At 47.8% G+C, this 61,997-nt stretch overlaps 1 protein-coding gene across 1 annotated transcript; it reads left to right on the top strand.

Annotated features, from left to right (window-relative positions):
* The first annotated feature begins 5,878 nt into the window (after window positions 1–5,878).
* LOC132387344 (NACHT, LRR and PYD domains-containing protein 12-like) lies at window positions 5,879–49,485 on the top strand. The gene is made up of 15 exons (XM_059959692.1): window positions 5,879–6,139; window positions 11,577–11,666; window positions 13,546–13,631; window positions 34,332–34,426; window positions 35,176–35,342; window positions 36,243–36,414; window positions 36,514–36,564; window positions 40,731–42,468; window positions 43,495–43,581; window positions 43,737–43,907; window positions 44,063–44,233; window positions 47,772–47,942; window positions 48,098–48,268; window positions 48,424–48,591; window positions 48,756–49,485. The coding sequence occupies exons 1-15, from the start codon at window positions 5,879–5,881 to the stop codon at window positions 48,841–48,843; spliced, it is 3,687 nt and encodes a 1,228-aa protein (XP_059815675.1). The 3' UTR covers window positions 48,844–49,485.
* The last annotated feature ends 12,512 nt before the right edge of the window (window positions 49,486–61,997 follow it).

Below are 61,997 nucleotides of genomic sequence, written 5' to 3'. Positions count from 1 at the left end.
CTGGTTCCTCCTGTTGGTGTGTCCTCTTTCGTCCACCTCCAGGGAAGCTGCATCACCACACAGACTCCTCACTTGAGAATACACACAGTGTTTTCTGTTGACTAATATGTGTGTGGACCCCGCTGGCAATTCTGGTGTTGTGACCCGAATCGAGACAAACACCACGCTGCCCACTCCACCAACAACACGGCACAGCCGGACACATAACAGGGGACTTTACATCCCACAACACTGGATTCAGTGATGAAACCCGGGATTAATGTTGTTGTCCCACTGAAAAGTCCATTAAGGTGCTTTTAAATGCCAGCGCTCGCCCACAGGTGACGTCAGACACAGTTCCCACGCGCCTGACGTCACACATGGGCTCCCCACACCGGGATCTGCCCTCACGTGCGCGGTGTCTTATATCACCCACGCGCTGCTGTGCACGAGCTTTATCGGTTTAACGGCTGGGCTAATAATCACGTGACCAGCCCCTCCCCCACCGCTGTCAACAGAGGATTCAGGAGCTACGCTATTCCTGTTGGTGCTAAGCGATGTCAATCACCGGTTACAACCAGTCGCGAAGGCGGACAAGCCGAGTGGGCGTTACCCCGCTGAGTTCGTCTCCCGCTCAAGCGCCGACCGCCTCCTCAGAGCGGAGAAAACCTCAAAGTAAATGTCCGCTCTCTGATTTATTTTCATTTCCCTCCGAGGGAAGTTGGGGCGTTTGTGAAGCGTCTCCTGCGACCGGAGTCTGATGTATCGCTGAGAAGTAGGAGGAGACCGCTCGGCCCGTCGGTTCGATGCCGGTTCCCCGGGGAGGGATTTTATTGAAAGGATGAAGATGGTGAGAGAGGGGGCGGACAGGATGTTTGTCCCGGTGGGGGCAGGAGGGGCTCATCTGTGGAAATGTCTGAGCCCACGGTGGTGTCGAGCAGAGGGATTCACCACATTGGGGGCAAACACCGGCAGACTGTTGCCCTGCAAGCGGGGCCGATGGTCCGGGCAGAGTGACAATAATTTGTGCTTTGTTGAGATTGTACCTGGAATATGGTGTAAAATCCCGCTCCCCAAACTAACACGGGTTATACAGACCAAAGAACAAACTGCCGGAGGAACTCAGTGGGTCGGGCAGCATCTGTGGAGGGAAATGGACCGTCAACATTTCGGGCCGAGACCCTCCCTCTGGACTGAGAGTGGACGGGAAATAGTCAGAGAAAAGAGGTGAGGGGTGGGGATGGGGCAAGAGCCGGGGAGTGAGAGGTGGATCCAGGTGAGGGGGGAGGTGGGAATGTGGAAATAGTAACAGGGGTGAGTGATCGGGGCAACACGGGGCTGCAGAAGATGGAAATTAATTCCACAGAGGATCATCAAAGAGGTTAGAGAGTATTTGTTATAGAGAGTGCAATGAAGATTCACCAGACTGTTCCCTGGGGTGCTGGGCTCATCATATGAATAAAGATCAAATGTGATAACCCTTTCATTTAGAGAATCGAGGATTGAGACACATTGAAAGGTGCAACATCATTACCGGCTGAACCAGGGATCACAGTCTCTGAAAAAAGGAGTGGTCTGTCCGGGACTGAGATGAGGGGAAATGTCTCCACTCCGAGAGTGGTGAATGTCTGTAAACCCCACCTCAGAGGTTGTTGAAGACTCGGTGATCGTCCCCACGTAAAACAGAGGCTGACTCATGTGTGGAGACCGGAGGGATTGAGGAAATTAGGATCGGACAGAAACATGTGTCTGAGATGGGTGAGCAGCCGCCATCTTGTTGATAGTTAGAGGGGCTAAATGGCCACCTACTGCTGTTTCTCACTTGATGTTTCAGTGTTCCTGTCCAGTGAGGCCGGAGGAATGTGAATACAAATTAGTGTTTATAAACATCGACTGATTTACATGAAACCTGCACAATTCTGGTTTGGATCTAAAATGTTAGTCGGATCGGAATGGGATTCGAACCCGTAGCCCCTAACCCAGGGAGGTGGAGGGATGGGACGGGAATATACGGAGGGAAAATGTGAAACATGTACCCGGTGTAAATATGGGATAATGTGGGAAATGCGGTGGGGAGGTCGGGCAGCGTGTGGGGGGCGAGGAGTGGAGTCACCGGGTCACGTGGGAGACCCTCCACCCGTCACGTGATCCCGTTTTACCGCGGATCCGCAGCATCTGCAGCACACACAAAATGCCGGTGGAACACAGCAGGCCAGGCAGCATCTACAGGGAGAAGCTCTGTCGACGTTTCGGGCCGAGACCCTTCGTCAGGATGTCCACCAGCATTTTGTGTGTGTTGTTCTCCAGCTTTTTACCTCTTTCCCCAATCAGATCTTCCCTTCTCCAGACAACACACACACACAACACTGGTGGAACACAGCAGGCCAGGCAGCATCTACAGGGAGAAGCTCTGTCGACGTTTCAGGCCGAGACGCATCGTCAGGACTAACGGAAAGGAAAGATAGTAAGAGATTTGAAAGTACGAGGGGAGGGGAAAATGCGAAATGATAGGAGAAGACCGGAGGGGGTGGGATGAAGCTGAGAGCTGGAAAGGTGATTGGCGAAAGGGATACAGAGCTGGAGATGGGAAAGGATCGTGGGACGGGGGGCCTCAGGAGAAAGAAAGAGGGAGGGGAGCACCAGAGGGAGTTGGAGAACAGGCAGAGTGACGGGCAGGGAGAAGAAAAAACAAACAACTAAATATGTCAGGGATGGGGTAAGAAGGGGAGGAGGGGCATTAACGGAAGTTAGAGAAGTCAATGTTCATGCCATCAGGTTGGAGGCTACCCAGTCGGTATATAAAGTGTTGTTCCACCAACCTGAGTGTGGATTCATCTTGACAGTAGAGGAGGCCGTGGATAGACATATCAGAATGGGAATGGGACGTGGAATTAAAATGTGTGGCCTCTGGGAGATCCTGCTTTTTCTGGCGGACGAAACGGTCTCCCAGTCTGCATCGGGTCTCACCAATATATAAAAGGCCACACCGGGAGCACCAGACGCAGTAAACCACACCGGCCGACTCACAGGTGAAGTGTCGCCTCATCTGGAAGGACTGTCTGGGACCCTGAGTGGTGGTGAGGGAGGAAGTGTAAGGGCAGGTGTAGCACTTGTTACGAACCCCGTAACTGGGTCACTTACCAGCAAAGATAGAGATGTCTGTTGAAGTCTGACGATACTATTTTTAACAGCATTTATTAGTAAAAATACACAAAAATAATATCAATGCAAATATACAGATAATATACGTCGTCAATACTAAATCTAAAAGTGCGGGTATATTAATAATCAATAAGAAATAAGCTCTATCGTTGTCCCGGGGATAACGAATTGTCCAATGGAAATATACAGTTCACTGCAGTTCCACAAGCTGTCGTCTTTTGGTTGTCGCTGTGGTGCACTTGGTTGGAGAGAGATAGAAATACGAACAGAATGGAATAGTTACCGCTACGGGTTTTCCAACCTTTCTGATTTTGATCCGTCAGGAGTCCCGTTGGTGTGGCCGTTCAGTTGTGGCTTCTCCTTTAGCTAAAGCCGTTCTTCCGTGGTGAGGCCGCCAACCCAGGCAAGGGAAAGGACGCACACGAACCCCACCGGCTGTCGCTATTAAACGCTGTCACGGGATTCCTAGCGTTTCTCCTGGTGCGTCTGAAGGGGTCGTTCCCCAGACCCTCTTTTATCCCCAATCACGGGGTCTCAGATGTCATTCAGGTTGGGATGATGCAATCCCTCAACCAGACCACTCTGGTCATTCCCTGAGGGCTTCAATGAATAGTACAGTACTCAATACACAATTCCGTCTCCCAGAGACAATGGCCGGTATCCGTGGCTTTGTCTGGCGGAGGCCAGGACACATTCCAAACCTTGTGGATTCTCTCTCATTTCCTGGGTCCCAGACCCGAATTAATAGCGATCTTGCGATTCTCCAAAAAGGAGGGGGCGACTTTGTACCCTTCGGTCCCTCAGAGTTGCGTCACCTTCGTAACACACTTCAGATTCAGATTGTTTATTGTCATTTAGAAACCACAAATGCAATGAGTTAAAAAATGAGACAATGTTCTCCAGAATTATATCACAAAAGCACAGGACAAAACAGAGTACACCAGAAAATCCACATACCGTTTGGCAATCCCCAATCCAGAGTCCGGAGAGGCTGCTGTGTATTAATATCAGGCTAGCATCTTAGCGCGTTCCCCGGAAAGGAGCTCCAAAATCCACCAGACAAAACAAGACCAAAAACTAAAGCTACAAGACCTGCACAAAACCACATAGTTACAACATATAGTTACAACAGTGCAAACAATAGCACAATTGATTAAAAAAAAAGACTATGGGCACAGTAAAAATAGTCCAAGATGTTAAAGGACTGTAAATTCAAAATAAATTACCACAGTTTCCACGAGTCCCCAGGGTTCCGACAGACTCGCCATCCCACGCCGGCGGCAGAAGGGAATACCCCGCTATTGGCCCCCACGGCGCCGCCCGACTCAGCCTCGCAGACGCAGCGCACACCGAATGCGCCGAGTCCGTCGAACCTCCGAGCCAAAGACCATCCCCTCCAGCACAGCTTCTCCAAGCACCATCCTCTGCCGAGTGTATCAAGACGGCCCCGCCAAAGCGACCCGGGGACTGGGGGCCTGTTCTTCCCAACAGAGTGTTGGACCTCACAGCAACAGCAACAACGAAGAAGGTCTTACTGGACATTTCCCGGTGTTCCTCCGTGCTCCCACGTCCGTTTTCAACCGATTATGATTGCGCACGGCACCCCACTTCACAGATAATCAGCTCCGGAGTGGCCGCTGCTAGCTGCGTCGCGTCGCCATCTTGGATCTTTCCAAGTTGTTCCGCTTGCAAGGATAAGTGACAGGAGGGAGATCGGTGGGAATGAATGGACAAGGGAGTCGCGTCGGGAGCGATCTCTGCGGAAAGCAGAAAGAGGGGGGAGGGTGTAAAGATGTGTTTGGTAGTGGGATCCCATTGGAGGTGGCGGAAGATACGGAGAATTATACGTTGGACCTGGAGGCTGGTGGGGTGGTAGGTGAGGACAAGGGGAACCCTATCCCGATGGGGTGAGGGCATGGGAGTTGGAAATGGGAGAGATGTGTTTGAAAGCAGAGTTAATAGTGGAGGAAGGGAAGCCCCTTTGTTTAAAAAAGGAAGACATCTCCTTCGTCCTGGAATGAAAAGCCTCATCCTGAGAGCAGATGCGAAGGAGACGGAGGAATTGCGAGAAAGGGATTGCATTTTTGCTAGAGACTGGGTGGGAAGAAGAATAGTCCAGGTAGCTGTGAGAGTCTGTAGGCTTATAGTAGACATCAGTAGATAGGCCGTCTCCACAGATGGAGACTGAAAGATTAAAAAAGGGGAGGGAGGTATCGAAAATGGACCAGGTAAATTTGAGGGCAGGGTGAAAGTTGGAGGCAAAGTTAATGAAGTCAACGAGCTCAGCATGCGTGCAGGAGGCAGAGCCAATGCAGTCGTCGATGTAGCGAAGGAAAAGAGGGAGATGGATACTCGTATAGGCTTGGAACATGCCAGCTAACAAAAAGGCTGGCATAACTGGGACCCGTGCGGGTGCCCATGGCTACACCCTTGGTTTGGAAGAAGTGCGAGGAGCCAAAGGATAAATGATTGAGAGTAAGAACTAATTCCGCTGGGCAGAGGAGACTGGTGGTAGAGGGGAATTGGTTAGGTCTGGAATCCAAAAAGAAGCTGAGAACTTTGAGACCGTCCAGGTGGGGGATGGAGGTATATGAGGGCTGAACGTCCATGGTGAAAATAAGGCGGTGGGAACGAAAATTTTTTCATTGAAAAAATCTCAAAGCGTGAGAAGTGTCACGAACATAGGTGGGAAGGGATTGAACAAGGGAGGGATAAGACGGTGTCAAGGTACGCAGAAATGAGTTCGGTGGGGCAGGAGCAATCTGAGACAATGGCTCTACCTGGACAGGCGGGTTCAGAGGCCCCGCCCACTTACCTGATGACGCGCCGGCGACATCGCGCATGCTCAGTCCGGGAAGGGCGGTATTGTTTTTCGTTCTTTGTTGAAGCGGGTTGGCGGTGGGATCGGGATCGGGAGCGGGTCCTCACCCTCGCCCCCTGGGGCAGGGAGCCAGGGACGGATTATTCTCTGCGGGGCGACGACAACAGTTTCCTTTCGGTGAGTATTGAAGCAGGTCCGGAGCGGGGAGATCCGAATTCAAACAAGAGAACTGGAGAATAGAAGGTGGGGGTGGGGAAGGGAGAGAACCACAAGGTGATCGGTAAAACGTGAAGGGGGAGGGGGTGAACTTTCCCGAACTGGCGGCCTCGCCTCGTTTCCTTCGCAGAATGTGCCGGGGTCGGTCCGGGTTGTGAGACCTTCTCACCGAACCGTCTGAGATGAGCCGCCGCCCAGCCCGTGTTGTTCTGGTCCTATTAGCAGGATGAAGTAAAACATGTTTCCATATTGTTACTAACAGAGAATTGTACAATTTGTGTTCCGTGTGATATCTGAATGTACTTGCCTGTGATGCTGCTACAAGTCAGTGTTTCTCTGTACCTGTACCTTCCCGGACTTGTGCACTTGGCAGCAAATTCAACAGGACCTGAGAAATCTCAGTGAGATTTGATTAGTGATGATCATCTTGGCAGCTCGGTAGGTCGAATGTATGCGACAATACACTGTTAAATGCAAAACCCTGAACAGTGTTGATGATCAGAGGGATCTTAGACTCCAGGTTCATCGCTCCCTGAAAGAGACTGCACAGATTGATCGGGTGGTTAAGAAGGCAAATGACATGGTTGTCTTTATTAGTTGAAGCACTGAGTTCAAAAGTCGGGAAGTTGTGCTGTAGCTTTATAAAGCTAGTTAAATCTGGAGTGTTTCATACAGTTCTGGTCGCCCCCATTCTCGGAAGGATGTCGGGGCTTTGGACAGGGCGCAGAAGAGGTTTACCAGGACACTGCCTGGATTAGAGGGCATGAGCTATAACGAGAGGCTGGATAAACTTGTGTTGTTTTCTCCAGAACGGCGCAGGCTGGGGTGAGACTGGATGGACGTTTAGACGATTACGAGAGGGATAGACGATATATTTTCCCCAGGGTTGAAATTTCTAAGATAAGAGGCCATTCATTTGAGGTGAAAGGGGATAGGTTAATGGAGATATGAGGGGCGTGTATGTTGTTCCTCACCGAGTCTGCTGGGTCGTTCACTGGAATTTGCTCCCTGGGGAGACCCTCCGCTCTGACGTAGTAATCACCCTGCGAATGCTCACAGCCGCCCCCCCCCCCCCCCCCATGGATGGTGGTTTATCTCCCCGTTCGTTGTTGAAACGATATATATTCCTTAATTGAATAGACTGAGCACTGTGCTGTACTGTTCTATGTTCTGGGTCTCTTGTGGAGAGGTTTTGGGGTAATGAAGGAAAAAAGGGTGAGTGGGAACAACAGGTCACTGGAGTCCAGTGTGGGAAATGTGAGATCACCCACTTCTGTAGGAGAAACTGAAATCCTGAGTGTGTTAAAATGGAGAGTTTAAGTGCAGTGGGTAGAGAGGGAGGTGAAAGGTACATTGTATTTATTGTAAGAGTTATTGGGTGTAAGAGTGAAATGACATTAACAATTACTCGCGTTTTGTTGAGATTGTACCTGGGATATGATGTAAAATCCCGCTCTCCATGGGTTATACAGACCTGCTGTTGAAGAAAGGCTTAAAAAACCCCCCAGCAAACTATAGACCAGTGCTTCTGACATCAGTATTAGAAGCACTGCATATATGAGTATTTGAAAAGACAAGACTGACTTGGAACAGTCAGCATGACTTTGTTTACTCCTGCCAACACACACAATTTTTTTTTTGATGAGGTTATTGGGAATATTACCAGGAAAGTAGATAAAGGCAATGAAGCGAATGTTGTTTACATGGTCTTTTGCAGGCATTTAGCAATCCTGCATGGGAGGTTGGTCAGGGAAATTCATTTGCATCACGTTCAATGTAAGGAAGTAAATTGGAGTAGACAATGGCATTTTGGGAGAAGGTGGACTATGATGGTAGATGATTGTCTCCATTAATCGTTGGGTCCGTTGCTGTTTGTCATCTATATCAATGATTGGGATGGTAATGTTTTTAACTTAATAAGCACATTTACATGTGACACCAAGATTAGGGGAGTAGTTGACAGAGAGGCAAATTATCTATCATAGGTTACAGGGATCTGGAACAGCTGGAAGTACTGAGCTGAAAATAGCAGATGGAATTTAATGCAGGCAAGTGCGAAGTGTTGTGCTATGGTAGGTCTTACACAGTAAACAGTGGAGCACTAACGTTGCGGTGGAACAAAAGGATCTGGGAATAGAGGTCCATAATTCATTGAAAGCAGCACCACAGGTAGATAGGGTGGTTAATAAATGCTTTTGGCATAGTGACCTTCATCAATTAAATTTTTGACTGCAGGAGATGGGATGTTATTTTGAAGTTGTATATGACATCGGTGAGTCCAAATTTAGAGTATTGTGTGTAGTTCTGGTCACCTACCTACAGGAGAGGTGTAAGTTTGAAAGTGTACTGGGAAAAACTTCAAGGATGTTTCCAGAGGACCTGGGTGATAAGGAAAGGTTGAATAGTTTTGGACTTCAATCCTTGAAATGCTAAAAATTGAGAGGAGATTTGACAGAGCAGTGCAACATGAAGATGGGTAGAGATTGGTAAATGCAAGCAGGCCTTTTCCACTGAAGTCGGGTGGAACGACAACCAGAGATCATGCATCATGGGTGACAGATGAGAAGTTTTAGTGGGACATGAGTGGATAAGTCTTCAATCAGAGGGTCGAGAGAATGTGGAACGAGCTGCCAACAGGAGTGGTACATGCGAGCACGATTTCACCTTTGAAAATATGGATGGGGGAATATGGCTACTGTGCAGGTGGGTGGGAACAGATGGTTTAAATGGCTCAGACAATGCACCTGTACTGTGTTCTGTTTCGATATGACTCTCTAACCATGACTCCTTGATCACAGACAGAAGTTTGATTGAGTAAAGATCCAAAATTAATATCAGACTTGAATAATTCACACCTTAATTCCCCAAGAATACTCAACAGCCTGGATGTGTTTTGACATGGGTTTAAACTGCTCCCTGTCATGGATATTTCGTAACCAGGGAAAGACAAAATGCTGGAGTAACTCAGCAGGTCCGGGCTGTATGTATGGAACTGAATACAATGGGAACGTTTTGGGCCGAGACCCTTCAGGGGAACTGGAAAGGAAGAGGGAAGAGGCAATATCATTGATTGATTTGGAAGGTGCAGGTTGCTTTTGTGTGAGACTCGGAGCTCAGGGTTTGTGTTTAAACAGCTGTCTGTATATTCCTCAGAACAGGGAGCAGCCTTTCTGCTGAAACCAATTCAAACTGGTTTGACATTTCACTCTCTATCACATAAACAAAGTCACTTCAGTGTTCTGTTTAACTATTTCTGCATATGCAAATGTGCTAAACTGTTAATAGTTTGAAAGGAACCTGTAACATGTCATAAACGACACTGCCAACGGGCTTGAACGAGCTACATTACCAGTTACAGTTGCTGTCCTGTTTGCTGTGAGTTTGCAGAATTTAATTATTTTTACTTCAAACTCTCATTATCTGCAATTGTTTTAAAACTTTTTTTATGATACTTTAAAAAAAAGATGCATGCCATTCCCAACTGTGACATTCCTTAATACAAAGACACGACACAGTGTATGAAAAATGCGTCTTTACCAAAATTGCCAATAACCCTTAAAATATTGTTGATGTAAGGGTAAAGGTGAGGGGCAGAATGAGGTAGAGAGAAAGAGGTTGAGCAGGGAGAGGGGAAAAAGTCAGGGCGAGGGTCTGTTATGTACCCCGTAACTGGGTGTCTAACTCACAGAGAAAGAAGAATTCATTGGAATCTGGTGGTACTATACTGAAGGTGTTTATTAATAAAAATAAGCAAAACCATATCAATAATGCAAATATACATATAAAACCAGTTAGCAGTAATAAACCTAAAAGTGTAGGAATAATAATAATAATCAATAATAAACAAGCTCTATTGATGTCTAGGGGTAAATAAATTGTCATAGAAAAGGATAAAGTTCAGTTCATGAGTGCTGATGTAGTTATAGTTGCTGTATTGTAATGGTTGGAGAGAGAGAGAGAGAGCGAGCGAGATGTAACAGCTACAGTCAGGCAAACCTTTCTTTGCTTTCTTAATCCGTCGTATCGGTGTGGTCATTCTGACCTCTCCATTCTTCTGTGGTGGACTCGTCACTCTGGCATGAGTGGACACACACACAAGTCCCCACCGGCCCTGCTTTTACACTGATAGCCTTACTGACCGACCTCCTGGTTCGGTCTCCGAAGCCCCCAGCTTTCTTGTGGGTTCCAACACTCAGTCAGAGTCCACTGGCGTGTCTGGAGGGTGTCTCTCCAGACCTGTCTTTTATTCCTACTCATGGGGACTCAGCTATCCATCACTCCTGAATGACTGTGTCCATCAAATCAGGCCACTCCTTCAATCCACTGAGGAATGTTTATGAGCAAATATTGTCCTTGCAGTGAAACAGTAAATAATTCAAAAAGGAGTCACAATATGGTTAATCAGCAATTTCCCCCTCTCTCTGATCTGTCGCTGATGTTCCTGCTTGTTTTTCCATCTCTCTTTCTCATGGTCAGCATAGCAATAGTAATAGTTTGTGTTTCTCAGGAGGGGAATGGTTAACTTTACCCCATTGTCCATCAGGTCTATTCATCACTCATAACAGGTCTATGAGGTGGACAGGGAGCAACTAAGATGAAAGTGAGGCAGAGGAGTAGGTAGAAGGGGGGTAGATGATGGGACACAATGGGGAGACAGCGGGAGGGAATATGATTAGAGAGAAAGGGACAGAAAGGGAGTTTGGTGCAGTAAATTTATTTGCTCCACGTTCAACGTAAGGAAGTAAATTGGCATAGACAGTGGAGCTTTGGGTGAAGGCTGACAATGATAGTAGATGATTGTCTCCCTGATTGGGGGTTTATGACCGGCGGAGAGCCACAGAAATGGTAGTTGGGCCGTTGCTGTTTGTCATCTATGATAATGTCTTTAACTTGATAAGCACATTTGCATATGACAGCAATATCAGGGGTGTAGTTGGCAGAGAGGCAGGTTACAGTGGGATCTGGCGCAGCTGCAAATACTGAGCTGAAAATTGCAGATGGAATTTAATGTAAGCAAGTGCAAAGTGTTGCACTATGTAGGTCTTCCACAGTAAACGATAGCGCACTAAAGAGTGCAGTGGAATAAAAGGAATAAGACATTGCTGAGTTTGAATTTGGAGTATTGACTGCAGTTTTGGTCATCTATCTATAAGAGAAATAAATAAGGTTGAAAGAGTACTGGGAAAAGGTGCGGGTTGTTTTTCTGGGAGATTCAAAGCTCAGGGTCTGGTGTAAGCAGCTGTTTGGCCCTGCACATTCCACAGAACCGTAGGCAGCTCTTCTTAAAGCAGCACTTTAGGCCATTCTGCTAAAACCATATCCAACTGCTTTGAAGTTTCATTCTCATTTGGGTTTGAAACATTCACATTATTAGTCTGCTTAACTATTTCTGCTGCAGGGAGGGTCAATGAATGTGAAAGCTGATATAAAGAACACTACCGATGATTCCGAAACCTCGCTACCAATTACAGTTGATGCTCTGCTTGCTGTGAGTTTCTGGAATTTTATAATTTCTTCCTTCAGACTCACATTGTCTATATTTGTTTCTAAAACATTCTTTTCATGATTCCTTAAAAAAATCAGTTTGTGACAGTCACCGGACCATGAGACACAGGAGCAGAATTCAGCCTATCGATTCAGCTCCACCATTCCATCATGGCTGATCCCCGATCCCACTCAACCGTATACCATTCTCACCATATCCTTTGATGTTCTGAATGATCAAGAGACAATCAACTTTTGCCTTAAACACCCACGGATTGTCCTCCACTACAGTCTGTGACAGATTCACTACTCTCTGGCTAAAACAAATCCTTCTTCAATCTTTTCTAAACGGTCGCCCCTCAATTTTAAGGCTGCAACCCCTAGATTTGGATACCTTCACCACAGGAGCATCCTCTCCACATTCACCCCAGCCAGTCCTTTTAACAGTCAGTAGGTGTCAATGAGATTCCCCAGCATTTTTCTAAATTCCAGTGAGTACAGACCCAAAGCTGCATCATGCTCCTTGTATGTGAACCCCTTCATTGCTGGAATCATCCTCATGAGCCTCCTGCGGTCACTCAACAACGACAACACATGCTTCCTGAGATATTGGGCCCAAAACTGTTAATGACACTTGAAATATGTCCTGATTAATGTCTCATAAAGACTCAGAATTTTCTCCTTGCTTTTATATTCTATTCCCCTTGCAATAAATGACAACATTGCACTTGCCTTCTTTATCACAGACTCAACCTATAGATTAACCTTCCAGGAGTCAGACCCGAGTACAGCTGATTCCCTCTGCACTCTGATGTTTGAACATTCTCCCGTTTAGATGACAGTCTACATTGTTAGACAGGGATTGACAGGCGGCAGCTGGGCAGGAAAAAGAAGGAGAGATGGAGAGGGATGAAGGCATGAGAGAGCGGGGAAGGGTGTGGGGAAAGAGGAATGGTAGTTGAGCATGGGATGAGCAGAGCGCAGGATGGGGAAGGAGAGAGCTTGGGGAAGGAAGGTGGGAGGAAAAGTGGTCGGGGGGGGTGGGAGAAGAGCGGAGCGGGGAGGGGGCAAGTGGGAGGAAAGTGTGGGAAAGCGAGTGTTTTGAAATGAGCGACAGACACTATATAACCGAATAACCTCGGGTGTAGCGGCTCAGACTGACATCTCTGTATATGGTGAGCACACCGTTCACCCGGCACCTCACTGAACTCCGTCCGGTTTCAACATCACAGTAAGTGTTGTCTCCGATTCTTCAGAACCAGGGAGCATTTACAATCGGGTTTGGCTTTTGTCGGGCTTGGGAGGGAAGTCAGTGGGAGAAGGGAACTCTGAAATCTTTAAATTAACAAATTAATTATTGACCAAATGGATTAAAAGAAACAATTACCTTCAACTACAAACATTCTCTAGTTGGTTTCTACTGAGACTCTGCAGAAAAACCTTTCTGCAGTGATATGCGAAATGTCCCCACAGGGCAGCGAAAGAGTCTCTCTCCCTCTTCGCCCTCCCTGACACACACTCACTCACATACGCAGGAAAAACTATTGAGAATACAGAACTACTGTAAGATATTGGCATTCGGAACATCGTCGTGGACTATGCCACAGATCGATTCATTTAATTAAATCGCAAATATATATATATATAAACCACAGATATTGGGTGTTTGAAGTAAAATAAACTACTGGAAACTCTCAACGTCTAATAGCAATTGTAATAAGTAGACATTCAGATTGCAGACACTGGTGAACTTTCTTTTCTATATCGTCGGTGTTTTAATGTTTTTTCCTGTTACAGAAATATTTAAATTCAGTGTTAAATTAACTTTGTTCACAGTTGAACGTGAGCGCGAAATGTTGAAGTAGTTTATTTGTTTTAAACAGAAAAGCCGCTCCCTGCTCCGAGGAATGCCTGCGTGTCAGAATTTGCCCTGCAGACAGGCAGCAGCTTGCACACAGAAAATTGCACTGTGAGTCTCACAGAGCAGCAACACCGGCCCCTCCCCCATAGTTACTAAATGACCCTCCTCTGATGGTCTGGTGTAAAGTTAGAAGGAAACAACTTGAAAATATACCCACAGGGAGACTGAACATTCTTAGTGAATTAAGGTGAATGCAGCTTCTGTTCTTTATTTCTGATCTTTACTTCCAGTTGACACGTTACCCGTGTTTTGGATCAGTGACCAAGAAGTTGCTTGCAAACAAGAGAACATTTGCAGATGCTAGAGCAACACACACAAAATGTTGGAGTAACTCAGCAGGCCAGACAGCATCTAGGAAGAGAGTGAACAGATGACGTTTTGGGCCGAAACCCTTCGGCAAGACTCCTTTCCCAGATGCTGCCTGCCCTGCTGAGCTCTTCCGGCATTTTGTGTGTATTGGAGGAAGTTATTCGCTCTATTTTGTCTCTTCTGGCGGTCGTGGTAGTTGTGTTCTTGCATTATCCTGTCTGCATGGTTGATATTCTCCACAATTCATGTCCAGGTTAAAAACAATTCCTGCATCAGGGGTTACAATTCCAAAGCAAGTGTGCAAAAAGATGTTTAGTCAACACGGCTTCTGTTTCCAAAACTTGTGACTTCAGATGAATGCATGTCGTTTTTCTCATGACTGTGTTTATTGTTGGTGTTTCGAGCTGATTTCCTCAACGTCTTTTAAAAGAAAAGACGTTGATTCTGTTCAAGGTCTCGATACATAACAAACATTGTGGGTGGGATGGTGACCAGTTACAGAAAGCGACAGGCAGCATTGCAAAGCGACCACCATTATTTCACTGTGTGGGGCAGCAGGCTCGATGGGCTGAGTGGCCAATTTCTGCCTGGTCTGTGCACAAGAAAAGCTCCGACTACAGAGTTACTGTAAACTAAGTTAACAAGTACAGACCACGGCAAATAACCTACTGTTGAACAAAAAACAACGATTGCAGTAATTAAATCATCCAGAACGTTGAGCGAGATGATAAGCAACAATGAACCTAGCACCGACCCCCACTGCACCCCACGAGTCACTGGTCTCCAGTCAGAGAGTCAAACCATCTTCCACCACTTACTGGCTTCTGCCGCAAAACCAATGTCCAAATCAATTTACCACCTCATTCTGAATGCCAAACCTTCTTGACTAATCTCCCAGGTGGGACTCTGCCAAATGTCTTGCTACATTGTACTGAACTATATATTTTTAATTCAGTGAATTAACTGTTCTCTCTCCCAGAGCAGTAAGTGTCACATTGTTCCAGTTTGATAACTGACCAACAACATTCTTGCACAGCATACTTTCACTGCTCTGGGGAGAAACTAACCATGAAAGTTATGGGAGAGACTTTGCGGAGCTCTGCTGTTGCCCAATGTCCAGTGTCTGAGTCCAGGAGCTGATGACCCCGGGGCTGCTGCAGGACCGTCCACACTGCAAGTGTCCTCTCAGGGCAGTGGAGCGAGTCTGTTTCAAAAAGCCTCGGGTAAGCCTTGGGTAGCCCCAAACCGGCAATGCTCAGAGTCTGGCTCTCTGGAAAGTGAAATGAGAAAGATGGTTTCCCATCACTGACAAGAGGAGCAGCGGCATTACTGCCCCACGACGGCTGTGATTGAGTCCCAGGGATGAGGATGTGATCTTTGTCCGTCTGTCTGCACAGTTTGTTATTGGGAAATAGAGAAGTACACGGGAAGTGGATCTTCAGCCTGATAGGCCCAATCAGGATTAATCCCCGTAGAGTCACCAGGAGGATGTGTCATATCACAGGCATACACCGTGAACGTTGTTGGCTTTGTGGCAGCAGTACAATGCAATATATAATAGTAGAGAAAAAAACTGTATTACAATAAGTATCTGTTACTGAAATTTCATTAAGTATTGTAACAATGAATTCAGTGAAGTAGGTTCGTGGGTTCCATGTCAATTCAGAAATCAGATGGCAGAGGGAAGGAAGCGTTTCCTGACTAGTTGAGTGTGTGCCCTCAATCTCCTGTACCACCTTCCTGGTGATACCAACGAGAAGAGGGCATCTCCTTGGTGAAGCAGATCCCTAATGACTGATGCCGCCGTTTTGAGGCATCGCTCCAAGACGATGTCCTGGATGCTACGGAGGCTACTGCCCATGATGGAGCTGACTGAATTGACAACATTGCTGAGAGTATTTCGATCCTGTGCAGTAGCTTCAACACTTCCCCATCCCGCCATATCAAGCAATGTGCTGCCAGTTAAAACAGTTTTTACGGTACAACTGTAGAAATCTGTGAGTCTTTGGTCACATCTCAAATCTCGTCAAACTCCGAATGAAATATAATGGCTGCCGTGCATTCTTTGTAACTGCATCGGTATGCTGGGCCCTGGAGATCCTCAGAGATGCTGACACACAGGGACATGAAGTTGCTCACTCTTTCCACTGCTGACCGATCAATGACGATTGGTGTGTGTCTGTGCCCTTGTCTTACCCACTCAGAAGTCCACAATTAGAACGTTCATCTGACCGATGTTGAGTGTAAGTTTGTTGCTGCAACACCACTCATCCAGGTGATATACACCACTCCTCCAGGTGATATACACCACTCCTCCAGGAGATATACACCACTCATCCAGGTGATATACACCACTCATCCAGGTGATATACACCACTCCTCCAGGAGATATACACCACTCATCCAGGTGATATACACCACTCCTCCAGGTGATATACACCACTCCTCCAGGTGATATACAACACTCATCCAGGTGATATACACCACTCATCCCGGTGATAAACACCACTCCTCCAGGTGATAAACACCACTCATCCCGGTGATATACACCACTCATCCAGGTGATATACACCACTCATCCCGGTGATATACACCACTCATCCAGGTGATATACACCACTCCTCCAGGTGATATACAACACTCATCCAGGTGATATACACCACTCATCCAGGTGATATACACCACTCATCCCGGTGATATACACCACTCATCCAGGTGATATACACCACTCCTCCAGGTGATATACAACACTCATCCAGGTGATATACACCACTCCTCCAGGTGATATACAACACTCATCCAGGTGATATACAACACTCATCCAGGTGATATACACCACTCATCCAGGTGATATACACCACTCCTCCAGGTGATATACAACACTCATCCAGGTGATATACACCACTCCTCCAGGTGATATACACCACTCCTCCAGGTGATATACACCACTCCTCCAGGAGATATACACCACTCATCCAGGTGATATACACCACTCCTCCAGGTGATATACACCACTCCTCCAGGTGATATACAACACTCATCCAGGTGATATACACCACTCATCCCGGTGATATACACCTCTCCTCCAGGTGATATACACCACTCATCCCGGTGATAAACACCACTCCTCCAGGTGATATACACCACTCATCCCGGTGATATACACCACTCATCCAGGTGATATACACCACTCATCCCGGTGATATACACCACTCATCCAGGTGATATACACCACTCCTCCAGGTGATATACAACACTCCTCCAGGTGATATACACCACTCATCCAGGTGATATACACCACTCCTCCAGGTGATATACAACACTCATCCAGGTGATATACACCACTCCTCCAGGTGATATACAACACTCATCCAGGTGATATACACCACTCATCCAGGTGATATACACCACTCATCCAGGTGATATACACCACTCCTCCAGGTGATATACAACACTCATCCAGGTGATATACACCACTCATCCAGGTGATATACACCACTCCTCCAGGTGATATACACCACTCCTCCAGGTGATATACTCGCTCCTGTTTGCCTTCTCCTCGCCATCTGAAAATCTGCCAACAATAGCAAATTTGTCACTGGCATTTGAGCTGTGCCAAGCTGCACAGCCATGGGTGCAGAGAGAGTAGGGCAGTGGGCACAGCACATATCCTTGAGTTGCCCCAGTATTGATGGTGATGTGCAGGCGTTATATCCAAACTGCACAGATTGTTGTTTTCTGTTGAGGAAATTGAGGATCCCGTTGCAGAGGGAGGTAGAAAGGCCCAGCGGTTCGAGCCTTTTGATCAGAACTGTAGGAATAATTGCTTTACACACTGAGCTCTGGTTGAGAAACAGCAATATGATGTAAGTATTCGTATTGTCAAGGTAATCCAAAGCCGCGTGAGGAGCCGATGAGATTGCATTATGACCTATTGTGGATACAGGGAAATTACAGTGGGCCCAGAAGAGCTGAGAGAAGAGCTAATTCTAGCCATCGCAAACCCCTCAATCATTTCATCACAGTAACTGTTATTGCTATGGACGATAGTCATTAATGCAACTCACACTGCTCTTCCTGGGCACTGGTATAACTGTTAGCCTTTCAAGGGATGTTCAAACTTCCAACTGCAGCAAAATGACCCCATCTCTGAAGCATTCACAGAATACAACTCCTGTTTCTCTGGGGTGGCTGAAATCCCTTGTAAATCTGTGTGACGACAGCACCCACCATTTCCTCACTCTCCTGAAATCGATTGAAACACAAAAAAATATTCCCACGATGTATTGTATTGAAGAAAAGGCAGATGAGCTTGGGCATGGATCAACACATGGCATTATGATATTGTCATCAGTATTGAAAGTGGCTTGCAGAGAACTGGCAGCTCAATATTCTGGGATTCTGTTGTTTCAGAGTTGACAGCGTGAGGGATTAAAGGGGTCAGGCTGGTTTCACTCAGGGAAAATGTCACGGCAGTGTGCAGTAAGGGCAGATGGGAGAACTCATCTAGTGAGGTTTTACGGGTAGATCGGAGAAATAAAATTTGTTTGAACATGTCAATGGGTCTATTTTATAGACTGCTCAAGAGTCTGTGGGATTTAGAGGATCAAATTAGTAGATGTCAGAGAATATTGCAAAAAACATAATTTGTTATAATTTGATTTTAACAGTCCACATACGGACTGGAACTCTCATAAGAACATAAGAACATAAGAGATAGGAGCAGGAGTAGGCCAATCGGCCCCTCAAGCCTGCTCCGCCATTCAACAAGATCATGGCTGATCCAATCTTAACTCTTATTTTTCACCAAATCCCACAAGGCAACAGTGCCAACCAACAGGGCACCATGCCGCCCATTTTATTTTATTATTCATCCCGCCCAAACCCATGTGATCACCCGGGGAAAAAAACAATTTGCCAATTGAGGAGAAAAAATCTGGAAAATTCCTCTCTGACTCATCCAGCATATCGAAAACTGGCCCAGGAGATCACATGGCTGATCTAAACCTAGCCTCATGTCCACTTACCTGCTCGCTCACCGTATCCCCTAATGCCATTTTTATCCAGGAAAATGTCTATCTCCGTTTTGAATTTATTGAGTGTAGTAGCTTCCACAGCTCTCTGGGGCAGTAAATTCCACAGCCTCACTGCCCTCTGAGTGAAGAAATCTCTCCGCATCTCAGTCCTGGAACGGCATCCCCTTATTTTAAGATTAGGCCTCCTAGTCCTAGTTTCACCCATCATTGGAAACATACTCCCCGCATCCACCCGATCAAGCCCCTTCACAATCTTATATGTTTCAATAAGATCGCCTCTCATTCTTCGGAACTCCAATGAGTAGAGTCCCAATCTACTCAACCTCTCATCATACATCAACCTACCCATCCCCGGAATTAACCTAGTGAACCTTCTCTGCACTGCCTCGAGAGCCAGTATGTCCTTTCTTAAATATGGACACCAGAACTGCACGCAGTACTCCAGGTGTGGTCTCACCAATACCCGGTACAACTGCAGTAGGACCTCCCTGTTCTTATACTCCATCCCCCTAGCAATAAAAGCCAGCATTCCATTGACCTTCTTGACCACTTCCTGCACTTGCATACTAACTTTTTGTGCTTCCTCATACTGTAGACATACTCATGTAGTTGACAAATGTCTTCAGGAAAGTTTCATTAATCAGTACATCGAAGTCCCAAAGACTCAAGTGTGATAATTGATCTCCCATTAGGGATTGAGACAGGACAGACATAACAGAAGTCTGTGTAGGGAAACTGTTTGCATCTGGTGATCACAATGCCATCATATTCAAAGGAAGTATGGAGAACGACAGCTCTGCTCCGTGGTATTGAGGCCCTGCTATAGAAAAAAAACGTACAAACAAGTTGGATGAACTCAGCAGGTTGGGCATCATCTGTTGAAAGGAGCAGTCAACATTTCGGGTTGAGACCCTTCATCAGGACTAAAGAAGGAGGGGGCAGCGTCCCTATAAAGAAGGTGGGGGGAGAGGGTGGAAAACCAATCAGAGGAAAAATCGTATTCTTGAACATCGAAATCTCCAACTTCCAGTAATTCCCTCTCTCTCCCTTCCCCCATCCCACCTTCACTCTGTGTCCTCTTCTAGCTGCCTATCTCCTCTCATGACTCTGCCTTCTTCTACTACCCATAGTGCTTTCCCCTTAGATTCCTTCTTCACCTCTCCTGCCTATCCCCTCCCCGCTTCCCATCTCCCACCCTTTGTTCTTTCCTCTGATTGGTTTCCCAACATCCCCCCACCTTCTTTATAGGGCCCCTGCCCCCTCCCTCTTTAGTCCTGACCCAAAATGTTGACTGCTCCTTTCAATGGATCATGCCCGACCTGCTGAGTTCATCCAGCTTTTTTGTATGTCTTGATATGACCACAGCATCTGCAGTGTATTTTGTGTTTAGAAAAAAAATAGATGCATAACTGGTGTAGGCAGGTAGGAAAAAATTGAGGTACTTATGGAGTCGAGAAAATGCAAGATAAGATTGAGGAAAGAAACCAGGAAGTCTATAGGGTGGCATAAGTTTGTCCTAACAGACAAGGTGAGGGATTAAATGTTTTAAATGCAAAAGGATTTCAGGATACACAATTGATTGTCTGGATTATCAGAATGCCAATGTACGCATGGAGCCGAAACAGATAGAGGAGTTCTTAAGTGGATTTTTTCTTCTGTGTTCACTCGTGAAAATAATCTATATAAGTGAAGCCATGGATGTTATACAAATTACGGATGAGTAAGTGTTTTGGGCAAGTTGGGCAACTTCAAGTGTATAAATCCCCAGTGACTGAAAAGTTCAGTCCTTGGACCCCGATGTAAGCGGATGCAGAAATTGCAAGAATGTAACCATTGTGTTAAAATTATGCTCAAAGACAGGAGAGCTACCAGAGGATTGGAGGATAGCTAATTTAGATCAACTATTTAAAAAAGGATCCAAAATTAAACCAGGAAATTATAGGCCAATGCACTTGAAATCAGTCATGTGAAGACATTGGATATAGGAGTATTTAAATAAACAGGACTGATTAGGGACATCCAACATGACTTTGTGTGTTCTAGACAATCTATTGAGTTTTTCAAAGAGGTTACAAGGAATGTTACCAGGAAAGTTGATGAAGACAAGGCTCTAGATATTGTCTACATGGACTTTAGCAAGGCATTTGACAAGGTCCCGCGTAGGGTTTTGACCAATAAATTTCATTCTCTTGGCATTCAAGTTGGGTTAGTAAATGGGAGTAGACATTAGCATAGAGGAGGAAGGCAGATAGTGGTAGCAGATGGTTGCCTCTCTGACTGGAGACCCGTGACTGGTGGAATTCCAGAGGGATCGGTGCTGATATCCGTTGTTGTTTGTCATCTTTCTCAATGATCTCGATGATAATTAGATTATCCGGATCAGCAAATTGGCGGATGACACCAAGGTTCGAGGTGTATTTGACAGCAAGGAAGACTTGCAGCAGGATCTGCATCAGGTGTAAAAATGTCTGACAATGGCAGATGGAGTTTAATGCAGGCTTGTGAGCTGTTACACTTCAGCAGGATCAACCAGGATGGGTCTTTCACAATGAAGGGTTCGGCACTGAGGGGTGCGGTAGGACAAAGGCATCCGGGAATACGGGTCCACAATTCATTGAAAGTGGCAGCTCACCTAGATAAGGTAGAAAAGAAATCTTTGGCACATTGGCCTTCATAAATTAAAGGATTCAGTACAGAGCTGTTCCTGTAATAAGATGGTTATGAAGCCTACTTGGTTGCAAAGAAAGAAAAAAGGAGAGATCCACACGGAAATCCGGACAGAAAGGTTGTTTGTTTTCCTCTTTAGGGTTGCTACATTGACCCCACTCCCGCCTCCTCCCACTCTCAGACCCGTCCTGAGCCGGTGAGAGTTAGTGTGACCCAGACTGCGGCAGTCCCGCTCTACCCCGGCTCACCTGGCCCTGTCCATCTGTAATGAGTGACCACTCCCGCCTCCTCCCGCTGTCAAACCCGTCCTGAGCCGGTGAGAGTTAGTGTGACCCAGACTGCGGCAGTCCCGCTCTACCCCGGCTCACCTGGCCCTGTCCATCTGTAATGAGTGACCACTCCCGCCTCCTCCCGCTGTCAAACCCGTCCTGAGCCGGTGAGAGTTAGTGTGACCCAGACTGCGGCAGTCCTGCTCTACCCCGGCTCACCCGGTCCTTTCCTTCTGTAATGAGCGACGGACACATCACAGCCGAGTGGCCTCGGGAGCAGCAGCTCAGACTCAACTCTTCGTACAGGGTGAGGACACACAGTGCAGGACCATTGTCGATCACCCGGGATGTCAGAATGTGATTTCCCGGGACCACACTGAGCACTGTCCGGTTAAACATCAGAGGTAAGTGTTGTCTGTGATTCTGCACAATTATTCAGCGTTTACAGCGAGACTCGGCTTTGGTCGGGATCGGGAGTGAATTTAGTGGGAGAAGGGAGTCCTGACATGTTCATGTTAACGGGACAATCATTGTCCAAATGGATTAAGAGAAACGACGTCTTTGCCGTCATCCAGAAATACTCTCCCGGGGTGACTTCTACTGAGTGCGAGCAGAAAGCATCTTTCACCCCTGTAGTGAGATGTGAAATATCCCACGGGACAGTGACCCGTCACCGATCTCTCTCAAACAAGAGAAATCAGCAGGTGCTGGAAATTTGTGAAACACACACAAGATGTTGGAGGAACTCTACAGGCCAGGCAGTGTCTATGGAGAAAAGAACAGTCAACCTTCGAGACCCCAGCTAATGGATTTTACATCGCGTCATTGGTTCTATCACTCTTCCCTGTACCACAAAGAGTTAAACTTTCTTCACACTTGAATGACAGTGTTTTCACTGGAACACTGGAATTTAGAAGGATGAGAGGTGATCTGATTGAAACATAAGATTATTAAGGGATTGGACACACTGGAGGCAGGAAACATGTTCCTGATGTTGAGGGAGTCCAGAACCAGAGGCCACAGTTTAAGAATAAGAGGTAGGCCATTTAGAACAGAGTTGAGGATAAACTTTTTCACCCAGAGAGTTGTGGATCTATGGAATGCTCTGCTTCAGAAAACAGTGGAGGCCAATTCTCTGGATGCTTTCAAGAAAGAGTTAGATAGAGCTTTTAAAGACATCGGAGTCAAGGGATATGGGGAGAAAGCAGGAACGTGGTACTGATTGTGGATGATCAGCCATGATCACAGTGAATGGTGGTGCTGGCTCGAAGGGCCAAATGGCCTACTCCTGCACCTACTGTCTATTGTCTATAAAACTGCACCGTCTGGCACCGACGAACATTCCACTCTCAAAATCACTGAGATCACATTTCATCTCCATGGTGATGTTTGTTGGAGACAGGAACAGGATCGAGAGGAACAGGATAGAGAGAGAGATCCGTTGGTAACGCTGTGGGTCTAGTTAATGTTTATCACCAGGAGCTGACTGAACATTAACCAGGGTGTGTTCATTACTTACTGAACCCGTAACACAGCCTCACTGGGACAGGGTGGTAACAGAACCTGAAGCCGCAGTACAAGGTAAGGAGCTGTGTATATTGATATATAAAAATCATGAAGGCAGTTAGCCACTTAAATGAAACTGAGAACTTATTCGATTGTTCAACAATTGAACTGTAGCGAATCGCATTTAAGTGAATTAATAATTCCCTTCATCTAGTTGAATGCATCGACGTCCTGTGCATGTCCCGCGGGAAACCGGGGCAGTTGGAGGTGTTATCGGAAACGCCGCACTTTCAACCCAGCTCCGAATCATCAGCAAAGGCTCAGGAGGTGCGAGCTTCCCGCATCTCGGAACTGACCCCGGGCTACTGCTTGCAACAGCAGGAAGCCGATCCGTCCACACTCAGGGATTTACTGATCCCAGACTGGGGGAACTGAGGATTCGCTTTGCTTATTCCATTGCAGGTGGGATCGGCACTATCTGTCTACCCTTTATGACATTTCGGTAGGTAACTGCTGGGAGAGGGCAAAATTATGAGAACTACTCACACTGCAGTTTATAGCGGGGTTGGGGTAGAAGTGTGGAGGGGTGTAAAGATGTGATGGTTCCATTAAATTGTCGGTTGGTGAGACCTGTTGTGGGTCACCACCTGCAGTGTTGTTTCCCTTCTATCAGAAGTGTGTGGGTAGGTGGGAGATCAAAAGAAGGTTTGACAGAGAGACACATACAAAATGCTGGTGGAATGCAGCAGGCCAGGCAGCATCTGTAGTGAGAAGCATTGTGGATGTTTCGGGACGAGACCCTTCGTCAGGACTAACTGAAAGGAAAGATAGTAAGAGATTTGAAAGTAGGATGGGGAGGGGAAAATGCGAAATGATAGGAGAAGACCAGAGCAGGTGGGGTGAGCTGAGAGCCAGAAAGCTGATTGGCAGAAGGGATACAGAGCTAGAGAAGGGAAAGGATGATGGGATGGGAGGCCAAGGGAGAAAGAAAGGGGAGCACCAGTGGGAGATGGAGAACAGGGGGAGGGGGATGGAGAGGGTGGGGGGGAGAGAGAGAGAAATTAAAACAAAATATATCAGATTGAACTGAAAGCAGGCACCGCCAGTTGAAGGCAATTGAGATTCACAGTAAATTCAGCACGTGAATTTTATTAAATCTCCCATCAGTATCCTTTGGCTGACAAAACACATCTAGTAAATTTTATGCTAAAGGGATTTTCATCAATCAGTAAAGGGAAACAGCTCAGCTATTTGTAAAGTATGAGTGATAGCGAGGAAACACACTGACAGGAGGAAAGTAACAGACACATTAATCATAATTTTATCTGATCGATCAGGTTACTTATTCCTAGTAAGTGAACACTAATTTCAATGTGAAATATATTCTTATCTTGCTGTACTCGTGAGGGTGTGGTTATCTCCAGTTTGTAATCCTGACACAGTTGCTGCCTTGCCCATTATTGTAATGGCCCCATTGTGGACAAATATTGAAGTTTGCTTTATCAAAGGGCTGACTCTGAGATCAGTGGAGCTCCAGACATTTGGGGCACAGTTAAATCTGGTGAAAAGGAATGGTCGGTGTTCAAAAGAAAATATTATTCCAAAATCACAACTTTTCACCAGAGTTGACAGCGCCCGTCCTGCTGCTGAGCTTTTCCTATAAGCTCACGGGGATCTTTGTCCTTGCCCATCGCTGTGGTTTATAGTCTGAAAATACATTGCTCCCCAAATATACAATAAATTAATGCCCAGAGAAAATCTGCAGAAGCCTGAAATTCAAGCAACAAACACAAAATGCTGGAGTAACTCAGAAGGCCAAACTGTACAGAAAAGAGTACAGAGGATGCTTCAGCAAGACCGGACAAAAAAAGAGATGATAGGTCAGAGATAGAAGGAGGGGGAGGGGAGTGGAGGCAGAGGTGGAAAATGATAGGTGAAACTGGAAGGGGGAGGGATGAAGTAAAGTGCTGGGAAATTGATTGGTGAGAGATGCAGGGCTGGAGAAGTGGGAATCTGATAGGAGAGGACAGAAGGCCATGGAAAAGGAAAAGTGGGGAGAAGCACCCAACGGAGGCGATGGACAGGTAAGGAGATAAGGCCAGAGAGGGAAAGTGGGATGGGGAATGGTGAAGGGGGGGGGGGGGGGGCCGTTATTACCTGAAGTTTGAGAAATCGATATTCATGCTATCAGGTCAGAGGCTTCCCAGACGGAATATAAGGTGTTTTTTTCTCCAGTCTGAGTGTTTCCTCATCATGGCAACTGAGGAGGCCATATATTGACATGTCAGAATGTGCATGGGAAGTGGCATTACAATGACTGGCCACAGGGAGATAACGTTTTTTCTGGTGGACGAAGTGTAAGTGTTCTGGAAAGCAGTGCTGCCAAAAGGTCTCTGCCCAAAATGTCGACTGTTTTCTGTAGATGCCTCCTGGCCCTGGCCCGCTGAGTTCCTCCAGCATTCTGAGCGTGTTGCAATGAATCGGTGTGATGACACCGACTGAACGGAGCCGAGATGCGGGTCGCGGTTGCTCCCTGGCGCAGATCGAGTTGTGGACAGATACTGGATGTAATCTGTGTCACCGTGCACTGAGGCACAATAGGAAGCCTGGACCGAACAGCCCAGTAGAATCATCTGCTTGAATCAGCTTTTGTGTCATATACTTAATGTGCTGTGGATCAGGGTGTGGAATTACATGCTGAATGATGTGAAGCCCAGGTTTAAATGTCTGTTAACAACTGAATCCTGCTCACGGTGTGTTCACTTACTGTTTGCACCCACTAAGTTCAGGGACTCGGACTCGCTGGAACAGAAAGAGAAGCTCAGCACCAAGTACACACAGAGACCGTACTGGGTGGGGAACGTTGTGGTGTTTCAATACGTCCCTCGTCAGGAGAGGATTTCCATGTTTATCCTGTTCGATATCGTCTTTAAAACTGTGTGGCATTACGGACATGGATGCTCTTTTTTTGTGTGCATGTATTTAAGGGAAACAGACATGCATCTTGCAGTGATACTTAAAATAAAACTTACTGAATTTCAGTGGGTGTTGATACAAATATCAAAGTCTGCTGTCCGTGGGCAGTTTAGTATTTACCTCCTGTACCTAACAAAGTAGCCACTGAGTGTATGTTCGTGTTTTTGGACAAGGCATCAAAGTTTACAGGGAGAAGGCCAGGAACTGGGATTGAGACGGAGATAAAAAAAAGGATCAGCTATGAATGAACAGTGGAGCAGACTCAATGGGCCAGACGGCCTAATTATGATCCTATGTCTTAAGATCTTATGGTCTTCTGCAGCCATAGCCTGTTCACTTCCAAGTTCAAAATGTTACGTGATTAGTGATGCTTTTTCTGCACACTACTGTTGCAGCCAGTGATTATTATAGTCTTCAATCAGTCTGGCCATTCTCCTCTGGACTCGCTCATTAACACGGCGTTTTCCCGTACAGAACTACCAATCATTGGATGTTTCTTGTTTGTATTTCGCACCATTGCCTGTAAATCGAGACAGTTGTGGGTGACAATCCCCGAGATATCTACACTACACCGTATGGAATCAACAATCATTCCACAGTCAAAGTCACCGAGACCACATTTCTTCCCCAATCTGATGTTTGTTTTGAGCAACAGCTGGACCTCTTGACCATTTCTGCATGTTTTTATTAACATGACTGAGCTGGTGTCACATGATTTGTTGATAATGAGCTGGTGTACAGGTGCACTTTGTAAAATTGCCACTGAGTTTATTTCTGATTTAGAGAACCCACTCACCCCCAACTCTGTGTTATCATGAATGAGATCTGGATCTATTTATTGATTCCCCTGTTTCCCACTACTGGATGGCACAACTGCAAACAAAAAATTGGCGTAATGACAAGGGTGGGTTAACAGAAACATAGAAAATCTACAGCAAAATACAAGCCCTTCAGCCCACAAAGTTGTGCCGAACATGAACCTACCTTAGCAATTACTAGGCTTACCCATAACCCTCTATTTTTAAAGATCCATGTACCTGTCCAAAAGTCTCCTAAAAGACCATATCACATCCCCCTCCACCACCATTGCCGGCTGCCCATTCTACACACTCATCACTCTCTGTGTGTAAATAAATAAATAAATAAATAAATCGTTAACAAAATGATAATTTATGCCTGACATCTCCTCTGTACATACTGCTTAAACTTGTGTCCTTTTGTGGCAACCATTTTAGCCCTTGGAAAAAACCTCTGACTATCCACACGGTCAATGACTATCATCATCTTGTACACCTCTATCAGGTCACCTCCCATCCTCCATCGCTCAAAGGAGAAAAGGCCGAGTTCACTCAATCTCTTTTCACAAGACATGCTCCCCTATCCGGGTAAAATCCTTGTAAATCTCCTCTGCACCCTTTCTATGTCCTCCATGCAAAATATGACCCATCAACAACCACTCTTTGCCTTCTGTGGGCAAGCCAGTTCAGGATCGACAAAGCAATGTCCCCTTGGATCGGATGCCTCCTTTCTTTCTCAATAACCCTTGCATGGCGTACCTTATCAAATGCCTTGCTGAAATCAATATACACTAAATCTATTGCTCTCCCTTCATCAATTTGTTTTGTCATTTAATCTCAAGTTAACATAAAATCCTGGAACCTATGCATACTAAACACAAAGAACAAACACATTTGAACATGGAACAGTGTCCCTCTGTCACCGGGTTACCAAACCAGCAGAAATGGAATGATACGTTGGAGTCTGGTGGTACTGTAACTAAAAGTGTTTATTAGAAAACTAAGTAATATACAAATATACAAAACAGGTCAGCAATCAAATATACAGAATTTTGGAAATAGGAATCAAAAACAAGCTCTATCAAAGTCAAGGGGTAAAGAAATAGTCTTAAGTTGATGCATTGTTCAGTTCTGTTCAGTTTAAGTCGAGGTAGTTGCTGTTGTGATGTTGGGGAGAGAGAGAGAGAGAGAGCAAGCGAGAGATGAGCAGCTGCAGAAAGCAGCTTTCTGTTGTTCTGTTGCACTGCTGTGGTCATTGATTATGACACATCCATTTTCGGCTAGACTGTTCTTCAGTGGAGAGCCTGTCACCCAGGCGAAGGTGGACACACACACACAAGCCCCCACCGGTCTGCTTTCTCCCACTGTGAGCCTCTGATTAATTCCCTCGAATCGATCCTCCGAACCCCCTCCTGCCAGTGGGTGGACAATACTCCTTGGTGTCCTGTGGTGTGTCTGCCTGTGTCTCAGCAGACTCACTTTTTTATCTCCCCCGCTGGGGTACCAGCCATCCATCAACTGACCATGTCCATCAAACTGGGCCATTCCTTGCTGTCTCAGCAAGAATGTTAACGAGCAAAGAGGAGTGTCCTTGTAGCAAAGGTAAATAATCAGTGAAGAAGCCATAACACTAAACTCTGTGTGTGTCTCTCTGTCATCTGTGTAGGATGCCTCTCCTCCCCTCTGTTCATTTCTCTCTCTCGTTAGCAGCATAGTTCATGGGGGGGTCTATTCTGGACCCCATCTCCATCTGGTTTTCTCATCACACCATAACACCTCTAACAGACAGGATATTGAGGCTGAAAAGAGCACCATAACTGTTTTATTGGCGACACGCAGGGATCATGGAAATGGTAATGTGTAGCACATAGAAACTGAATTCACCTTGTTGGCCAGAAAGAATGACTATCTTCAAATCAGTGAATTCAAATGAATCAATGACAGTGGAAGCGGTCTTTGTTCTTGCCGTGTGCTTGGGGGATGGAGGCTGCCATTTTATGAAGGCACTCGATTCTCCATTTTGTGAGCTTGACATGCTGGACCTGATTAGTGTTTTAAAGAAGAAACAAAGACTTCAGGTAATTTGCTGGACTGGAGGTCATTTCCAAATTAGGAGTTGTTTGTGAGGTGTTCTTTGGTTGGCTATAACAGGCAGACTTGTGAATGCCTGAGGTGATTCAACTCATTGCTGACTGAGAACAAAGAGCCATGTGTCAGCAACTGTCCCTTGATGGGGAGAGGACAATAGATGGATGCTGCTTTGGACCAGAGCCAATGACCAGGTGTTCAAGGCCAGACACATGACCTGTGGCCAATGACATGGGAATGCGACATTTGAATTGATAAGCAATGGATATAAAAGTGGATGCTTTGTGTTTGCCGGTGGCGGTAACTTCGAAGAATAACTATCGCAGACACAAGCGAGAAAAAGCCTGCGTGAACACGTGGGGAGTGAATCGGAACCACGAGGAACAAGGAGCGCCTGGCCAGTGTAAATTCCTCCGCCCGGATAATGCCTTTGCTATTCTTTGACTGTCCAGGAGAGTCAGGGACACTTAGCAGTTGTGCGCACAAGGTATTTAATGTATGAATTCACGTATTTGTTAGTTTGAACAATAAGGGTAATTGTCAGTAAATACCGATCTCTCTGTGCCTCACTCAGAATCGTTGGGAGAGGTAGAAGCGGTATCTCTCTCTCTCCTCTCCTTTCCAACAACCTCGTTAGGGGAATTGTACTGTCAAGCGATCAGGCTCAAGTGCTTTACAATTCAGGATTAACGTTGATCACTGAAGACGTAGAAGATGTGCTGTAGATCTGTTGTTTCAGTAGACAAGTTGGAGTAGATCCCTGTCACTGTTCAGACAGGAGCTGATATGCTTCAACACCACCCTCTCAAAACACTTCAACTGTGGATGTAAGTGCCACTGGGCGATAGTCATTGAGGAATTTAACCACACTCTTCTCGGGTACCGGTATGGTTTGAGCTTCAGTTCAGAGATACAAGGAGTTAGTCACCGCTGGGTTGCAGGAGGAGAGTAACTTGGTGACTGTCGGCAGAAGGAAGCGAAATGAGCAGCCAGTGCAGACAAGGCCCGTGGACGTGCCCCCAATAATACTTAGAGTATACACCGAGCGAGAGGGACGACCTATCAGCTGGAAGCATAAACTCTATTGTCTCTGGCTCGGAAGAGAACAGAAGTGAAGAGGTCTACAGTGGGTATAAAAGATTCCATAGTCGGAGGAACAGAGAGGAGATTCTGGATGTATGTTATCTCCCAGGTTACAGGGTCAGGGATGTCTCAGATCTGGTCCATGGCATTCTATAAGGAGTGGGTGAGCAGCCACATGCCTTGGTGTATGACATGGGCAGGAAAAATGAAGGGGTTCCTGGGAGATAATACAGGAAGCTAGATAGAAAGCTGAGAAACAGGACCTACAGCTAGGTTTTCTCTGAATCGCCTGCTGTGCCACGTGCTAGCAAGAATAGAATGATGGTGGCTGAGGAACTGGTGCAGGAGGCAGAGGTTCAAATATATGGACGATTGGGATCTCGTCTGGGCAATGTATGACCTATACAAAAGGTATAAGTTACACCAAAATCCCAGGGGAACCAATATCCTTGCGGGCAGGTTTTCCAGAACGACTCGGGACGGCTAATTTTGCGGAGGGATAGGAACTGGAGTTATAATGCTGAGAATGGGGTCGTTAGTTCACAAACAGAGGCAGTGTACAGTGCTAGAAAGGCGAAGCTGACGATAGGGCAAAACTGCAGTCGATGGAATGAGTTGCAACGTAAAAGGCAGACAAAATGGGAAATGGAGAGTACAGGACTGACAGTGTTACAGTTGGAGGCAAGCAGTATATGGAATAAGGTAGACGAACACAGCAAAGTTACAGATTGGCATGCATGACATTATGGGTGTCACTGAATCGTGGCTGAAAGAATATTACGGCTGGGAGTTTAACATCCAAAGATACACACTGTATCAAAAGGACAGGCAGGTCGGCAGAAAATGAAGTCAAATCATTAGAAAGAAATGACATAGGGTAGGAAGGTCTTGAATCATTGTGGGTAGAGCTAGGAAACTGCAAGGGTACAAAGACCCTGATGGGGATAATATACAGACACCCACACAGTAGTAATGACATGGTCTGAAAAATACAATGGGAGATAGAAAATGTATGTTAAAAGGACAACATTACAATAGTCATGGGATAATTTAACATGGTGAAATTGGGTTGTTATGGTGTTTCAATACCCCACTTGTCACGATAGTATTTCTAGAGTTTCCACTGGTTCAATCTTGTCCAGAAAATTGCCTGGATTTACGGATGCGTGTTTTTTTTATTCCGTGTAATTTTGTGAGCAAAGTCGGTGTATATCTGGCAGTGATATTTAAAATAAAAAATCCTGCAGTAAATCTCACTGGCAGTTGTTAAAATTATGGATGTCTACACTCAGTGGGCAATTCTTATCTACTTCCAGTTAAGCACTTTACCATTTCATCTGATTTTATCCTTTTCCATAGTTATGTTGAAGCTAAGGGAATTGTGGTCACTCTTACCAAAATGCTCCCCCACCAAGAGGTCTGTCACCTGACCAGGTTCATTACCCAGAACTAGATCCAGTATAGCCTCTCCTCTGGTCAGCCGGTCCACGTACTGTGTCAGGAATCCTTCTTGAACACACCTAACAAATTCAGCCCCATCTATCCCCCTTGCACTCAAGAGGTGCCAGTCAATATGAGGGAAGTTGAAATCACCCTTAACTACTACCCGGTATTTTTTGTGCCATTCTAAAATCTTCCTACTTATCTGCTCCTCGGTGTCCCAAGGGCTATTTGGGGGCCTGTAGAATACTCCCTGCACAGTGACTGATCCCTTCCTATTTCTGTCTTCCACCCAGAATGACTCAGTGGACACTCCCTCTGCAGCGTCCTCCCTTTCTATAGCCGTGAAACTATCCCTGACCAGCAATGCAACTCACCCCACCCCCACCTTTTCTACATCCCATCCTATTCCTTTTAAAACACATGAACCCCGGGACCTGCATCATCCAATCCTGCCCTTCCTCCAACCAAATTTCAGTAACGGTCACAACATCGTAGTTCCACGTACTAATCAATGCTCAAAGTTCATCCTCCTTGTTCCTAATACTCCTAGCATTGAAATAGACACATTTCAACCCCTTTAACTGGCTACAATTATGTTTCGTCCCCTGCCTTTCCTTTCTCATCAACTCAGAGCTCTGAGCATCATGCCCTTGTCCTTCTACTTTAATCCCTGCACTCACATTCCGATTCCCACCCCACTGCCAAACTAGTTTAAACCCTCCCCAACAGCTCTGTCAAATCTGCCCACTAGGATATTGGTCCCCGTGGGATTCAAGTGCAACCTGTCCTTTTTGTGCAGGTCACACCCGCCCCAAAAGAGGTCCCAATGATCCAGAAATCTGATTCCCTGCTCCCTGCTCCATTCCCTCAGCCACGCATTTATCCTCCACCTCATTCTATTCCTATTCTCACTGTCACATGGCACGGGCAGTAATCCTGAGATTACTACCTTTGAGGTCCTGCTTTTCAACTTACTTCCTAACTCCCTGGAGTCTTCTTTCAGGACCTCTTCCCTTTTCCTACCTATGTCATTGGTATCAATATGTACCATGACCTCTGGCTGTTCTCCCGCCCACCGCAGTATATCTTGGACGTGATCAGAAATATCCCAGACCCTGGCATCTGGGAGGCAAACTACCATTGGAGTTCCTTTCCTGCGTCCAAATAAGTGCCTGTCTGACCCCATGACTCTAGAGTCCCCTATCGCTACTGCCTTCCTCTTCCTTTCCCTACCCTTCTGAGCCACAGGGCCAGACTCTGTGCCAGGGGCACAGCCACTGTCTCTTCCCCCAGGTAAGCTGTCCCCCCACCCCCCCCCAACAGTACTGAAACAGGAGTACTTATTGTCAAGGGGGACAACCACAGGGGTACTCTCTAGCACCTGACTCTTCCCTTTCCCTCTCCTGACTGTGACCCATTTCTCTGGCCCCTGTGGCCCCGGAGTGACCACCTGTCTGTAACTCCTCTCTATCACTTCCTCACTCTCCCTGACCAGATGAACGTCATCAAGCTGCATCTCCAGTTCCCTAATATAGTCCCTTGGGAGTTGCATCTTGATGCGCCGGGTGCAGATGTGGCTGTCCGGGACACCGGGAGACTCCAGGACCTCCCACAACTGACACCGACCACAGAAAACTGGCCTCACACACATACTACTTCCTTTTGCAATGAACAACTGCCTCACCTCGTCCTGTTACCACTGAGGCCCGTTGAGCCAAAGCACTTTCACTCTGTTGCCTCTATCTCCGCTGCCCACTGGATATTGCTGCCTTATTTTTAAACTGTTGAATAATTCCGGTATTTTGTTTATTTATTTTATATACGCTTTCATCAGCTTGCTCTTTTGAATGTATGGCGGGCTACATTGTGTTTAACAGCGTCATGTAACTCTGATAACAGCCATCAGAATATTCAAAGAAATCTGGACCGGAGATTAGGCAAAAATTATGTTCTTAACATCCCACTGGAGAAACTATAGTGCTTCAGGACAAAATGTTGCAAAGTTATGGGTGATTTTGCATTGTTCAGGGTGTCAGAGGGTTTCTATATAGCCCCAAAGCGTATATTGCCAGACGATGTTAAACTGAAAGGAGATGGTGGGAATCAGGTGAGACTGAGAAAACTGTATAACTCAGTGATCAGAGGAATAGATGTCCCATTGGTCAGCAGAAATGTTTCACCCCACACTGCTGTAACTGTTGTCCATTACTCACCACAGCGCCACCAGTGGTAGGAGGACCAAGGCAGTGGCCACTGTCTGCTCAACCTGGCTTGCCATTCTGTTGACACATCACCCCCGGTCCAGGACACAAGACTGGTTCCTAGAAGGGAATTGTCTGCAATATAGTGAGTAGATACCCTGGAAAATCCTCGCTTAGTGTACAATCCATGGAGAGTGCAGAAATGGGCATTGTGTGACTGTGGGTCGATGGCCGCAAGTAGATCAGGCCATGTCAAGTGTTCGGTGGATAGGCCCAAGATGTTTGGAAGAGTGCGACTCAGTTAAAAAAACAAATAGCATTCTCATTTACACCTCAAATAATGTCTGAGCATCCTGTTAATTTTGTTTGTTAGAAAGCGGCAGAATCTGACCAGAACTGTCCTCAAAATGGATAACGGAGCGAGCAGTGGAGGAGTTCCAGTGACGTCAACATCGGGAAAGGACACGGGTATGCTAGCGGATTATTTTCATTTGTAATTATTGTCTTGACTCCGTGTTTGGGTTTAATTTAATATCCATAATACACGAAGTATTTGTGAAGGGACTGGGTTGAGAGAGATGACAGAGAAGGGGTATCAACGGAAGTTACACTCACCCCCCTCCCCTTCATAAACATTGACTTCTCTAACTTCCGTTAATGCCCCTCCTTCCGTTCGTAAACATTGACTTCTCTATCTTCCGTTATTGCCTCTTCTCCCCGTCATACCCCATCCCTTATTTATTCATTCATTCATTTATTTATTTATTTATTATTTTCCCTTTTTTTTCTCTCTCCCACTTTTTTTCTCCCTCTGTCCCTCTCACTATAACTCCATGCCTGCTCTCCAACCTCTGGAATCCTGTCCCCCTTTCTTTCTCTCAAGGCTTCCCGTCCCATCATCCTATCATTTCGGATCTTCTCTCTTCCCCCACTTTCAAATTTCTTACTATCTCTTCTTTCAGTTAGTCCTGACGAAGGGTCTCGCCCGGAAATGTCAACTGTACTTCTTCCTATAGATGCTGCCTGGCCTGTTGCGTTCACCAGCATTTTTGTGTGTGTTGCTTGAATTTCCAGCATCTGCAGATTTCCTTGTGTTTGCAGATATATTTCGGACTGTGTTTGGTGACCTGCCACACCACCTTTAGGTTCCAGAGAGAAAGCTGCTGCCCAATATGGGGGTGAGTAATTTCTTTAATTTTCCCCATTGTCCGTCACAGGTCTGAACTCAGTGAACACCGAGCTCCTGGCGAGCTGGGATGATTCCCAGCTGCTGCAGCTGACGGAATTCTACTGGGACAGGCTGGAGCAGGCGATGGAAGGAGGGGTGCACGGAGTGAGCCTGGCGTTAACGGCCGAGAATCAGTTCAGTGGAGAGGAACATCGGGTGAGTGGGAGGGAGAATGGGTTTGAATTTTCACACATCACAGGACTGATGGGTGCCGGAACTCTGATTCATCGGATATTATATTAGATAAAAGAACAATTGGAAAATAAATACTGTACATACAATTACAAAACGAAATGTGACTCTGAACCAGTGATAGGAAGAGATGAAAATACGCGGCAGACTGGTGGGTATCCCCTCAATATTCAGAGTGAGTTGAGTTGTGTGAGTTTGAAGTATTAAATTAAAGTTTCGTTTTGGGAAGAACGTGCAGCGTGATGGCAGGATGACAGTGAGAACTGGGACATCATCTGTGGGTGCCACAGGAGCTCCAGTGTGTTCTGTTCTGAGTGGAGATGATAGTGTTTCAATCTGTAACTGCGAACAGTGTGGATCGGGGAGTACGGCCATGTTGTAATGTGTAATCACTGAATAAACCTCCAATGGAAAAGGCAAATGAAAGGCATCAGGTGTCAGCCGGTAATCCGCTGTCATGTTGGACACTGGCGGACTGAGGAGATGAATCACATCATATTTTCTGAAACTTCTCTGCAACTCACTCTGTTACTAAAGCCCTCCTGTTTTCTTTCTTCGTCTGTGATCATTATTTTCTGATTTCTGTTTTACACCGTCAAATCCGGTGAGGAATTATTTATGGGTTTGGAGCCACGTCAATGAAGTGGTCACAGACCAGCCAGGATCTCATTGACTGGTGGACCAGGTTCACGGTGAATGTCCCTCCATGTGCTCTGCACTCAGAATGTCCAGTCCATGTCCAGACAGGATCAGCACCCGTCCGGGTGACTGCTCAGTGTGATCCCGTTACAGAGCACATCATTTACTTCTCATTCTCTGTGTGAATCTGTCAGTCCCCAATATGTTCACTGTTACTCTTCACAGAAAATCTCTGATCTCGCTGATAAGGGAGAGTGGGCGGACAGTTCTAAACTCCTCCTGAGCCTGGTGATGGAGAAAGGCTCCCGCGCCCGGAGGGTGATGTGGGAAACCTTTGTCAAAATGCGGATTGATGTTCCAAAGTTGGACAAAATACTGAAAGAAATACAGGAACATGGTGAGAGAGTATCAGAGATTAATTTAATTTTGGATTCAAATATTACATACTTAAAATTTGAGGAATTGAAACTTGTAAAATTATTTTAAATCTGAACAGGTTGTGTTCTGGTCCATCGACCCGTACCGGAGATTCCCAGGGAGCTGAAAGGTAAGTGAAGAAACCGCTGTTTCCACCGAAGGTTGATGTTGTGTAGGGCCATGTCGTTGTTGAGCCAGGAGGATTTGATCAGGTAAATGTTCCACCGTGTCACAGCACAGTGAGACACAGGGAAAAATGTTTGCTGGAGGGAGTGTTTTCACAGGACATTATGAGGAAGCACGCAGAGAGTTGGAGGCTTTGCTGAAAGGGATCACTCCTCTCTGGGTCCTGCAAAGACAGGTCCCCCTTTCGGGGTCAGAATGGAGAAGAGGGCAATCTGAGGAGTGAAACTATGGGAAATTTCTCACTCCAAAAAATGAAATATTATCCCTACAACCACCCAACCCAACACCCTCTTCCTAAATCACATTTCTAAACTCCCTCAGATACTACAGGTTATCATTTTTTAGAATCCGGAGTCCATTGAAGTTCTCATCACAGAATAAGCATGACAACGTCCATTTAATGAGAAAAGCAGGTAACACCCCAACTAGTCTGTTTAATCCCAGAGCAGCATATGAACCCCATTCTCTCCACATTTGCAACCCCTTGGTGCAAACAATGCTAAAATTATCCAGCTCAATTTCCCACTCAATAATCCTGGAATTCCACCAGGAAACAATGATAGTGAGGGGGAGATCAGAGACAAAATCCTCTGCTGAAATTCATGTGGGCCTGTGTTGTGTGGATACTGTGGAAGGGTAAGAGATGGGAATTAGGACAGAGAAACCGAGGGTTGTGGGATTGCAGTAAAAAGGTGGAAAGGTCTGAAAATATCTATAAATAATATTCCAATTAATTAAATTGTGACCGTCTGGATAGGAAATTCACTACATCCGTTAGCACATTGTGTCACCGAAAATGCGACTGGAATCTCTTTGCCTCAAGAGATTGTGAGGCTTCATCATCGCGGACTGAGTTGGACCACTCAGCTGCACATTCAACAGAGGAGAGGGCGAAGGAAAGACAGATATCGTAAAGATTGTTAATCTTACAGTAGCCCATGCTTTAACTGATTACTCGAAGCCCTTGAACAGAAATATACGGCCACAATGTTCATTCAGCCTGTCTCATTTCCAAGGACAAATTCCAAGAACGTTAATTTTCAAATGGTAACAGAGAATGTTTTCAAGCTGTTCACGCCTCTGTTGTCTGTTATTGCTTTCACCACTGACAGGGTCCTGACACACTGTGAGATCCCAGACACACCTGGCAGTGTCCTGGCACACAGTGAGACCCCACACAACCCTGACAGTGTTCTGACACATGCTGAGCCTCCACACATGGCTGACAGAATACTGATACACTGTGAGACACCACACACTCCTGACAGAGTCCTGAAAACTGTGAGACACCACACACACTGGGCAGGGTCCTGACACACTGTGAGATGTCACTGAGACCTGACACTCTGTGAGACCCAACACACCGCTGACAGTGTCTTGGCACATGGTGAGACCCCACACACACTGGGCAGGGTCCTGAGATTATGAAACCCCACACACCCCTATCGGTGTCAGGAAACACTGTGGGACCCCTCACAACTATAACAGAGTCCTGACCCAGTGTGAGACACCACCAACCCCTGAAAGGGTCTTGACACACTGTGAGACACCACACACACCTGATATGATTCAGATACACTGTGAGACCACACACACCCGTAACAAGGTTCGGATACACAGTGAGACCCCAGACACTTCTGACAGTATCCGGACACTGTGAGACCATACACATCCCTGACAGGGTCCTGACACACTGTGAGACCCCACACACTCCTGACAGGGTCCTGAAACACTGTGAGACCCCACACACCCCTGACAGGGTCCTGACACACTGTGAGACTCCACACACCCCTGACAGGGTCCTGACACACTGTGAGACCCCACACACTCCTGACAGGGTCCTGAAACACTGTGAGACCCCACACACCCCTGACAGGGTCCTGACACACTGTGAGACCCCACACACTCCTGACAGGGTCCTGAAACACTGTGAGACCCCACACACTCCTGACAGGGTCCTGACACACTGTGAGACCCCACACACTCCTGACAGGGTCCTGAAACACTGTGAGACCCCACACACACCGGGCAGGGTCCTGACACTGTGAGACTCCACACATCCCTGACAGGGTCCTGACAAACTGTGAGACCCCACACACTCCTGACAGGGTCCTGACACACTGTGAGACCTCACACACTCCTGACAGGGTCCTGACACACTGTGAGAACCCACACACTCCTGACAGGGTCCTGACACACTGTGAAACCCCACACACCCCTGACAGGGTCCTGACAAACTGTGAGACCTCACAAACCCCTGACAGGGTCCTGACAAACTGAGAGACCCCACACACCCCTGACACGGTCCTGACACACTGTGAGACCTCACACACCCCTGACAGGGTCCTGACACACTGTGAGACCCCACACACCCCTGACAGGGTCCTGACACACAGTGAGACCCCACACAACCCTGACAGGGTCCTGACACACTGTGAGACCCCACACACCCCTGACAGGGTCCTGACACACTGTGAGACCGCACACACCCCTGACAGGGTCCTGACACACTGTGAGACCCCACACACCCCTGACAGGGTCCTGACACACTGTGAGACCCCACACACCCCTGACAGGGTCCTGACACACTGTGAGACCCCACACAAATCTGACAGGATCCTGACACACTGTGAGACACCACACACCGCTGACAGTGTCTTGACACACTGTGAGTCCGCAGACACCCCTGACTGGGTCCTGACACACTATGAGACCCCACACACCCCTGACTGGGTCCTGACACACTGTGAGACCCCACACACCCCTGACAGGATCCTGACACACTGTGAGACCCCACACACCCCTGACAGGATCCTGACACACTGTGAGACCCCACCCACCCCTGACAGGGTCCTGACACACTGTGAGGCTCCAAACACCCCTGACAGGGTCCTGACACACTGTGAGACCCCACACACACCGGGCAGGGTCCTGACACTGTGAGACTCCACACATCCCTGACAGGGTCCTGACAAACTGTGAGACCCCACACACTCCTGACAGGGTCCTGACACACTGTGAGACCTCACACACTCCTGACAGGGTCCTGACACACTGTGAGAACCCACACACTCCTGACAGGGTCCTGACACACTGTGAAACCCCACACACCCCTGACAGGGTCCTGACAAACTGTGAGACCTCACAAACCCCTGACAGGGTCCTGACAAACTGAGAGACCCCACACACCCCTGACACGGTCCTGACACACTGTGAGACCTCACACACCCCTGACAGGGTCCTGACACACTGTGAGACCCCACACACCCCTGACAGGGTCCTGACACACAGTGAGACCCCACACAACCCTGACAGTGTTCTGACACATGCTGAGCCTCCACACATGGCTGACAGAATACTGATACACTGAGACACCACACACACTGGGCAGGGTCCTGACACACTGTGAGACCCCACATATCCAGTCATGTTCCTGACACACTGTGAGACCCCACACACCCCTAACAGGGTCCTGACACACTAAGAGACCCCACACACCCCTTTCACGCTGTGAGAATCCACACATCCCGACAGTATGCTGTCACACTGTGAGAGCCCCATACACAGTCCAGGCACATTGCAAGTCCCCACACACCCATGAAAGGGTTCGAACACATTTTGAGATCCCGCACACCCAAACCAGCCACCCACAGTGCATGTGCTGATCAGCAAATCTGCCTCTGCATTTTGAATCAGTGATGCTAGGAGGGGGAAGCTGTGATTCCCTGACCTGTTCCTTTCCCACTACCCTCTTTGCTATGTCTATACACCACATCAACACAGGGGATTAAAAGTTTCTTCCACAGGAACAATGCTATCTGTGGCAGTAGTGGGATGTTGTCCAGTACGGGACAGTCAGGGGTCAGTAAACTACCAGGGAAATAGTCACTTTCACAGCACAGTTAATGTGGAAATGTGATGATCTGGTGTTTATCTAGACCAGGCCTCTCTGTCCAGTCAGGGGTCTTTTAATCAAATTTACTTTACTGCACGAACATCCATTGATGAATCCAATTAATGCATTAGCTTTGAGCTAACTCATGTGTGTTTAAATACTGATTTCTGAGTTGAGGCATCTAACCGTTTGTCCACTGTCTGTTCCCATGGAAGATGTTCAACAGAAACACAAGGAGACTCTGCGGGCACAAACTGGAACACTGAGAGTGAACACGATCCTGATGAGGGAGAAGGTGAAGGTTTTCCAGCTGGTTGATCGATACGCTGAGCTCACGGTCATTTCTACTGTTCGAGATCGGAGACTGGTGGAACATGAGCTGCTGGCAAGAGGCAGAGACCATGAGGAGTGGAGAGAGAAACATCTCCGCAGAAAGCTGGAAAAAATCCGGACTGATCAGTTGTTCCAGAGCAGTTTTTCTCAGAGTAAATCCAAATCTGGGAGTTCAGCAGCAATGGCTGGAGTCCCGGGGATTGGGAAAACAACAATGTTACAAAAGATTGTTTATGACTGGGCCACGGGGAAAATATACCAACAATTCCAGTTTGTCTTCAGTTTCAAATTCCGGGATTTAAACAACATTAACTGCAGAATAAACCTGAAGGAACTGATTCTGGATCAATATCCTTACTTTGGGAATATCCTGAGAGAGGTCTGGAAGAACCCAGAGGGTTTGCTGTTTATATTCGATGGTTTGGATGAATTCAATGACAAAATTGTTTTTACTGACAGTCGGGGAGACACAGAACCACGGTCCACGTGCACAGATCCTGAGTTCAAGTGCAAGGTGTCTGACATTGTGTATAGTTTAATCCAGCACAAGCTGCTCCCAGGGTGTTCAGTACTGGTGACCACCCGTCCCACTGCGTTACATTTACTGGAAAAGGGTGAGATCAGTGTCTGGGCTGAAATCTTGGGATTTGTTGGTGAGGAACGGAAAGAATATTTCATCAGGCATTTTGATGATCAGACGGTGGCGGCAGCTGTTTTCAAACACGTGAAGGAGAACGAGATCCTGTACACCATGAGCTACAACCACTCCTACTGCTGGATCCTCGCTCTGGCACTGGGCCCCTTCTTCACACAAAGAGTCAGGGACCCACACCGAGTTCCCAAGACCATCACCCAACTGTACTCCTACTATATTTACAACATCCTGAAAAACCACGGCCGTGAGATTGAGAACCCCCGTGATGTGTTACTCAGGGTTGGTCAGATGGCCTTCAGAGGAGTGTCCGAGAGGAAGATTGTGTTTACAGATGGAGATTTGATCAAGTACAATCTGCAGCCTTCCCAGTTCCTGTCCGGGTTCCTGATGGAGCTTTTGGAGAGAGAAGATTCTGCCCGGAGCATGGTGTACACATTCCCACACCTCACCATCCAAGAGTTTGTAGCTGCAGTCGCACAATTCTTGATTTCAGATGGCAGAGATATTATGAAACTCCTCACTGAAACTCACAACACGACAGATGAGCGATTTGAGGTATTTCTCCGTTTTGTTGCTGGTCTCTCCAACCCAATGACAGCTCGGGGCCTGGTGGAGTTTCTGGGTCCATTTCCCAATGAAACAACCTGCCGGGTGATTGACTGGGTGAAGGAGGAGGTTAAACACCGGAGTGTAAACACAAAGAGTGAAGCTGGTAAAAGGAGCCTCCTGAACACGTTGCACTACCTGTTTGAATCTCAGAATCGTGGACTGGCTCAGGCCGCACTGGGATCTGTGGAAACACTTTCATTCAGTGGAATGACACTGACCCCGATTGACTGCGCGGTCCTGTCTCATGTCATCGGACTCTGTGATACAATAAAACACCTCGACCTGGGGAACTGCCACATTCAGTGTGAAGGAATCCAGCGGCTGGGACCCGGGCTGCACAAGTGCCAGGAGTTGAGGTAACTTGATTTATCTCTCACTCTGAACTGTGAAACTGTTCCATTGTGTTGTTTCAATGTAAAGGGATTTGCTTAAAACTGCAGTAATTCAGATTGTGAAGAATTGTGACAAATGCCCAGGGGATCGGTCAGTAATTCCCCAAGGATGGGAGGGTTCTGTGGTTCCTTGTGAAGGGATGTTGGAGACTTCTTCAGATCAGTGAACATCGGCCATTGGCTTAAAGGTAGTAAATCACAGGAATGGTCGTGTTTCTCGCTGCCTGTGACACGTCCATTGACAATGTTCCTTCTCACTGTGACTGACACCCAGACCGACACTGACTGTAGCAGGTGGGTCAGAGATTCACACCCCCTTCCCAGTGAGGGACAAGAGACCGTCAGCAGACTGTCCCAGTGAGAAGGAAAGAAATACCGTTGTGAGATTGTCCTCCCCTGGTCTTCACCGTGTGTGACTATCACCATCAGTCCACCTGTGTGACTGTGCTCACTACCAGCTACGCAGACCCCATGGGCGCATCTCCTCTCCCGATTGTGGGTCTCAGTTCTTACCCACCCATCTCTTGCAATCTATTTCTGGATCTTCTTATCCTATTGGATTACCTTTTCCCTTTGGTATAGTGCTGTGGGACTTCTCATCCTCATTCCCCTTCCTCCTGCAGAGTCTGTCTTCCCATCCCTTTTCCTCAGGTGGGGACTCTTCCACCGTCTCCTATCAACATTTCCATATTCACAACTCTTCCTCACTGTGGGACTATCTCCCATCCTTCATCTCTGCCCCTCCCGATCCTATCACATCAGGAACACTTTTCTAACCATCAGGGAAAGAGACAGAATATGTGCAAACTAAATTACTGACATTCGGTGAATACGCTGGAGCTGGACAGTGAGGTACATTGACAGTGATGGGAACCTCAATCAGTGATGTACTGAAGGGTTTAATGTTTCCTGAAATATCCGAGTGAGAGAAATTCCCTCAGACCCATGGTTTGAATTACTTTGTTCATCAATCTGTCTGTTTGTGTTTAGACTTGGGGAGAATGAACTCGGAGATTCGGGAGTGAAATTGGTGTCTGTGGCTCTGAGGAACCCGGAGTGTAAAATACAGATACTGTGGTAAGTACCAGACTGTGGGAGATTGTGTTTACAGTCACTGGGTGTCTGACACTGAACATTAATGTGATCAGTAATTGTGTTACTGATAAACACTGGGGATTTGTACCGTCTCCTGTCTCTCTGTGTCCTTCACCCTCACTCTCTCTCATCTCCAGGCTGTGGGATGTCGGCCTCACAGATTCTGGCGTCGAGGATTTCGCCTCCGCTCTCAGTACAAACCCATCACTGACGGAGCTGGACATGAGTGAGAATAAACTGGGAGATTCAGGAGTGAAACTGGTGTCTGCAGCTCTGAGGAACCCGGAGTGTAAAATACAGAGACTGTGGTAAGTACCAGACTGTGGGAGATTGTGTTTACAGTCACTGGGTGTCTGACACTGAACATTAATGTGATCAGTAATTGTGTTACTGATAAACACTGGGGAATTGTACCGTCTCCTGTCTCTCTGTGTCCTTCACCCTCACTTTCTCTCATCACCAGGCTGATCGATGTCGGTCTCTCAGATTCTGGCGTCGAGGATCTAGCCTCCGCTCTGAGTACGAACACATCACTGATGGAGCTGGACATGAGTGAGAATGAACTGGGAGATGCAGGAGTGAAAATTGTGTCTGCGGCTCTGAGGAACCCGGAGTGTAAAATACAGAAACTGCGGTAAGTACCAGACTGTGGGAGATTGTGTTTACAGTCACTGGGTGTCTGACACTGAACATTAATGTGATCAGTAATTGTGTTACTGATAAACACTGGGGATTTGTACCGTCTCCTGTCTCTCTGTGTCCTTCACCCTCACTCTCTCTCATCTCCAGACTGCGGGAGATTGTGTTTACAGTCACTGGGTGTCTGACACTGAACATTAATGTGATCAGTAGAAACAAAGAAAACCTACAGTGCAATTCAGGCCCTTCGGCCCACAAAGCTGTGCTGAACATGTCCCAACCTTTGAACTAACTAGGCTTTCCTCACAGCCCTCTATTTTTCTAAGCTCCATGTAGCCATCCAGGAGTCTCTTCAAGATCCTGCCGTATCTGCCTCCACCACTGCCACTGGCAGCACATTCCACACACTCAAAATCTCTACGTAAAAAACTTACCCCTGACATCTCCTCTGTAACTGCTTCCAAGCACATTTAAAACTCATGCAAGTCATCTTAGCCCGGGGAAAAAGCCGCAGACTACCCACACGATCTATGTCTCTCATCATCTTATACACCTCTATCGGGTCACCTCTCATCCTCCGTAACTCCAAGGAAAAAGCCCGAGTTCTCTCAACCTGTTCTCAGAAGGCATGCTCCCCAATCCAGGCAATGCTGACTATTCCTAATCATATTTTGCCTCTCCAGATGTTCATAAATCCTACCTCTCAGGATCTTCTCCATCAACCTACCAACCACTGAAGTAAGACTCACTAGCCTATAATTTCCTGGGCTCTCCCTACTCCTTTTCTTGAATAAGGGAACAATATCCATAACCCTCCAATCCTCCACAACCTCTCCTGTCCTCACTGATGATGCAAAGATCATTGCCAGAGGCACAGCAATCTCCTCCGTTGCTTCCCACAGTAGCCTGGGGTACATCTCTTCCAGTCCCGGTGACTTATCCAACATGATGCTTTCCAAAAGCTCCAGCTCATCCTCTTTCTTAATATCTACATTCTCAAGCTTTTCAGTCCACTGCAAGTCACCCCTACAATCGCCCAGATCCGTTTCCGTCATGAATATTGAAGCAAATGATTCTTTAAATACCTCCACTATTTCCTCTGGTTCCATTTGTAGTTTTTCATTGTCACACTTGATTGGTCCTGTTCTCTCACATCTTATCCTTTTGCTCTTCGCGTACTTGCAGAATGCCTTGGGGTTTTCAGTAATCCTGTCCGCCAAGGCCTTCTCGTGGCCCGTTCCAGCTCTCCTAATTTCATTCTTAAGCTCCTTCCTGCTTGACTTATAATCTTCCAGATTCATATCATTACCTAGTTTTTTGAACTTTTCGTAAGCCCTTCTTTTCTTCTTGACTAGATTTACAATAGCCTTTGTGCACCATGGGTCTTGTACCCGACCATTCTTTCCATATCTCATTGGAACGTACCGACTCAGAAAGCCACGCTAATATCCCCTGAACATTTTCTACATTTCTCGGTACATTTCCCTGAGAACATCTGTTTCCAAATTATGCTTACAAGTTCCAACCTGATAGCCTCATAGTTCCCCTTACTCCAATTAAAGGTTTCCCTATCTTGCCTGATCCTATCCCTCTCCAATGCTATGGTAAAACAGATAGAATTGTGATCACTATCTCCAAAATGCTATCCCTGTGAGAGACCTGACAGCTGGCCAGGTTCATTTCCCAATACCAGATCAACTGCAGCCTCTCTTCTTGTAGGTTTATCTACATATTGTGTCAGGAAACCTTCCTGAACACACCTAACAAACTCCACCCCATCTAAATCCCTCACTCTAGGGAGATGTCAATCAGTATTTGGGAAATTAAAATCTCACACTTCAACAACCCTGTTATTATTACTCCTTTCCAGAATCTGTCTCCCTATCTGCTGCACGATGTCCCTGTTTCTATTGGGTGGTCTATACAAAACACCCAGTAGAGTTATTGACCCCTTCCTGTTCCTAACTTCCAACCACACAGACTCTGTAGGCCATCCCTCCATGACTTCCTCCTTTTCTACAGTCATGACACTATCTCTGATCCACAGTGTCACAACCCCACCTCTTTTGCTTCCTTCCCTGTCCATCCTGAAACATCTAAAACCCGGCTCCTGAAGTAACCATTCCTGCCCCTGCACCATCCAAGTCTCTGTAATGGTCATAACATCATATCTCCAAGTGCTGATCCATGCTCTAAGCTCACCTGCTTTGTTCATAATACTCATCACATTAAAATAGACACACCTCAAACCATTGGACTGAGCGCGTCCATTCTATATGACCTGTCTATCCTCCCTTTCACATTGTCTCCAAATTCTCTCTATTTGTGAGCCAACCTCCCTTTCCTCCATCACATCAGTTTGGATCCTACCCCCCAGCAATTCTAGTTTAACTCTCCCCAGTAGCTTTAGCAAACCTCCCTGCCGGGATATTGGTCCCCCTGGTAATCAATTGCAACCTGTCCTTTTTGTACAGATCACACTAGCTCCAAAAGAGGTCCCATTGATCCAGAAATCTGAATCCTTGCCTCCTGATCCAATCCCTCAGCCAAGCGTTTATCCTCAACCTCACTCTATTTCCATTCTCACTGCCACATGGCACAGGCAGTAATCCCAAGATTACTTCCTTTACGATCCTGCTTCTCAATTTACTTCCGAACATCCTGTAGTCTGTTTTCAGGAATTCTTCCCTTTTCCTTTACCAATATGTACCACAACCTCTGGCTGTTCTCCCTCCCACTCCAGGATATCTTGGACACGATCTGAAACATCCCGGACTCTGGCACCTGGGAGGCAAACTACTATATGCGTTTCTTTCCTGCGTTCACAGAATCACCTATCTGAACCCCTAACTATAGAGATCCCTATCACTGCTGCCATCCTCTTCCCCCAGGGAGGCCGTCCCCCACCTCCAGCAGTACTCAAACAGGAGCACATTGTCAAGGGGGACAGCCACTCTCTAGTACCTCTCTAGGTACTCCCTAGTACCTGCCTCATGCCCTTCACTCACCTGACTGTGACCCACTTCTTCAGTCTCCCGTGGCCCCAGTGTGACCACCTGCCTGTAACTCCTCTCTATCACCTCCTCGCTCTCCCTGACCAGACGAAGGTCATCGAGCTGCATCTCCAGTTCCCTAACTCGGTCCCTAAGGAGCTGCAGCTCGACACACCGGGTGCAGATGTTGCCGTCCGGGAGGCCGGGAGTATCCAACATCTCCCACATCTGACACTGAGCACAGAAAAGCAGCCTCACATACATGCTCTCTGTCTGTACTGTAAACAGATAACCTACCTCGCCTCGACCCTTTATCGCCGAAGCCCCGTTGAGCCAAAGCCTTCCTACTCTGTCTCCCGCTCCTCTGACGCTCGCTCTGTAAATTTGTCTTCCTTTTAAACTCTTCTCGCTGTTCTCACTGGCCGACTTGCGCAGTCGTGCTGAAGAAAAGAAATTAGTAATGGAGTAACTGATGAACATGGGATTTCTACCGTCTCCTGTCTCTCTGTGTCCTTCACCCTCACTCTCTCTCATCTCCAGGCTGACCCGTGTCAGTCTTTCAGATTCTGGTGCCGAGGATCTCGTCTCCGCTCTCAGTGCAAACCCATCACTGATGGAACTGAACCTGAGTGGTAATGAACTGGGAGATTCAGGAGTGAAGCTGGTGTCTGCGGCTCTGAGGAACCCGGAGTGTAAAATACAGAAACTGTGGTAAGTACCAGACTGTGGGAGATTGTGTTTACAGTCACTGGGTGTCTGACACTGAACATTAATGTGATCAGTAATTGTGTTACTGATAAACACTGGGGATTTGTACCGTCTCCTGTCTCTCTGTGTCCTTCACCCTCACTCTCTCTCATCTCCAGGCTGTGGGATGTCGGCCTCACAGATTCTGGCGTCGAGGATTTCGCCTCCGCTCTCAGTACAAACCCATCACTGACGGAGCTGGACATGAGTGAGAATAAACTGGGAGATTCAGGAGTGAAACTGGTGTCTGTGGCTCTGAGGAACCCGGAGTGTAAAATACAGAAACTGTGGTAAGTACCAGACTGTGGGAGATTGTGTTTACAGTCACTGGGTGTCTGACACTGAACATTAATGTGATCAGTAATTGTGTTACTGATAAACACTGGGGATTTGTACTGTCTCCTGTCTCTCTGTGTCCTTCAACCTCACACTCTCTCATCTCCAGGCTTGACAAGGTTGGTCTCACAGATTCTGGTACCGAGGAACTCGTCTCCGCTCTCAGTACAAACCCATCACTGACGGTGCTGAACCTGGGATTAAACTCGCTCACAGACCGATCTGTCTCCGCTCTCTACCGCCTCATACTGACCCTCCCGATTCTGGAGTGGATCTGGTGAGTGTTTGTGTTAATGTTCAATGTGATAAAATATCAGCAGATCTACGGGTTTTCTGGTGATATTTGTCTGTGAGTGTTGTTGAAACATTAACCCCAGTACCCTGTTACTGCCACTGTTGTGTAATCTGTTTATTTCATCTTTATTCTCCCATCTGTTTCAGCCTGGGGTCGAATCAGTTCAGTGAGATCGGGGGTAAGGAACTGAGATGTCTGCAGGGAGTCAGACCCGGACTGAGAGTGATCCTGTGACCATCTGAATGTGTGAACATCCCTGTCTGTGGGATGGTGGCATTTTGTCCGATTCTCCGCCCTCCCCTTTAATGCCGGTCATTACCTTTAATGGCCGTGCCAGATTTAATTCCCAATGGTTTTAACGGAACCGGCTCCAGTCTCGAGCTCGGTGACATCGGAAGCCGTCCCACAGTGACCTATTTCCGCCTCTTGTCTGGCGGCCACCTGTGTGGGTTCGAGACTGCCCCAGGAAATACAAAGACCGGATGAGCCCGAGGTCCAGTGCTCAGTCTGGGACATCGGTGTCCTGGGGTGGAATTATCCAAGGTGACAATCCTTTTCCTCCCTTTGCTGAGGACGGTGCATACGACAGCCTGGCCAATATAATGATGTTAAATTGACAAATCCCTCGGCAGTGACCCTGGATCTGCAGCGATCCCGAACACGGCCCGGAAGTGTGATTTTATAATCATCGGTTCCCCGATGACGGTGAGAAACGGGACTGATTATTCAACCGGTCACTCGTTGTCGCCGGTCAGTTAATTGTGTGTGACTGTGACTGAGTCGGGAGCAGCTTATTTATTCCCGCACGTCAGCAGTTCACACATTGTTTAATTTACATTTGTCATGATGAAATCAATAAACCGCTGTAGCTTCCTGTCCTGGTGCTGGACTCGAGTTTTATTTGAGGTTTCTGCTGCCCCCCGCACCCTGTGCACTGCAACAGTGGGTCGGAGCTCCTCACACTGACACAGTAGCATCTCAGCTCCAGGCTGAGGGAGGTCGGACTGCCAGAGTCTGGGTGTCCAGGATCTCATCTCCAACCAACCCACATCGTGGCTAACTGCCCCGCATCAGATAAAATCGACTATAATAGAGGTGTGTTCATGAAGTCCCAAGTACAAGACGGATGGGGGATTAAATACCAGCGTTAACGGCGGAGTGAAGTCCCTCCACACTGTCCCATCACCCACTCCTGGTGTCAGACACAGAGTGAATCTCCTTCCGCACCATCCCATCACTCACTCCTGGGTTCAGACACAGAGTGAATCTCCCTCCACACCGTCCCATCACTCACTCCCGGGGTCAGACACAGAGTGAATCTCCCTCCACACTGTCCCATCACCCAGTCCTTGTCTCAGACATGGTGTGAATCTCCCTCCACACCGTCCCATCACACACCCCCGGGGTCAGACACTGTGTGAATCTCCCTCCACACTGTCCCATCACACACTCCCGGGGTGAGACGAGGAGAAAATCTCCCTCCACACCGTCTCATCACATGCTCCTGGGGTCAGACAGAGAGTGAATTTGCCTCCCTCTGCGCTGTCCATTTCGCCCTCTCCTGTTCTGTGGCGTGAGATTTTTTTTGAAATCAAGATATACTTTATTCAAAAATAAAATTATTTACAACAAACCATTTGATGACACTGTCCTTTACAGATGTTCCCATTAACAGATGTTTCAATACGTTTCTACACTTTCAGCCACTCATGGTTCATCTTTACACACCTTTGTTGAGGGGTGAACTCCCCACCACCTAATCCCACACACTCCAGCTGAAGAAGAGCCCTAAACCATGGTCCTTCCCCACTGGGCCCTTGCGGTGGCTGCACCGAGTATCCGCGCGTCCCTCAGCACGTACTCCTGCAACCGAGAAGGTGCCAGTCGGCAGCATTCCCCCACGGTCATCTCCGTGTGCCGGAAGACCATCAGGTTTCGGGCCGACCGAAGAGCGTCCTTCACCGAGTTGATGATCTGCCAGCCGCACCAGATGTTGGTCTCCTTGTGCGTCCCCGGGAACAGCCCGTAGACCAGAGATCACGCAGCTGCTGGGGATGTATCTCGACACCGTCCCTTCCACCCATCTCCACGTACCCTCAGTGTGCAAAGAGGTGGGTCACCGACTCTTCCTCACTGCAGTCCTCCAGTGGGCAGCAGGGTGCGGAGATGACGTCCCGGGCGTACAGGAGGGATCGGACTGGGAGGGCCCCTCTCACCACCAGCCAGGCGAGGTCTTGCTGCCTGTTGGTGAGGTCTGGCTATGAGACATTTTGCCAAATGAACTGGATGGTCAGCTCAGGGAACCACCCAACTGTGTCGGTCAAGTCCTCCTGCAGGACATTATGTGCTGACCACTGCCTGATGGCCCTGTGGTCAAAGGCGTTGACCTGCAAAAACTTTTCTACGAAGGACAGGTATGGTGGCAACGACCAGCTGACTGGGGCGTTGCGCGGGTAAGGGACCAGACCCATCCTAGGTAGCCAGGGGGACAGGTAGAACCTAGGCACAATGCGGTAGTTGGTGCCCACGTACCTGGGATCCACAAAAAACCTGATGCATCCACACACGAAACTGGCCATCAGCGTGAGGGCGACATTGGGAACGTTCTTGCCCCCATTGTCCAGGAACTTGTGCATGACTGCCCGTCTGACTCGCTTCATTCTCGATCCCCAGACGAATCTGAAGACGGTTCTGGTGATTTCCAAGCTGAAGGAGCGGGGCACTGGCCACACCAGCGCCAAGTGCAGCAGCCCTGAGAGCACCTCACACCTGATGACCAGGTTCTTGCCCGTTATCGGAAGGGAGCGTCCTCAGCACAGTCCCAGTTTCTGTTTCACCTTGGCAGTCCGCTCCTGCCAGTTCCTCGTGCACGCCTCGGCCCCTCCCCAACACCTTCACGTGATCAGGCCGGATGGTGAAGCGGACACTGGATCGGTCGGGTCAGTTGCCGAAGAGCATGGATTCATCCTTCGTGCGGTTGACCTTGGCCCCGACGCCAGCTCGAACTGTTCGCTGATCAGCCTGCGAACTGACCTCGGATCGGAGCAGAAGACGGTGACGTCGTCCATGTACAGGGAGGTTTTGACCTGTCCCCCTCCGCTGCCTGGCAGCGTCACCCCTCTTATGCCCTCATCCCTCCTGATGGCTTCGGCAAAGAGTTCTGTGCAGCACACGAACAGGATAGGGGAGAGAGGGCAGCCCTGCCTGACTCCAGACCTGATGGGGAAGCTGTCTGTTTCCCACCCGTTGACCTGGACTGCGCTACGGATGTCCGTGTGGAGCAGATTGCTCCAATTCCGGATTCCTTCCCCAAATCCCATTTTGGAGAGTACATCCGCCATGTACGTGTGCGATATCCTGTCGAAGGCTTTCTCCTGGTCCAAGCTGACCAGGCAGGCGTCCACTCCCCTGTCCTGCACGTAGTCGATGGTGTCCCTCAGCAGCACGAGGCTGTCTGAGATCTTACTGCCCGGTACTGCACAGGTTTGGTCCGGGTGGATCACCTGCTCCAGTGCAGACTTGACCATGTTGGGGGTAGCCTTGAACAGGATCTTGTAGTCCACAATCAGAAGTGAGATGGGACTCCAGTTTCTAATGTCTTCCCTCCCCCACTTCTGCTTGTAGATGAGGGCGATGACGCCCTTCCGCATGGATTCGGACATGCTGCCGGCCAGGAGCGTAGCGTTTTCACTTCCAGCGTGTCGGGGCCCATCCGGTTCCACAGAGCCGAATACAACTCGACCGGTAAGCCGTCGCTTCCGGGAGACTTACCCGACTCAAAGGAACGGACGGAGCCAGTCAGCCCGTCCAGGGTCAGTGGCTGCTCCAGACACTCCCGCTTGCCGTCGTCTAAGATCTGCATGATAGAGGTACTGTCCAGTCTGCCGGATGGTCCAGCCGGATCAATGGTGCAGTTGAAGTCTCCAGCCGGGACGTCACCAGCAGCGGTTTGAGCCGCTCGGTCCGCACGGGGGAGGCGCACACGGTGATCAGCCGGAGCGGAGTGTCCCGCTATTTGACGACTGCTACCAGACCGTCCCCGGCCACACCGACAAACCCCGGGTCCACCAACGCGACCACCTCCAGTAGTTGAGGAGGTGTGGCAGTTCGCACTCCTGGAGGAAGGTCACGTCGGCCTTTACCGAGTCCAAGTACTGGAGCGTGCTCTCCAGACTGCGCACATTGACAGATGCCAGTGAAATGTCCGCCATTTAAAGTTCTTTATTTCAGAAGCACACTGTCCTTACCCTCGCAGTCCTGAGCCTTCATGTCCACGGCCTTTGTGAAGTCCTTCACCTTCTGTGGGCTCAGGAACTACAGGTCATCCTCCCCTGGGTGTCGCAGTTCCTGTTCTGTGCGTGGGGGCTTGGTGTCTCCCAGGCCTGCAGCCCCTTCAGCCTGCGAGGCTCCATACGTAGCTCCGCTCCCGGGTTCCCGGAGCTCGGGGTCTCTGGTGGTCTCCGCCTCCTGTGCTTGTTCTTGGGGGTTGGCTAGCAGACTTTCCCCACCCTCTCTCTCCTCCTCTCCGCTGGCTTTGCCCGCCGCTTCGTCTTCTGGGGCTGCTGCTGGCCTCCCCCAACTCCTTCCTCGTCTGACGTGGACAGGTTATCGGAGGCTGCGTGGGTCCCTGCCCTTCTCTTCACGAGCTCCTACCGTTCCGCCCTCTGTCGCTTGGCCGGAGCTTTTTAGGCTTTCTTTCGTTTTCCCACAAAGCTGCAGCCTTCCTCCCCCTCGGCTTTCCCCTCCTCCATGGACTCCTCCTCCTTTTCCTGTGGAAGGGCCTGGAGGGTCTGCAATGGGGTGGGAGCCCTCGGGGTGGCTGCGCCTTCTCCTCTGCTGGCGTCTTCCCTCGCTTCGGGCGCCGCCTCTGCAGGGGTGGCGGGTACATCCGAACCTGCCGGGGCCCTTCCAGTGCCAGCACCTCCCCTGGTCGCCTGTGCATATGTGCCGGCAAGTTTCGAACAGGCCCTGTACAGTTGGTCGGTGTCTCCACAGAGGTTGCAGGATTTGCCCTGCGTGCAGTCCTTGGTGAGGTGGCGGTTTATTGCAGATTACCGCCCTGCACTGGGCTGACATGCCCCGTCTTGCCGCAGTTGCTGCCCGGCCGGCTACACCCTGGGATGCCCGGCGTAGACCAGGTAGCCTCGGTTCCCTCCGATGGCGAAGACCGACGGTGGGTGGACGACGCAGCCGTTAGAGTCGACCTTCAGCTTCACCTTCACCTGCCGTTTGCTTGTCCAGCACCCCAGGCTGTCTTTCACGTCCAGGAAAGCCCCTACGCTCTACACATACCGAGCGAGGAATGTGAGGACGTCGGCACGGTGGCGGTCCGTTCCTGCTGGGCGGCAGCAAAGAGCGGCTGTGCTTGCAGCAACGACAGCGGCTCCTCTCTCCCCTTCTCCTGGAACAGCTGGAGCAACTTCTGCCACCCTGCGGGTCATCGGAAGGTGACATCAAGGAACCCAGCCAAGTCCTGGATGCAGTAGATGTCGTCGATCGTGAAACCGCAACAGTCCATCAGGACCTTCTGGATGAAGGTCACTCTCGTAAATCACGACTTCCAGGGGTTACCACACAACATACCCAGTCAAGGGTTAACACAAGATATTCCAAAACCTTCTCCTATGGATTATACGAAGTGACAGCCACACACATTCGTTGTGGTTCCGTGTACCGATGATCAACCCACTCTTGTGGGCATAGGAGAGTTCCAAGCCTCAGCTGCGACTAACTGAAGCGATCAGCTTTTCCAGTCTCTCTCTCTCTCTTTAGACTGGCCGACTGCCTGTCTGCAGATCGCTCTCTCTCTTTCTCTCTATGGTTCAGCCCACAGTCAGCGCTGTCAGCCTGTGACAGACGTCATAGTCCCGCCTCCTCACGCCGGCGCTCTTAAAGAAACAGTCACAGTACGACCGCAGGCTCGTAACAGCCGCAACACAACTTCCCGACCTTTGAACTCAATGATTCAACTAATAAAGACAACCATGTCATTTGCCTTCTTAAACACCCGATCAATCTGTGCAGTCTCTTTCAGGGAGCGATGAACTTGGAGTCTAAGATCCCTCTGATCATCGACACTGTTCAGGGTTTTGCATTTAACAGGGTACTGTCTCATACAGTCGACCTACCGAGTTGCCAAGATGATCATCACGAATCAAATCTCACTGAGATTTCTCAGGTCCTGTTGAATTTATTACCAAGTGCACAAGTACGGGAACGTACAGGAACAGAGAAACACTGACTTGTGGCAGCATCACAGGCAAGTACATTCAGATAACACACGGAACACAAGTTATACGAATCTCTGTCAGTAAAAATCTATAAATATGCTTTATGTCTTTAACAATATATAAAATACATTGTGTCATGATCAATATTAAAATGTGCATTTTGTGTCAATAACAGTCTTGGAAATGTTGAATTTGCTCCCTGTCTCCATTCCTCCTGTAATCCACAACCAGCTCCTTTGTTTTTGTCACAATGAGGGAGAGGTTGTTTTCTTGACACCACTGTGTCGGGGTGATGACTTCTTCTCTGTCGGCTGCCTCGTTATTATTTGGGATTAGGCCGGTCAGTGTAGTGCCGTCAGCAAATTTAGTTAGCAGATTGGAACCCGCCACTGCAGCCCCACAGTGCACTATGTACTGATTGCAAAGCTACGAGATTGCATGTGAATGGCCTCCCCTCCCCCAACTCCACTCTTTCTGCCTCACCAGCAGACTGGGACATCTCACATCTCGCTGCCTCCGCCAGGACATTAAACTGTGAACAACTGTGGTCAGGGACTGATCTCTGGGGAACTCCAAACGCTACCTCCTTCCAGTCTGAAAACGACCCACTCATCCAGACACACACTAACGGCAGTTTATCGATCTCCAACGAAAAAGCCTAATCACCGACTCCTGAGGGTCAATACCATTGCTGACTCGGAGTTTACAACCGTCAAATACCAGGAGGGACATAATAATCAGAAAGTCTCTAGTCACAGCCGTGTAAATAAAATGTGATCTCAGTGGGTGTGTGGCGCATGCTCAGAACGCGAATGAGACAGACAAACTGAGGCAAGTCACAGACTGATGAAGGGAGGAATGATCCATTTTGACAAAGAGAGGGAAGCCGAGAGCTCCTGATATTGTTCCTGATACCGGAACTGTGGCCAGTTAAAAGATGAAGCTTTGTTCCTTCAAAATGTTTTGAGTTCTGACAGTGTTTTTATCAGAAGGCACCATGAAGACTCAAATTATTTCAGTTAAACTCTTGTCCTTCACGCACTGACGTGCTTTGTAAACTTTTAACAGTGCAGGAAACTCGCTACAAGGAGAGCCCGAACACGTGTCCATGTCCGTGATCTGATTGGATACATCGCCATGACGTTCAGAGCACTGTGACGTCATTCACTGGCTCTTATTTTGGAAAGGATTCCGTCGGCCATCGCAGATACACCAACAGCTTCGCTCTGGGAAGCGGCCGTTCACCTGCTCCGTGTGTGCGAAGAGACTCATTCAGTTCACCCACCTTGTGATGCTCCGGTGAGTTCACAATAAATAGAGGCCACATTTCTGTCCGGAGTGAGCAAAGAGTTTCACTCAATCATCCCAGCTGCTGCAACGCCAGCAACTTCACATTGGGGAGGAAGTTCAAATCAGCTCTGTGTTAAATGTTTAACCATCTCGGTGACTGAAGGCAGCTGCAGGTTCATGAGGGACTGTTACTGTCAGATTCTGCAGTTCTTGCGGCTGCTCATCGCACCCAGGACTGAACCCTGGTCACTGAGCATTGGAGGAGTCTGTTCTGCTGATGTTAGCCTGTTGTTTAATATTGTGGATCTGTGAAAGATAAATCAATTCTGTATCAGGTCCCGTGTCTCAGGTACTTACTGTCTCTACCACACTCACAATGTACACTAGAAAGGCCACTCGGCCCATCTGGCTCCTGCAGTGTTTCTGTTCCATATCAGTATATCAAAATCTACCCCTGCCGTTCCTCTCTCACTCTCCCTGAGATGACAGGTTGCAACTAGTCACCACTCCGTGGGATAGGAGATTTCTCTTGAATTTCATAGAATCATAGAAATCTACGACACATTACAGACGCTTTGGCCCGCAATGTTATGCCGACTATGTAACTTACTCTAGAAATTGCTTAGAATTACCATACCGCCTAGTCCTCTATTTTCCTAAGCTCCATGTACCTATCTAAGAGTCTCTTAAAAGACACTATTGTATCCGCCTCTACCACCGTCGCTGGCAGTGCATTCCACACAAACACAACTCTTTGCTTAAAAATATTAGCTCTGACATCTCCCCTGTACCTACTTCCAAGCAGCTTAACCCTATTCCCCCTCGTGTTAGCCGTTTCAGCCTGGGAAAAAGCCTCTGACTATCCACAGGACCAATGCCTCTCATCATCTTATACTCCTGCATGAATTCCCTGCATGATTTTCTCCGGGCTGAACAAGACAATGAGCTCACTGTGGTTGTGACGTTGTCCAGGTCTCCGGACGAAGTTGGTTAAACTCCTTCTTTCCCGCTCTTTTCAACGTTTTGTGTCATTTTCACCAATTTTAAAGGACTGTGCCTCAGACAGCTGGGTTGTTGCAATTGTTACGTACCAGCAGCAACAGATAACTAATGGAGTCTGGTTTCGATGGTAAAAACACTCTCTTCATTAGAATATACTCCAAATCTAAAAGACTGAACGAAATAAACAGCAATTAACAGTGTAATGCGTATATCTAGCTCCTAAACTATCAAGCTGGGGAAACAATACTTAAAGTCTTCAGATGGCAAAGTGGAAAAGTTCAGTAATCCACGGAAAATGTGAGTGAGAGGAGAGATTTGTAAATCCACACGAACATGTAGAGAGAAGGCAATTACGAAGAATTCCACACACATTCCACGCTGGGTAAACGAAATAACAGTCGCCGAAGATCTTATCCGTCGATTCGTTACGAAATCCACTTAGAAATATCACCAGGTGACAGTGACAGGAATATCGTCTTCAAGTGATTACCACAGAACACCCCGATTCCAGGTAAGGGCCAACAAAAGTGATACCACAGACACTCCAACAAATCCACACAAGGATTATACGAAGTGACAGCCAGGCATCTGTTGTGCACTGCGTGCCGATGATCAACCCAATCTTTTGGGCACAGCAGTGACAAGCTGAAGTCTCTCTCACTCTCCCCCCTCCCTCTCCTCCCTCTCTCCCCTCCCCTCTGTCTCTCTGTCTCTGCTGCAGCGCGTTTGTGACGTCACAGCCGCGCCTCCCTCAGGCACTTAAAGCGACACTCACTCCGCTGTATCTGTCAGTTCACCAGCGCTTGAAAGCCGCCGATCCTTGAATGTGGAGGCGGAAATGCTGGAGAAGACAGCGCCCCACTCGCTACAAGGAAAGCCCGAGCACGTGTCCATGTCCGTGATCTGATTGGATACATCGCCATGACGTTCCGAGCACTGTGACGTCATTCACTGGCTCTCATTTTGGAAGGGATTCAGTCGGCCATCGCAGATACACCAACAGCTTCGCTCTGGGAAGTGGCCGTTCACCTGCTCCGTGTGTGCGAAGAGACTCATTCAGTTCACCCACCTTGTGATGCTCCGGTGAGTTCACAATAAATAGAGGCCACATTTCTGTCCGGAGTGAGCAAAGAGTTTTACTCAATCATCCCAGCTGCGGCAACACCAGCAACTTCACATCAGGGAGGAAGTTCAAATCAGCTCCGTGTTAAATGTTTCACCATCGCGGTGACTGAAGGCAGCTGCACGTTCATGTCAGATTCTGCAGTTCTTGCGGCTGCTCATCGCACCCAGGACAGAACATTGGACGAGTCTGTTCTGCTGATGTTAGCCTTAAACTAGACTGGCGTTTAATATTGTGGATCTGTGACAGATAAATCACTTCTGTATCAAATTCCGTTTCTCACTAGAGAAGTCCCTGCCGATGTTTCTGTTCCATATCAGAATATCAAAATCTACCCCGGCCATTCCCTTCTCACTCACCCTGAAATGACAGGTTGCAACTAGTCACTACTCTGTGGGAGGAAGGATTTCCACTGAATTTCATAGAATCATAGAAATCTGTAGCACATTACAAATACTTTTAGCCCACATGGTTGTGCCGACCATGCAACATTCTCTAGAAACTGCCTAGTATTACCATACCGCATAGCCACCCATTTTCCTAAGCTCCATGTACCTATCTAAGAGCCTCTTAAAAGGCCCTATCGTATCCGCCTCTCCTACCGTCGCTGGCAGTGCGTTCCACACACACACCGCTCTTTGCTTAAACAAAACTTAGCTCTGACATCTCCTCTGTACCTACTTCTAAGTAACTTAAACCTATTCCCCCGCGTGTTAGCCGTTTCAGCCCTGGGGATAGCCTCTGTCTATCCACACGACCAATACCTCTCATCATCTTATACACCTGCATGATTTCCCCCGGTTTGAACAAGACGATAAACCCACTGTGATTTTGACGTTCTCTCCCCTCTCTCCCCCTCCCTTCCCCTCCCTCCTTTCTCCCTTCCTCCCCTCCCACTCTCCCCTTCACCTCCTCCCCCACTAACCCCTCCTCCCCATACCACTCCCCTCCTCTCCTCCTCTCCCTCTCCCCTTCTCCTCTCCTCCCCTCCCTCTCTCCTCCCTTCCCCTCCCCTCCCCTCCCCTTCTCTCTTCTCTCTCCCTCCCTCCCTTGGTGTTTCACGTCACAGACCCACCTCACTCAGGCAATTAAAGGGACACTCAACAGTAAACGAACCTGCGGTCTCGTAACACAATGCACCTCTAAAGTCTGACAGCAGACTAGCGAGTGAATCTTCGATGATGTAGAGTCAGAAACCAAAGAGCTGCCAGATTGAGTCAGACTTTAGGGCTGCAAAGAGGAGGAAGAGGAATCAGACCAGCAGGATGTGGTTAAAAGTGAAAGATTAGAAGCATTTGGAAACTGGTTGATCGAAAAAAAAAGGTGGTTAATTTCTGCAAAATTCTGGTGGAAATCAACAGTCAGGCAGCAAATGTGAAGAGGAATAAAAAGACAACGTTTACCCCGAGCCTCTTCAGCATGCCTAGCCTGTGTACGCCGCTGCTTAACTGCTGCTTGAACTACAGAGATCTTCCAGCATTTTGTGTGCGTGCGTCTCTGTATTCCCAGCAACTGCAGAATCTCCTGTGTTTTATAACTGCATTTTACTTTGGCATTAGATACACGTTGATATTGAGTATATTGCTTATGGAAACCGCTTTCTGCGTTAAAACAGCTGCAGATTTTTCTATACACACGGAAAAAATGAGGTACAGACATTGAACCGGGGCTTGCAGAAATGTTTAATGGCACCGTGATTACCCATAGGGCCATGCGTTATGAATTTCGCCGGCGCTGAAGCACCGATGAAATGCGCAGGCGTCAGGTTGAGGACGTCTTCGAGTATCACGCATGCGCGCAGTACACTGAAGGCCTTGAAAATGTCGGGTGCGGGTAAGAGCGATTCTCCGTGTTTTTCTCTGAAACACCGACTTCAGAACGATTCCTGTGAAATCCGGACATCACAGTCCGCAATTCCGGGACAGTCCTGCCCTCTTCCCTCTCTCTCAGCCCCACGATCCGTACACGGGCCCCGGGGAGCTTCCGGCTGATGAGGGAATGGGAACCGATGGATCTCTCAGACAGAGCTGAGCTCCAGCTATCTAAACGCAAGGATTAGGAACTCCGAGAAAGGGAACAAAATCTTTTACATCACCAACTGAGAAAATCACCTTTGTTCCAACTCCAATCACTAATAAGAGAAAATCTGAAGATGCTGGAAATCCAAGCAACACACACAAAATGCTGGAGGAATTCAGCATTAGTACTCTTTTCCATGGATGCTGCCTGGCCTGCTCAGTTCCTCCAGTATTTTGTGTCTGTTGCTTGTTCTACCTCCTCTTGTTCTGGACTTTTCTACTGGTGAGAACATGTTTTGTCCCATTCTCTCTGGGTACTAAATGATATCAAGCAACTTTGCCCTGGGCAGCAAGTAGCTTTCACTTCACAAATGTGCCAGACTCCAGTGAGACAGAAAGACTTCTGCCCTTCCCTTCGTATTCATTGGCATTGCCATCACTGAGTTCACCACTGTCAGTCTTTGTCTGATGTGTGTATTGTGGCAATGCAAACGTTGCTGGAGAATTGGGGGAGGCTTCAGGGGAATATAGAAACTGAGTTCACCACTGTCAGTCATTGAGGGGGGGGTGAGGGTTCAGGGGAAATATTTATGTTGAATATAGAAACTGGTGATACTTGTGTGTATTCTGGAGTTGGAAAAGTTGCTGGAGAATTTGCAAGTGGGAAGAAGTGGCGTGATATTAGGAAATCCGAATTTTTAAAGCGTAACTTAGCAAGCAAACCACATATGGACAATATGCAAAAACTTTGGTGAGAAAATCCTTCATTACCCATTACAGGCCTGCTACATAGGTTGTGTGAGAGTGCAGATGAAGTGGATTGAACCCAGAGGAGATCAAAGTTCCTATTGACAGTGATTTGCTAGCTGTGAAAATGAATACCTCTCTATATAAAATTCACTGTGCACATCTTGGCACTGGGTAAAAAAATACACAGTGCAAGATTTATGTACACACTGGTTATTTCAAATTAGAGGGGGTATTGGAGGGAAGATGGGGAGACCTGTAGTGTCCCTGATGCCCTCACTCACAAGATGTGCATCCAGCTGCAGCTTGTAACCCTGCACTTTAAGGAGTTGGAACTTGAAACGCATATGGGAATTGATGGTCATTCCAGATACCAGCACTCTGCCCAGTCAGGAGATGATTTCTCTGTCCAACTTGGGAAGAACCTCACTGTAACAGTGTGATACCAGATCAAACCTTGGCAACTCAAGTAATCTCATCTGAAATGTTGTCCTACACCCATTGATGGATTTTGTAAATCTTTTACAGGTTAAAAACGGACAGGAATTTGTCTCCAGGAATCTCAAACACGACACGCCAGTTTTGTTGTCTCTGTCTAGATATTTAAGAAGTGGAGCAAGGGATCCTATCGACCATCCTTCCTGCTCAGACTGTGGGGAGGGATTCACTCGGTCATTTGACCAACTGGCAAGCCCGGCATTTTACACAGGAGAAAGGCCGTTCACCTGCTCAGACAGTGGGAATTGATTCACTTGGTCATTTCAACTGAAGGTACATCAGCAAGTTCACACTGGGCAAGGCCATTCATCTGTTCTGTGTGTGAGAGATTCTGCCGGGCATCCCACCTGTGGACACACCAGTCAGATGACACTGGGCAGTGGCTGGTCATCTGCTCAATTTCGGGGAAGGGATTCTCTCAGTCATCTGACCTAATGGCACACCAGCGTGTTCACACCAGGGGGCAGCCATTCACCTGCA

Source organism: Hypanus sabinus, unplaced genomic scaffold, assembly GCF_030144855.1.
Source record: "Hypanus sabinus isolate sHypSab1 unplaced genomic scaffold, sHypSab1.hap1 scaffold_176, whole genome shotgun sequence".
NCBI classification, from domain to species: domain Eukaryota; kingdom Metazoa; phylum Chordata; class Chondrichthyes; order Myliobatiformes; family Dasyatidae; genus Hypanus; species Hypanus sabinus.
The sequence above is the reverse complement of the archived record's forward strand: the minus strand, read 5'-3'. Positions and strand labels throughout refer to the sequence as shown.

Coding starts and splice junctions, on each gene's coding strand:
- LOC132387344 (XM_059959692.1), top strand. CDS start 5,879: ATGAGTTCGGTGGGGCAGGAGCAATCTGAGACAATGGCTCTACCTGGA. Junction 43,908..44,062: donor TGTAAAATACAGAGACTGTG/GTAAGTACCAGA, acceptor TCTCATCACCAG/GCTGATCGATGTCGGTCTCT. Junction 48,269..48,423: donor TGTAAAATACAGAAACTGTG/GTAAGTACCAGA, acceptor TCTCATCTCCAG/GCTTGACAAGGTTGGTCTCA.